At 37.1% G+C, this 60948-nt stretch overlaps 4 protein-coding genes across 5 annotated transcripts; 2 read left to right on the forward strand and 2 right to left on the reverse strand.

The window, feature by feature from the left end:
• Positions 1-22762: 22762 nt before the first annotated feature.
• LOC130642161 (cysteine-rich with EGF-like domain protein 2-A) lies at positions 22763-24883 on the reverse strand. The gene is made up of 3 exons (XM_057449245.1): positions 24735-24883; positions 24595-24648; positions 22763-23576 (listed from the first exon to the last, which is right to left on the reverse strand). The coding sequence occupies exons 1-3, from the start codon at positions 24881-24883 to the stop codon at positions 22763-22765; spliced, it is 1017 nt and encodes a 338-aa protein (XP_057305228.1).
• A 7312-nt stretch (positions 24884-32195) lies between these two features.
• On the forward strand, positions 32196-36310 carry LOC130640796 (probable serine/threonine-protein kinase DDB_G0267686). The gene is made up of 2 exons (XM_057447350.1): positions 32196-33395; positions 33591-36310. Exons 1-2 carry the CDS (start codon positions 32325-32327, stop codon positions 34758-34760), a joined length of 2241 nt encoding a protein of 746 aa, XP_057303333.1. The 5' UTR covers positions 32196-32324; the 3' UTR covers positions 34761-36310.
• A 1428-nt stretch (positions 36311-37738) lies between these two features.
• Positions 37739-49888, reverse strand: LOC130640797 (slit homolog 2 protein-like). 2 transcript variants are annotated; one of them, XM_057447353.1, is made up of 16 exons: positions 49815-49888; positions 48692-48920; positions 47819-48103; positions 47083-47154; positions 43966-44037; positions 43783-43854; positions 43084-43161; positions 42110-42178; positions 41184-41383; positions 40515-40640; positions 40094-40231; positions 39461-39586; positions 39108-39224; positions 38854-38973; positions 38229-38459; positions 37739-37950 (listed from the first exon to the last, which is right to left on the reverse strand). In XM_057447353.1, exons 2-16 carry the CDS (start codon positions 48892-48894, stop codon positions 37769-37771), a joined length of 2091 nt encoding a protein of 696 aa, XP_057303336.1. In that variant the 5' UTR covers positions 48895-48920; positions 49815-49888; the 3' UTR covers positions 37739-37768. The 2 variants fall into 2 exon arrangements, with proteins under 2 accessions (XP_057303336.1, XP_057303334.1); XM_057447351.1 differs by lacking the exon at positions 49815-49888 and having other exon boundaries at positions 48692-48945.
• A 2542-nt stretch (positions 49889-52430) lies between these two features.
• LOC130642162 (uncharacterized) lies at positions 52431-53897 on the forward strand. The gene is made up of 3 exons (XM_057449246.1): positions 52431-52524; positions 52827-53072; positions 53125-53897. The coding sequence occupies exons 1-3, from the start codon at positions 52431-52433 to the stop codon at positions 53895-53897; spliced, it is 1113 nt and encodes a 370-aa protein (XP_057305229.1).
• The last annotated feature ends 7051 nt before the right edge of the window (positions 53898-60948 follow it).

Raw genomic sequence — 60948 nt, forward strand, 5'->3', positions numbered from 1 at the left:
TCATTTGTGGTGGCAAAGAGCAAACAATGATTAAGATCGGCGAAAAGAATTTATCCTAAAGTTATTTTAATCGTAAGAATGGACGTGCAAAATGTGTAAAAATAATAAAATGATAAGCAATGCTATGGATTTTATTGGAATCACCAAAAGTTATTTTAAAAACGAATATATATCTTTTGTGCCATGTTAAAAAAAATTTAAATCATAAGCAAGCATTTTAGGAATAACAATAAGTTATTTCGAGCTTGTGTAGTCTTTTTGTGTCGCGTTTGTTTCAAAAGAAAAACAATTAGTCAGTATGTATAAGTGCATAAACACTACCTTATCTGGAATCAAAATATTTCGATCAAATTTTAGATTATATAAACGTGTATACAGATGTAGACGATTAACAATGTTTGGACGGACATGCATGAAATAACTGAACAATGACAATTGAGGGTTAGAATAGTGACATCATCATGGCTGAGATTGTATCTCTTTTTCCTTACCATTATAGTTTTTATAAAGCTAAGAGAATCTTGAAGGTTTTAAAAGAAAATAACTTTTTCTTTTGAAATGTAGAGTCTAAAATTTCTTTGGAAAAGGGAAGTTTTAGTTAGGATGCAACTTGCTTAAATGCAATTCTTTGGATGTTCTAATTTTCTTCCAATTTGCAGCCTAAAAATGTTTTTAGACGTTTTTTGAACAGCTGAGAACGCAAGAGCCTTTACAAAATGAACAAAGACAAAGGATATTGTCAAAACCATCCTACGCTAAAAATAAAATAAATTAAAATAGAACAAATTCAAATGGAACCAGGTTAATCAGCTTTGTGTATCATTAGTATTGATTAAATATAAGAAGGATGGCCATTAAGCTCATCATATGGGCAAATAGTTTTTAAATTTTACTTATAGAGCTGCTATGAAGAAATTAAGTTCTAACACTTATTATTTATTTTTTTATAAAAACTTTAATCAAGTTGTTTTGGTCAATTATGAAGTCGGTTATATGCACAGTTAAGTGTTGATGAATAGCAATCGTGGTCGCCCAAAACAATTACCTTATAATCTGAAGTGACACGTGCTATGTTTGAAATTCTTGCACGGCATCAATAGCAAATAGTTCCAGAATTGGTCCTTGTGGGAAGCCATATCTTATAGGTTGTGGTTCAGATTTAACATTACAACCACTTTTTGATAAGGTTGTTTAAAGATTGAGTAAACCATTTAAGTTCGTATCTTACTGTGTCTACAGAAACAGGTCCATAAACACCGCCATGCCCGGCAAACGTTTATCAGGTTAATCGTGCAACTTAGTGTGAAACATCACAACGTCCTGTCCCATAAGGAACGGGTTGGATAGACATCAATTATAGCGCGCGATCTCGCAACATACCGGAGCATCTCCACGACACACGATGTGTACCTAGCCGTATGGATCTCCCTGCCTTAGTGCAGTTTTACCTTAATATTTCACAAGGCCGAACCTTAATCAGTCCTGCCAAACAACAATAAATCCCAGTACACTTATTTGAGAAAAGCTGTAGTGTAACATTTTTTAAGGGGGATGGGACTAAGGCAGTCACAGTATCAAAGCAAAGTAGGGGAATTTAAGATAGTGCGAAAGTACTCTGAGAGCCTTAGAAAGGGACTAAAGAACTTTATGAAAGAAAAAGAAAAAGAAAAGAGAATTGAATTGAATCATGTAGTGCCTTTAGAATAACAAAGGAATCGAGTTAATAGATTAGAGATAAAAAAAAATAAAAAGGATGGGAATTTGGAAGAAATCTAACAGTACTGACTAACAATGCATTTTATCTTTTCTAAAATAATACGCCTGTCTGTCAGTGACTTTTGCAAAGTGGATAAAATTTCTTTCATAAAGTCTATAAAACATCGCCTATAAATTTGTTCTGTAAATTAGCAAACTTTGACGTTAAAGCAATATTGACGTTAAAGTAAGGTATATTAGGATTAGTGAAGCCATTGCATTGCACTTTTAAATTTAAGGCTAAGTGGTGGAAATAACTGACGTGGATAACTAGGGACTACCTGAGAGCAATTTGGGTAAGTTTCCCAAACCCGAATCACCATATCCGTTTCGGAATGGACGGGTTGATGACGTCATCAAAAAATCTTTAACCCTAATATCTCTTCAACTGTTTGTCAAAAGTACATGATCCTATACATTTTCTGGATCAGCGTTTTAAAAGCTATGCGATAAAGACTACAGGTATACAAACTTCTAAAAAAATTTTTTGAGGTTTTGACAGGTCTTTGGTGATGTCATCAAAATGTTTAATCCTTATCTTCTTAACCGTTGGTCAATAACACATGATACGTATTTCGCGAACTTTTTTTTGTCCATGCACTGCTAATGTCAGCAAAAAACCTAAAACAACCTATTTTTCTATTATTCTTCTGCCTAAGTGGACATTTCCACGAGCCTTATCGACTACTCTTATATAATAATACGTAGTGTTTGTGACGGTCATAGTGGATATGTCATTTTCCTTTGATGTTGCCGAAATTTTCTTTGAAGTTGCCGAAAAAAGTACGTCTCAAATGTTAAATTGTATGACGTTGAGGCGCGACGTCAATAACACTACTTTATCGTCAATATCCTTATTAAATTAATGAAGCAATTACAGTGCACTTAAAATTTTGAGGCCAAATAACTTGGAAACAAGGTGGTGACTTCATTTTTTTTCACCGCGTGGATAACTAGGGATCACGTAGGATCAATTTGGGTAATTTTCTCAAACTCAGATCATCGTTTCAAGATCTATAGAATGAAGGCAAAGTGTATACAAATTTCTAAATAGCATTTTTTGTACGGTATGGACTTTGCTGACGTCGGCAAAATTTTCAAACCTTCATATCTTTTTAACTGTTCGTCAATAGCACATGATACTATACCTTTTTTCATCACTGTTTCAAAGTCTGCACATTACAGGAAACGGATAAACAAATTTCGCCCATTTTTATTGTTATATCACTGAACCTAAAACAGCATCACTGAACCTAAAACAGCCTATTTTTCCATTTTCCTTCTCTTTAAGTGGATTTTTCCACGGGTCTTACCGACTAGTAATTAATAATCCAAGGTGACGTGTGCTTATTAAGCTCAATGGGCTGAAAGATATATAATTTATGTTGCCAAAAGGATATCTTACGTCGAAGCGAAGGAATATTTTCGGCTTGGTCGATAAGAGTGAAGGATTAATAATATATATATATAATAAAGAAAGTTATTATCTGTCATCTTAGAAAAAGAAGATGCAAAAAAGAGAATTTTATATTTTTCTCTGCTTTTTTTGTATTTTTTGCAATTAAATAACCATTTCCGAATGAAAGTTTTCCCATGTTTAACTTTATGTGCAACTTGTAAAAAGGAAAAGAACAACAAGATGATTAAAAGAACACCTGGCGACTCATCACTAGATACCAGTGCAACTCTTTAGGGCAACAATTTCTAATGCTCTGGATAGCTAGTAGTAGTAGCTAATTCACACCGTGTGTCTGTCTTTGGTATGATTGATTACAATTGACACAAGTCAAAAAGGATTTGTTGGGTTGTACCACAAGTCGAGTTTCAAAGACCAGCCATGAAGTAATTTGTAATGTAAAATGTCCAGCATTATAGTGTCATGAGTATAAAAATAATATAAAAGAAATAATATATAAAACCTATAACATGTAACATATATAACATATATAACATATATAACATATATAACATATATAACATATATAACATATATAACATATATAACATATATAACATATATAACATATATAACATATATAACATATATAACATATATAACATATATAACATATATAACATATATAACATATATAACATATATAACATATATAACGTATATAACATATATAACATATATAACATATATAACATATATAACATATATAACATATATAACATATATAACATATATAACGTATATAACATATATAACATATATAACGTATATAACATATATAACATATATAACATATATAACATATATAACATATATAACATATATAACATATATAACATATATAACATATATAACATATATAACATATATAACATATATAACATATATAACATATATAACATATATAACATATATAACATATATAACATATATAACGTATATAACATATATAACATATATAACATATATAACATATATAACATATACAAAATATATAACATATATAACATATATAACATATATAACGTATATAACATATATAACATATATAACATATATAACATATATAACATATATAAAATATATAACATATATAACATATATAACATATATAACGTATATAACATATATATTTAAGATTTATTTTGTAAACAAATATTAAAAGGTAGGTTACACATATTTTACAAAAAGTGTTTCAGTGTTAATTTTTAGTACCATCTTTGGTATAAGGTTTGTTGAAAGAACACTGACTTTGTCTGGGTGTATCTAAAGAAAAAAGAACATGTTTTTTTGCATTGCAATTCCAAAATAAGGCTTAAGGATAATAGACCAATAAAGTACTTTTCCAATTTTAACGTCGGTTTTTTTTTTAATTAATATGTTCAATCGTTGCGGTGTGTTGTTTGTTTGTTCTCGATGACACACAATCCGTGCAGCAACTCATCAAAATTTATAATAATAATAATAAAAAAATACTGTTAGTTAGCTAGTAAGTAGCTACCATCGTTGCCAAAAAGTAGTTCAGACAAATTCAAGAACTGACCATTAGTGGCAGAAAAGGCATCAAATACAGAATCACGGATCTTTTTATCCCCTCCCATTTACAAAATGTTGGAGAGTCATAGTAGCAACCTGTATTTAAAAAACCTGAGCGTAGCATTGTCTAAGGGGTGCGGGGTGAATGCGTGTGAATGTGTGTGAATAATTTGAATTTTCCGAAGTGTCTCAACACTTTTGGCAAAGATTGTAGCTAGCTACTTGAAGAGGATTAATTAATGTTAGATCAAATCTTGCAAGAATAATTTTTCCAGGACCTCTTTCAAAATAATTCTCAAAAAAATTTTGCAACCAATTCACAAAAATAAATTCAGCCAAATCAGAAAAAAATACTTTTTCCTCAAGGAAATTTCTCCTAAAAATATGCAAGCACAAAAAAATTTTTAATAGCGAATTCATAACCATAACTCCCACAAATATGTATGTTTATTTCTGGAGAACGAAAAATTAATCCTGCAAAACATAAAATATATTGCAATAAATCTGCAAAAATAAATCTAGCAAAACCTATCTATTAGTTATTAGTGCACATTTCAACACAATGTCAATTATGGTTATTGTGTAGAAAGATATTGCCGGACAGGCAAAACTTCTCATCAATCAAACAGTAACTAGACGCAGTTTAGTTTTATTAATTGCACAGTACTTTTTGTGTGTTTCAACATCATAAAATGAGGTATTACAACCTTCTTATGGATACTGTTAAAAACTGAGTAAACGAGACATTCTTTTTGTATATATTTTATGCTCTGTATAGTTTTAGCAGTTGAAGTTAAAAAGTCATTAGAATAGGTCGTCTCGAATAAAACCTACACTTTACCACTTTATTCAAATGAATGCTGTTTAACTATTTTTTTATTACGTTTTCTTACTAAGAACCACTCAAAAATAGTTTGTTATTATAATTTTAGCTGTTAAATTAAAAAAAGGATCTATCTAGGTAATGAATAGAAATAAAGGCTTTGTTAAACTACAGGTCTTCAAAGCATTAAATTATAAAAATATTTCACGAAGCAAATGAAACCTTTGGCTTTCAAAAATGATTTTTACTAAAAATTCGCAATGGTATTTGATAAACTTCTCCAATATCAAAAGCTAAAAAATCCCTGGGGACGAGGGTGAATAAATGCGTTATTTCCTTACTACTTATTGGACCTCTGAAAGAAAAAAGTGTAGAGGATAACAAAAAGAGTTTATGTATAACGAATGTTAATAAGAGTTGAAGAAAAGAAAGAACCATGAAACGAAATTGTGTTCTGTTCTTTACTTAATACCCCTGATTAAAAACCCCTCTGGTATAAGCCTCTTCGGTTATAGGCTCCTTCGGTTACACACCACTTCTGTTATAAGACCCTAGTTATATAATATTGTGTTCGCTTCAATCTATTTACGACATATTGCATGCCTGTACTAAAGCTCCCTACTGGAATGTGTGACACACTTTACGTTCAACATCGAGTCGCACATTAACTTGTGACTTAACCCAGCTTTTCGACGCCGAGTCCCCCGGTCAATCTCTTTAATAATAGCCGTATTTTGTCTGTCTCTGCGCAGACCCCCCCCTGAGTTAGGAAGACGTGCTACGGAAACACGAATATCAAATGCGACATATTTTTATCCACTTTGTTCCGACGGGTAAATTCAAAGGACGGGCGAACCCGTGGATTTCTCCACGGGACACCGATTTCTATATTATAATACCCGTATACGTCTGTCCGTCACGCATAATGGTACTGTAAATAGCGAGACGCACGCGATGCGGTATAAAAAGGACGGGCAAACCCGTGGATTTTCCATGGGCAACCGACTAGTCTCTTTAATAATAGCCATATTTTGTCTGTGTGTCCGCGAAAGCCGCGTCTCGTAACAAAAACACGAAATTTTCAAAATGCGCACCAATACCAAATGCGATATATTTTTGTCCACTTTGTTGCAACGGGTAAATTTAAAGGACGGGCGAACCCGTGGATTTTTCTACGGGCTAACGGCTAGTCTCTATAATAATAGCTGTAATGTGTCTGTCTGTCCGCAAGAGACGCATCTTTTCACGGCCGCAAAAAATTTCTATATCTGCACGAAATGTCAATGTACTGAGTTTGTTTTGATCTCCACGTGTAGCAACTAATCACAACGCCAATCTGAAATTGTTGCGGCCTCGCCATGCCGACAAAGAAACGTGTAAAGCAAAGCCACAAAGGTCATTTTGATTTTGGAAGTTATATGATTTGTAGTTTTCTGTTTGACCTTTTTATCTTCTCAAAACTTCTTATTTTTTGTAATATTTGTCTTTTGGATGTTCTCACACGTTAACTCTGCTGATTCTAGTCTCGTATATGTACTGAATAGCCACGGGGGTTTTACAGGCCTGTTTAGCTGCGTCCAAGCAATTTCAACAAACTCTCTGCAAATTTTCCTAAGTCCGAGATTGTTGGTCAAGCTACGGCTACCAATGCAGCGCACCACAAAGGTTAAGATAAATATTTTGTCCCGTTTTGTTAGCCACGTACAAATTTTAAACCATTAATATAAAGTTTTTGGCCACGAACAGATATTTCTCAATAAGAACATCGTAACAAAAGGATGATTTATTCTTGCATATTGTGAACTCCCAATGTGAAAAGATACATTGACTGCCACAATACCTCCATGCATTTTACTCAACAGCGTTGATTCTTTTAATTCTCGGACAATATTGAATTGTTTAGAAAAAGCGGTTTCCTGCAAATACCTAATGTTTTCTATAATAAGGAAAGCACAGCAAATTTTCTGAATCTGAACAAGATCTTGGCTCTGGCCGATCCGTAGATTTTTACTTGCATGCATACATGTAACGCAACAGCTTAAATGAGAGAAAAATATTTTAGAAAGGTACAAACGGCTAAGTAGTTTCGTGTTACTTTCACTTTTCTGTGTATTTTTTCGGATTGGTTCGGGTTGATCTTTAATGTGTTTACTTTTGTGTACATGCTATAAAGTTCATCCCGAGTGATTTTCACAGAGTTGAATTTTAGCTATGAAAAAAACCATTATTAGGTTTCCATACAGTAGTTTGATAAAAAGAATAAATAAATAAATAAATAAATAAATAAATAAATAAATAAATAAATAAATAAATAAATAAATAAATAAATAAATAAATAAATAAATAAATAAATAAATAAATAAATAAATAAATAAATAAATAAATAAATAAATAAATAAATAAATAAATAAATAAATAAATAAATAAATAAATAAATAAATAAATAAATAAATAAATAAATAAATAAATAAATAAATAAATAAATAAATAAATAAATAAATAAATAAATAAATAAATAAATAAATAAATAAATAAATAAATAAATAAATAAATAAATAAATAAATAAATAAATAAATAAATAAATAAATAAATAAATAAATAAATAAATAAATAAATAAATAAATAAATAAATAAATAAATAAATAAATAAATAAATAAATAATTGTGTTTATTTCTCAAGCTCGACATTTTTCCATGTTGTTGAAGCACACATTGAAATTACATGTGTTAAGACGTTTTTCCACCGTGTTTACGTCATCTTAGGATTATTAATATTATTACAGGGAGGTGCATAAATCAACATTTTACAAAATCAGCGATTCCACACCAATTAGTCCGATGGCAATTATTTCAGAGTTAGTAAAAGTTAGTGTGATGTGATTGATAAACCAATTTGATAAAAATGAAGATAGAAAAGAACTCTATTTATTATGACCCCTGAGAAGCCGAACATCAATGTTGACAAAGATACATATACAGAAAGCATTATTACCACATTTCATAATTGAAAGAAATCATATAAGTTCTTTATAAATTGTGTACTCTCTAAGAAAAAATAACTTATGCGGACAAAGAAATTGGAAGAGGGTTTTTTACAATTCCAGTGCCGGGGAGTGTTCTACATACCCTTGAGTAAAGTTTGTCCCTGGTTATCTTTTACTCTGATCACGCGTAGCTTATGTCTCGGTTGTCTCTATTTATAAAGAGAAGAGATATACAAAATAATAACAGCTCGCCTTTGTGATGATGTCTTTGAAAAGATTTTCTGACATTCAGCTGGAGTCGTGTAGGGTCCTGAATTCTAGTTTAATATTATAGAATAAGTAATAAAGTTACTGTTGTGCTCAGTGTTAAGAGTCTGACGATGTATCTAACCGTGAACGTTAGAAAGATATACCACCTATTTAAAACATAAGCGAACTGTGTCTGCAGATGAATAATAATAATAATCAAATTAATCTTAGGTCCCATCAAAGCGATGATATCTCATTGCTTTCATTTTTTGAGGCAATGAATTATTGATTCGATGTATATCAAATATTTTTTATATTTATTTAAGCAACTAGTCGTTAGCCCGTGGAAAATCCACGGGCTCGCCCGTCCTTTTTATACCGCATTGCGTGCTTCTCGTTATTGCGCAGCTAAGCTCCCATTTTGCGTGACAGACAGACAGACAGACAGACAGACAGACAGACAGACAGACAGACAGACAGACAGACAGACAGACAGACAGACAGACAGACAGACAGACAGACAGACAGACAGACAGACAGACAGACAGACAGACAGACAGACAGACAGACAGACAGACAGACAGACAGACAGACAGACAGACAGACAGACAGACAGACAGACAGACAGACAGACAGACAGACAGACAGACAGACAGACAGACAGACAGACAGACAGACAGACAGACAGACAGACAGACAGACAGACAGACAGACAGACAGACAGACAGACAGACAGACAGACAGACAGACAGACAGACAGACAGACAGACAGACAGACAGACAGACAGACAGACAGACAGACAGACAGACAGACAGACAGACAGACAGACAGACAGACAGACAGACAGACAGACAGACAGACAGACAGACAGACAGACAGACAGACAGACAGACAGACAGACAGACAGACAGACAGTCAGTCAGACAGACAGACAGACAGACAGACAGACAGACAGACAGACAGACAGACAGACAGACAGACAGACAGACAGACAGACAGACAGACAGACAGACAGACAGACAGACAGACAGACAGACAGACAGACAGACAGACAGACAGACAGACAGACAGACAGACAGACAGACAGACAGACAGACAGACAGACAGACAGACAGACAGACAGACAGACAGACAGACAGACAGACAGACAGACAGACAGACAGACAGACAGACAGACAGACAGACAGACAGACAGACAGACAGACAGACAGACAGACAGACAGACAGACAGACAGACAGACAGACAGACAGACAGACAGACAGACAGACAGACAGACAGACAGACAGACAGACAGACAGACAGACAGACAGACAGACAGACAGACAGACAGACAGACAGACAGACAGACAGACAGACAGACAGACAGACAGACAGACAGACAGACAGACAGACAGACAGACAGACAGACAGACAGACAGACAGACAGACTTTGATTTGCCTATCCACATCCGCCATTATTTCTTTTGCGTGCATTTCTATTTGTCACGTGATTAAATTAAATATGATTTTAGCTTAGACGGCAAACAATAGCCGCGAACAATGGGTTTCCAGACTAGGGTTTTTTCTATTGATTATACTTTATGTTGTTGGGATGGTAGGCGATGGGAAAAAAAGATGAAAAAGAATGATGAACTTTTTAATTTTCATCGCGATAAAAAGCGATGAGAGATCATTGCCCACGTGGAGCAAGCTTTAATGAAAACAAGAAGCCGCTCGGCATTTAAACTGGAAGATATCGGCTATTATATAAAAGAAAATGAAACATTTCTTAAAATGCAAAGAGAAACGGTTTTTAGAAATTGAACGGAGGGATATTTTAGAAATCCACAGACAGAAACGTAATGCTTTACGGTTTGTGCATGCTAGCTAGGTACTAGAAATTTCACCAGTTTATCAATAAAATCAAGCGATTAATACATATTTCATGCTTTTTCTTACTATAATTATGCCAAAACATGCAGTTAATTTGGTAAGGTTAACAAGAAACCCACAAGTTGATAGCATAATAAGTGCTTTGAAATTATGCGTAGCATCACAACCTTTGAAATATCGTGGTCTCACCTGCTTAACTAAACTTAGACGTTCAACAATACTAATCTTTCAAAAAATGCGTTAATGTCGCAAGATGAAAATACTAATCGCGAGAAAGTAGCCAAATTTTTCTTATATTTTTTTCTTGTTTGGCAACTTTTACTTTCTGAGTTCAACACATGACCGCACTAAATTGTTGAAAATGCGAAAGAACTAAAACATAAACTTATGTGGATAATTCTGCAAATAGGAACCTCGGAAGAGTGGGTATGACTTTGGGTAGTGCGCCTGTGTCAAGATCTTCAGCAATCGAGGTTTGCATACACAAAGCAGGGCTTCTTCCAAACTTATGTGGACACTTCTGCACATAAAAACCTTGGAAGAGTGGGTATGCCTTTGGGTAGTGCAGCCGTATCAAGATCTTCAGATATTCGATGTTCACATAAACAAAGCAGGGCTCTTCCAAAACCTATGTGGATAATTCTGCAAATCACTGACAACACATCGAACCGACGGTTATATAGAGTTGAAAGTCCACTTGGGTCAGCGCCAGTTAAATCTTTTCATGCTTAAAGTCTTACGTTGACAATTCGTTAAACAGAAAGTTTCTAGATCTTCCGACAGTCGAGATTCACATAAACAAAGCAGGCCTTCTTCTGAAACCTATGTGGATAATTCTGCACGCAAGTCAAAATCTAGAATTTCATCAAAAGACACTATTTCAACATCTCTGTCACGAAATTATGCTGACAACACATCGAACTGACGGTTAAATAAAGTTGAAAGTCCACTTGGGCCAGCGCCAGTTAAATCTTATCACGGTTCAAAGTCTTATATTGACAATTCGGTAAACAGAAATTTAAACAGGATTGGTATGCTGGTAGGTAGTAAGCCAGTTTCAAAAACGTCAACGGCTAAAAGAAAACAACAAGAAGACCCTAAATATCGTTCATGTGATTCATCTAAAACACTATACCAGAGTGTAGAAAATCTTGAGGAAGATCAATTACTTTTTTTGGTTCCATCCAAACGTACCGAAAATAAGACAAGGTGTCATAAATTTGACATCTGTAAGAACTACTTCATATCATATGATACGGTTAGGTGCAAGAATACTGGCAAAGTGTATAGCGTTAAAGGCAACTTGTCTTGTCAAAGTCGCAACGTTGTTTACATAATTTCCTGCAAAAAATGTGGAGATCAGTATGTTGGATCGGCCATTAACTTTAAGAATAGGTTTAGGCTCCATAAAAGTGATATCAAAACTAAAAAATATTGGTGTGGTACTGCTAGACATTTTAATAACAAATGTTCTCACAGTAACACTGGCAACATGAGCTTTGCACCCACACAGAAGGTATGAATAAACTTAAAGATATTTATTGTAGTAAAAGAAAAGGTTATAGGAAAAAGCGATTATATATATCTGTTTAAGTATATTTAAGTCATCATTTATATAACTGTTTCTGATTAAGTTAGCTATAGCGACTGTATTTTTACGGATTACTTTAGTAATACTGCTTAGCTGAAGTTAAGATAAAAGATTACATATTTTTTGTAATAGTATTTATATTATCTTCATAAAATCACCTCTAAGTCATTTGAAGTGGCTAAATTCTGAAAGTTAAATTTTGCGCTAATTTACCTTTACGTCATATAATATTCAAGTTAATGATATAATTAATTATTGCAACTCTTACCCACGGTTATACACACAAAAATGACCACTTCGGTTAGAACAAATGTAGTTATTCATGTCAACCTGATCAGACGTTGAAGGAGGGTGATCAAGTGCACATGATAAATCTGTTATTAATTAATTTACTCGCTTCTCCTTCATCCAAACTTTGTTTGTAAATAACCTTTAGCTTTTTTTTAGAAGCTTGATTTCATCTTGATAGATAAAAAGTGAAAAAGTGAAAACAAATCGTCTGCAATTTATTCAAACCTTAATAAAAGATAAGTATGTCGTACCAGATTTGCCTACTGGAATTGGCAAGTCGATTTTTTATGTACTGGCTGGTCTGTTATAAAAAAAGATGGTAAATAATGCTTAGTCATGAGCCCTCTACCTTCTGTTATTTGAGTACTAGCCGGGAGACCTGATTTGGCGATAACTGTAATATACCCCACGCACGCCATCAACCTTGTCCCCAGAGTCTTGTGACCCCTGCAGCTAGAGTAGGGGATGAATTAAAGTACAGTTGCACTCTTCGACGGTCAAACACCTATTAAAAAACGCTGCTTTTAGACCCCTAAAAAATCTGTGACGTCACAGATTTCATCATGCCTCAAATGAGTAAACAAGTCACGTGACATCATGACGGCACTCGACAAAACTGCCGACATCAACAAATCCGCAAATCTGTTTAATTAGGGAAATTCCCTACTCAAATTGCGACCGCTGTTAGTTGAAGTCTGAATGTACCTATAATAAAGAGAAATGAGTTGGTTCAAGAATGCAATTAGTAAATTATATAGCGCTGTCTCAGCGCCAGTAGCAGCAACTCGCGATGCTCTTGCGGATCGCCTGAAGAGTGTACGAGACACTGTTAGGCATTATTATAACAGGGCGAGGGTGCAAATTGCTGGAAGGGCAACGCTGCACGATGAAATCGAAGCCGAAGCACGAGAGGACTTTTACGATGCTGGAGACATACAAGACGAATACAGCGGAGTCGAAGACATCAAGCACATGTTCCCACAAGAGAAAAACCGATCCGAAAGCGTCGAAGACATTCAGCACATTTTTGACGAAAATGACACACAGATGTTGAAAGACGGAAATCGTGTCAAGACATGGCGGTTCAACAGGAACCTTAATCAGCCACTGACGGAGGCCATCATGCGAAAAATTACGCCCTACATAGACATGAGAGTCAAGGTAGTCTACAGTTTTGCTTGCACCATCTACGAAGTAGGAGGTGGCACGGGTCCGTATCACAAGACCAAGGGAAGCGAAGGATTGCTTACGAGCCTAGCTGACATCAAGGCCTTTGTCGAAAAATGTGAAATGCAGCGATTAGATCTAGGAGATCATGAGTTTTGGGGGAAGGCGTACTTGCCACCAGAAAGAACAATCGAGACCCCAGGATCGTACGAAGGGAAAATAGTCTTCAACCATGTGCAGATCAAGATCATCTCCACAAGGGAGCCCCTGTTAGGCTGTGGACCATTGCCAGACTGGTTGCGAAAGAAGAGGTGCATCTACAGCTTTGACAAAGAAGATGAAAGAACCGACAAATTGTGCTTTTGGCGATGCCTAGCCGTTCACTACCGGGTAGAGCAAAAGCAGCGTGAAAAGCATATCACGCAAGAAGCTCTCGCACTAGCACGCGAGTACTACGAGAATCCCCAACTAAAGAGGGAAGATGTACGTGCTACGAAGCTAGTTGACTTTGAGGGCATAGCGAAGGGCTTCAATATTAACATCAGAGTCTTTGAACCCAAGACCGACTCTAAAAAGGCACCCTGGAGACTCGTGTACGGTCAGAATCAATACAAAAAAGATTTAGACACGATCAACCTCGGCATGTTGGATGGACACTGTTTTTACATTAAAAAGATAGATGTTTTAACGCAACACTGGAAGTGCATGGTCTGCAAACAGCGATTCACGCAAGTCTGTCATCTCGCAAGGCACACAAAGAAAGAGTGCGAGGGAAAAAAGCCGACTATCATCTGCAAAAGCAAGAAGGTCAAGCGCATGCCTAGCAAGTCAGAGAAGGTCTTTTACGGTGAGGGCTTTAGCTATGACGCTTGTAAATGGCTCGAGCACATGTCGAGGGAAACTGGAAGGCACATACATCACGCGCTGTGTGGGCATGGAGGAGAGCGTGTAATACGAAATAGTTTTGGGAACGAGGTCTACAAGGTAGACGGCTATGAGCCAGAGACTGAGACAGTCTATGAGTACCACGGTTGCAAGTGGCACGGATGCCCCTGCCAAGGAACAGACACGAACAAAAATCGATATATTGCCACCAAGTCAAAGGAGGAAGGCATCCGAAAACTTGACTACAACCTCTTGACAGTGTGGGAGTGTGAGAACCCACCCAAAGCCAAGAGGTACTTTAAGAAAGAATTTCGACCCTATCCTCACTACATCGTGTTTGATTTCGAGGCCCTCATGCTCCCTCTGAATCAGCGGCAAACAGCAGACCTGACGTATATATCGGAGCATGTGCCAGTCAGCGTCGGCATTCACGATAGTCTGAACAGATATCCAATGTTCTTGGAGCACGATGATCCAAGGATCTTGGTTGAACGATTTGTGGAGCACCTCAAAAAGATACACACCCACATCGTGTATGAAGTGGAGAGAATGTACCCGAGACCCGATGATTTTGACATGCTTTCGGACAAGACTCAGAATGCATGGGACGCGTGGGTAAACCAAGTGCCTGTGATCGGCTTCAACAGTGGCAAGTATGACCTGAATATGATCAAGCGGTACTTTGTCGATCAAATTGCCAAAGACAATGAAAAAAAGATCAACGTGGCGAAGAAAGACAACAACTACATGTTCTTTACAACCTCGAGGTTCAAATTTCTCGATATCAAAAATTTTCTCTCTCCTGTTATGAGCTAAGACCAATGGTGCAAGTCTCTGGATTGCAAGCTCGAAAAGCTGGTGTTCCCATACGAGTGGCTGACGAGCTATGATAAGTTAACCCACGTCGGACCCGTGGAGCACGAGAACTTCTATAACAGTCTTATTGGGAAAAACACCCTCTCTCTTGATGAGTACGAAACATTCCGTGCAGAGTTTTACAAGCGAGGCTGCGTCACCATGATGGACTGGTTGCGTGAGTACAATCTAGCCGACGTGGAACCTTTCATCGAAGCCGTGGACAAGACAAGGTTGCAGTACTACGACGACGAGATAGTCATTTTGAAAGACGCGGTAAGTATTCCAGGCGTATCGATGCGCTACGTCTTGAACAAGTCTCTACGACTGAACCCAAAGCTAGTGCTCTACGCTCCGGGGGAGCCGTGCAAACACAAGTGCAAAGACTCTTGCCTCAACAGCAAATGCAAGGCGTGCAAAAAGGTGCAAAAGGCTTGCACTGAGTGCACGAAGAATGAGGCGTATGAACTGCTTCAAACGGGCATGGTGGGAGGGCCTGCCATCGTGTTCTGTAGGTACCACGAGAGAGACGTGACGGGTATCAGATCCCACATCTACCAGGAGCCACGGCAGTGCAAGACCATTCTAGGGTACGACGCGAACCTACTGTACCCGAGTACGTTGATGAACTACTTTCCATGCGGTAAAGAGAAGCTGCTCAAGATCAAACCACCCACGGCTGAGCACAACATCAGACTATTAATAGAAGGTATGCAAAATGGATCCCTCTTTGGTTTTGCGCAGGTCGACATCGAAGTGCCGAAGGAGCTGTATGACAAATTCAGCGAGATGGCTCCGCTATTTGTGGTCAAGGAGATACCCGACGATCAAATCCCCGAGCACATGCACGAGTACCTAAAAGCAACAGGGCGCAAACGTATTTCAGGCACACGTAAGCTCCTAGGGTTGATGAAAGCTGAAAAGATCTTGCTGTTCACAACCTTGCTCGAGGAGTACCTTGACCAGGGCCTTAAGGTGACGGCGTTTTACCAGTTCCTCGAGTATGAACGAGGTAAACCGTTTGCGTGGAGGGTTTCGTTAATGCGTAGTACAAGCACGACATTATGTATAGAGTATAAAGACCAAGTACGCTAAGCCTGCAAGGCAGGACAGCACTGAAAAACACCTCAGATATGGTGAACCAAAGACTCTGAGTGGTATACTCACAGAATCAAAAACCCTCTGGGTTCAAACAAAAATAACAAAAACCTAGAGGGTTCCCTTGCGAGGGTTTTGTTTTGAAAAATAAAAATGATGAACGACATAGGCCTCACTGTAGCAATAATTCTTCCGTACGTCTTGATCGTGTTCTGCTTTTTGCGTTATAGAAGGCTTCTAATAAAGATGAGTGAGATTACAGCTATATTTGATGTTGTAGACATGGAAGCCTTTCAACCCAAAGAAAAACCTATCGACAAACGTCAAGCCCTGAAGGATGCTATACGCAAAGGCAAACAGCATTTCTTACCGAACAAATGTACCGAAGGATTTGTCGACAAAGCTCCAGATGAGGTGATCGAAAAAGCGTACGCCGATTATGTTCAACGAGAGCTCGACGATAAGGGAGAAAAGACCGCCAAGGCACTATCTTCACATGCGATTAGCATGTACGCGAAGGCCATAGGTAATGTTGTTCAACTCGATAGTGCGGAGGGTCTGAAAAAAGACATCGAGGAAGATCCGATTATCAAGGACTCCATGGAAGATTTGGGGATCCTTGTGTACTCTGCCTTTGGAAAATTTCTAGCGCCACTCTTGGTTGCTGCTCATACCATTAATCACACTTTAGCTCATGTGTCCAGGACAGATGAAAAGCGAGATGACGAACAGCAAGAAAAAGATGGGAAACAGTCTTTCGAAGTTTCATATGAGGAATCGTGAAAATATTAATCGTATAAGCAAGGGGGAAATGGGCAGAATAAAAGCACGGTGCACAGATTGGTGCAGCATTTACGGTGACTCCCACTCACGCGGTTGGGTAATCCTGACACCAGAAGCTGATCGCTTTTCACCACAGGCGTGTAATTTAGTGAGGACTTCGTATAAGAACGCGATAAGATACGCTGGCAGCAACGGTTTGAAGGCCTCCAGATGTATGATCAAGATCTAGCCGTCTTGATGTAAAAAAAAGAAATGGGGAGCAGTCAGATATTTAACAAAATGGAAAAATTAAAAAGGCAGCATTGGATGGCAGACGAAGACGAGTACCAGAATGTTCTAAATAAAACTGCGACGCTAGCCGAACTCTCGCAAAAGCGGAAAAACCACGCATACGTAGAGGAATTTCTAAAAGGGTGGGAAGCCCTGTTTGCGTACGGAACCTACACATCGGAAGGAGAGGTAGACTCCAACTTTTCAGCATCTGAGACTTGGAACCTGATGCAAGATCCTGAAGACGCACATCTTGACGGCAAGACGAAAAATTTCAAAAGGCAGATGATAAACTTTATGCGCGCTCTAAAATGGATGCAGTGCTGCGGACGTCTCACGCCTGACAAAATCCAAGCTATCCATGAGATCATGATGCGCGGAGAAAAACACAGGGGCGGCAAACCCGTGCTGACAGGGAAATACTGGACGACTAACGTTGGTTTTCACGAATTTGCCCCTGTTTCTGCAATCCCAAGGTTAGTGACAGACGCCCTGGATCGATACTACTCTACAGAGACTGACGATCCGATATGGAACGCGATGGGGGTTGTTTATGAACTTGATTAATATCCATCCATTCGAAGATGGGAACGGGAGGTTGTGTAGGCTCGTTATTTCTCACGTACTTACGGAGAGTGGGTTGAGCCTCTTTCCCGTTTTACTTAGTTCGTTCCACAAACTCGACAGGCGCCATTACATTCAGGCTGTTAAAAGGTTTGAAGAGAGACCATCGCTACTCTACACGATGGTCTGCAAGTCTTTGGTGAAGGTATGGGATAATTTTGAGCAAAACTTGGCTCTACTAGAAAAGTCAAAAATTCACTGATTCGTCAGAAAAGCCAGCGCTCACTACAAGGAAATTTTGTAACGCTCAAAACTTTACAAAACTAGTAACCCAAACGTGCCTTCGGTCGTTTAAAACACTATTTTTCCAACCCATGTTGGCCAAGTCTCCAACTAAATGAATGAGTGAAGAACAATCTAAACAAGTCATAACCAAGAAGAATGAGGGTCGTGTTGCTGCTGGCAAGAGACTTGCTGAATGGAATCGCAAGAACAAGGCTGACTTACAGAAGAACTTGGGCAAAAGTACTTCGCAAGAGGGTCAGGAACCTGTCGCAGATCCTCACAAGTTCCCGGACAGTGTATATCTATATCGCGCTGGAGGTCTCGCTGCCGTATTTGCCGTTTGCGTGGCATTCTATTACATACGTAAGAAGCCTGCTGAAACCCCAGAGCCTAGCGTCTCCACAGGTGCGCCCGTGCTCCTGCGGAGCCGCCAGGCGATGTCAGCGGAAGGGCCGTCTCAACCCACGCAACGCGAAGAGCGTCATATCGACATTTTCAAGATGAAATAGGATATAATAAATGAGCTCTAACGTGACACCCCAGGAGAAAGAAATTATCGACATGATCTATAAAACAGTCGTGGACCTAGGTTTTACGTTCACTTACGCCATAACCGGGAAGAAATTTATGGGAATCTCTAGCCCCAGCACCAAGATGGATACCAGCGACGTGCTGAAGATGTTTGCTTACTTTTCAGCGGGTCGAGGTTCGCGGGAATTTGTGGTAGCAAAGGGGTGGATTCCGGCATCTATCGTACCAAAGCCTAAGTAAGTCTACAAGGTTTATGTCTGCCCAGGGCAAACACAAAGCGCTGCAATACCCTCAGAATAAAATGACTCTAGACATTGTCAAAGACCCGCATACAGCAATCTTTACTGGACCGACAAGCTGTGGCAAGACGCAGCGTGTCCTGGATTTGGTTGAGAACGAGTATAGGCAGCATTTTGACAACATTGTCATTCTCTGCCCTACAATCTGCTGGAACAAGACCTATCTCGAGAGGTCCTCGCTGTGGAAAGATGACTACGTGTTTCAGGTGGACCCCAAGGAGCAGCTGTTCGAGTGGATACAAAAACTATCGTCATTGCTGGCGGGCGAAGACACGTTGTTTATCGTTGACGATATGATAGCCGACGAGAGTCTCGACAAAAAGCGACAGCCCTTGCTTGAGCTTGCCATCAGTGGTAGACATCGCAAACACAGCCTCTGGCTACTCACTCAAAGCTACACGGCCATCCCGAAGAACCTCAGACGACAGAAGAAGCAGCTATTCATGTGGTACCCCTTGGAAAGGAGCGATATGAAAATGGTAGAAGAAGAGACCAATATGATCAACGACTGGGAGACTATCAAGGCTGAGCTGAAAAAGTCCAAGCACGCTTGCCTTTGGATCAGACTTGAGCACCCCAGGACTTGGAAAATTTTTTGAGTGATGAGTTCTGTCCCAAACAACCTGGTTGGAATTATTCCAAAACTACAAGATGAAAAATATTGAGACTAAGATAAATCATCTTTTCAGATCCCTTCCAGCCCGTTTTAAACAAACCCGCAAGCAGCTCGGGAATAACAACGGCAATCCCCACGATATCTTCATCTCTCTCGAGGGACTCAAGTGGATGGAAAGCAATACAAGAGACCCCGATATTCGAGGTAGACTGCGAGCACTTATAGATGCATATAGCACGACGGCTTCGTCCCATTAGATGGTGCCCTGGGGACGAGGTAAGTATTAATGTGAGCCACAGGTTCACATTAACTAACCACAGCACATGTTGTTTCAAAATCACGAGCACCGTCCATGCAACATGATCCCGGGAATTCCAAAAAAACTCACAAGCAAAATGTCTCTTGTAACAGTTGATTACTTTGAAGGAAAGCAAGTCCGATCATTCTTTGTTCAGGATAAAGGTCAATGCATCGTAGCCTCCGATGTTTGGAGAGCTGCGGGCGGCGGGAGCGGGAAGCGGGAAGCGGGAGTAAAAGCCCTTCAGAGACTTGTTCCCAACAAGTACAAAATACGGCTTGGCGACGCTTTTACTGACCTCCAAGGTGTGGACAGATCTGTCCACACGCAGCCAAACACAGTTTTGCTGACAGAGCCAGGCCTTTATTGCTTCCTTTTGAGGTGTGGCAGACCTGAGGCAGAACCATTTTTGGCTTGGGTTGTAGAGGAAGTGCTGCCCCAGGAAATGCGAAGGCTTGCTGCAACCATCGAAGAGCAGCGCCAGAGCTTGGCGCTCCTTGAAGATGACCTCGAAGAAAAAGATATAGCCCTGGCGCTCCTTGACGAAGATCTTGAAGACAAGGATCGTCAAATTCTTACCCTAGAGGAAGACGTTGACGACTTAGATCGAACGATAGCCGTACAAGAGCAAGAAATTGAAGAACTACATAAGCGAGCCGTTCCTCACCTTGAAGACCCTAGAAAAGATAACGGGATGGTTATAATCCAAAAGAATAACAACGATGAATATCCGTATGTCGCTATATGTGGGCAACAAGGCTATGTAGCGCAAAAGATTCGCAACAAGTTAAAAGATCATCCCAACGGTTAACTCGTCGTTCTTGCAGAAACTCCAAATGCCATTGTACATTACAACTGGCTCCGAGAGCGTGGATGCATCAAAGTAAATCCCGAACGTCCAAGGCACTTTCGATTAGGTCGTAATTATACACATCAAAAATTGATGGAGCTTGCCGAGATCTAGGATTATTTTTGCAACCCGTGTCAGCGGAAGGGCGAAGCCCGTCTTGATAGATTGCAAAAACTACGCAAAGTTTACCACTCCTTAACATGCTCGGGAGGTACTTGAACATCTTCCGGAATTTCCATGAGTTCTTCTGAAACAAAGCTCCGCTCTGGTCCGTCTTGCAAGTAATATAGCACACGGTTGTTTGGTTGCTGCTCGATGCGATCCAACCTATACGTCTTTTTGCTCCACCAAGCGTCCGTTGCACGTCTTTTCGCATCACCATGCTCTTCTCCAGGCTGCAGCAGGTATAAGTAAAGACCTTCCTCAGGTAACGGCTTTTCTTGCTCCTGCGGAGACGCCAGGCGATCTGGGTGCTGCCTGTGCCTTTGCTGAGCCGCTAGGCGATCTTTCACATTAAAAACTTCATCTAGCTTGATTGCCTTGTTGGGTTTAATACCGATCATGGCAGTCTTGGTATTGTTCATGCTTTTCACGATAGTGTAAAGGTTTTTCACCCTGATGCTACTAGTCTCGTCAGTGACCAACTCTTGTGCATCCTGGGACCTGAACAGTCTCTCAGCGAGCACCTTGTTATAGGACTCGACAAAGGCTGTGAACGTATGATGATATTTGGTGGTTGCGCGCCTAATCTCGACCCCTTTGCCCTCTAGCAGTTTTGTCACATCCGACTTGAACTAACTACCGTTGTCGCACTGGAAGATCTTCGGATAACGTAAAGGTCCTGCTTTGCCTCCGGTCTTCGCGTAAATGTCCTTGATCATGTCAGCGACTTCGCTGGCTTTCTTCGTTCTCAATGGTCTAGCTACCTTGTAGCGCGAGGCTACATCGATCCCTGTAATGATATATTTGTACACGTTGCTGTAGACTTTGTCAAGAGGCATGTAGAGCAAGTCAAATTGGTGCATTTCATTAGGTTTTTTAATGGTAAAATGCGGGTAATCAATCCTTTTAGGTCCTCGAATATGTCTAAGCCATAAGAGTTGCCTAGTCAACCAGTGTACTACTTTCTTTTTAGGTAGTCCACTCTGCTCAGCGAGCAATTTAACAGCCTTGCGACCAGTCCAGAGATTTTCAGGGGTATAGTAAATACTGCTCAATTTTTCTACCTCCTTCTCTGTGGGAATATGTGCCTTCGGCATGTTTATTACATGTCGAAAACACATATAACCGCTGACACGGCCGCTAGGTGAACTTGTACACTGCAAAACCAAGAAGGGCTAGGGATCCTACGATGAACGTCAGCTCACCATCCTGTTGTTGCTTGGAAGGTGTGTAAAAATCGGATAGTTTTGGAGCTTTTTCGATCGTTGCGATATAGTCTTTCCCCATGCCTTCATCGAGCTCCTTCAAGCTCTCTCCAGCTAGCCTTTTCAGCTCTCGTTGATGGTTATACCAATCGATCTTTGCCTGCCGATCTCTTACCCACTGTTGCTAAGCTGCTTGAAGTTGTTCAATTGCCTTATCATGCCGTTTCCGTTCCTCTTCGCCATGGCCAGACAGCTTACTGAACACGAAATTTGATCCGCTAAAGGCTAATGCATTAATCGCAGCACCAGCCACAAGAACACCGATAGTTGCCATTTATTGTTTGGCCTTGTTGCATTCTTTGCACCTGGATTTCCTTTTTTGATGTTCACAAATGCCTCCGCCTCCACATTCCTTGCAGGTGGATCTCTGCCTTTCGCGAGGGCAGATTTGACTGCCTTTGCATTCTTTGCAATAGGATCTCAGCTTTTCGTGAGGGCAGATTTGACTGCCTTTGCATTCTTTGCAATAGGATCTCAGCTTTTCATGAGGGCAGATTTCACTGCCTTTGCATTCTTTGCACCTGGATTTCCTTTTTTGATGTTCACAAATGCTTCCGCCTCCACATTCCTTACACTGAGATCTTATTCTTTCGTGAGGGCAGATTTGACTGCTCTTGCACTCCTTACACCGAGATCTTATTCTTTCGTGAGGGCAGATTTCACTGCCCTTGCACTCCTTACACCGAGATCTTATTCTTTCGTGAGGGCAGATTTGACTGCCTTTGCATTGCATACACTGAGATCTTATTCTTTCGTGAGGGCAAATTTCACTGCCCTTGCACTCCTTACACTGAGATCTTTGCCTTTCGTGAGGGCAGATTTGACTGCCCTTGCACTCCTTACACCGAGATCTTATTCTTTCGTGAGGGCAGATTTGACTGCCTTTGCATTCCATACACTGAGATCTTATTCTTTCGTGAGGGCAGATTTCACTGCCCTTGCACTCCTTACACTGAGATCTTCGCTTTTCGTGAGAGCAGATTTGACTGCCCTTGCACTCCTTGCACCTGGATTTCCTTTTTTCATGTGCGCAGATTTGACTGCCCTTGCACTCCTTGCACTTGGACCTCTGCTTTTTATGCGGGCACTTTGTACGTTCCCGTGACGCCTTGTTAACATCGAGGCATTTGATGCATGTTTTTGTCGTTTGACCATTTTTCGTCACCTTGAATGCATCTAGTAAAAGGCTCCTTTTACACTTTGAACAGCTCTTGTTTTCCATATTATTTTGTATCATCCAATAGGGTAAATACAAAATTGTGATCACTTCCATTCAGTATTCCACAGAGTGAAATCTACCATCTAAGATGTTCAGCTGAGCATCCTGAAGTAGGAAAACGTAGCATTTAATATTCCCGGTTGTTCCGTCTGCCTTCTTTGTCATATGCAATGGTATACCGTCTGTAATTGCCTTCCGGAACCGTGGAGATTATGATCAGGTGATGCTCGGAAATCAACAAACAGGGCGTATCTCTTTGTGAAGAACTGCCCAATAGTCACCTCCGAATCGTGGCTACCGAATAAGTTTACGATCTGCTCGAGGTGATCTTTCGGGAGCATCGCGTGCGTGTAGAGCTCATTCGACTCACCCTCGACAGTGATCGAAATTTTTTCGATCTTTGGGTTATAAAACACCTCGTTAGCGCGCGAGTAAGCCTTAACTTTTCCAGGATCTACAAAGAGCAGTAAAACGCCTTTCAAACTTTTTGCAGGCGTATTAATTTGTAAATTGTAGCTTGTGTCAGCCTTTTTCATCGTGACAACCTCGCTACGGAGTACCCTTTCATAGGGTAGCGCAAAACGACTATACCGTGACATCATAGCGCTCGCGAGACCCTCGTTATTAACCTTGTCAAACTCTAGTGTGATATTAGAAATCTTATACGCGGCATCCGGTGGTTTAGCTGCGGTATTTCCAATAGCTGGCATACCGCCATCTTTGATAACGTCACCATGCAAAATGGATAACGAATTGCAGCCTGTCGTATAATCCTGCCTGGTAGAACGGCAAGTCTCGTGTCAATTCAAACATTTTTCCTAGAGGAATACAAAAGGTGCTGCCATAGGCTGCGACGATCGCTTTTTCCTCGTCCGTGCCTACATGATCAGTCGCTTTTACCTGTAGGGCGCGGATTGTACCGTCGTTGGGGTTGATCCCCTCTAAGATCAAGTTGTTTCCCCGATCAAACTTGGGCAACCATATGTCCTTGTAGGTAGCGAGCACCCTGTAGTCGCTAATATTTTGCACCTCGTTGCTATTCAAAGTGATACAAAGATTTTGCACCAAGGATTTACCTATATTGCTGACGATAGTGCGCTTCGTGTTTGTTCCCGTAAGTTCCAGATCGAAAAGTAGTTTGATTCTGCCTGAAAAAATTACATCGTTCTCCCCCATGTTGGGGATGTCAACATACAAGTCCTCGTTCTGATTAATCGTACTAGGCCTCCGCGTAGGGGTTGAGCTTATTTCCGAATATGTTACTCATGCTTTATTATTAGCTTATTTTCGTTTCGAATAAATGCCGGTTAATCCAATATACAAAGGAGACGACTTTACGCCAGAGGAAAACATCACAGACGAGGATGGATCTTTCAGTAAGCTTCAGCCTGATGCCAGCTCCACGCTAACACCAGATCCAGAGCAGGGTCAATCGCCTAGCGGCTCAGCACGAGACACCACGACAAGGCAGAGGGAAGAGCTACTAAAATCAAAGGTCGACGATCTTTACGAACACCTTGGTGAGGAGCTGGGGCTGCCAATCGCGAGATATTACAACGAGTTTGAGGCACGAGGAAACCAGCTTCTTTTCGATGGCATAGAGATCACGAAAAGGCATGGTGAATTGAGGAGCGTTGCCGAGATACGGAGGGGGTTAGGTACAAATCGCTTGCGAGCCATTGGGTTTACCGACTATACTACACCAAACAAAGGAAGTAAAGCAATGCCTCAGAAACTCCTTAACGAGATTGTTCACATTGAAGAGAAGGCCGATGATATCGAAATGATGCCGCTGCTCGAGAACGTCCTTGATGAAACGGAGGGCCTGATCAAAGAAACTCCCTTTGGCGCCAGCGAAGCCGTCACAGACCGTGAAAGAAGGGGGCTCAACCTCGAGCTTCAAACGCTAAGGGGTAACCTGAAGCACTTGAAAAGCAAGATGATCTTCTACGACAGCGAGATCGCCAAAGCAGAAGCCAGGGTGAAAAGGCTTGGGACGAAGAAAGCTACACCTGGAGTATCAGAGGAACAGCAAACTATCTGGAACGAAGACATTGCAAAGGCTAGGGAAGATCTAGAACGACTCCAAGATCAAAAGGAAGCAGTACGAGAAGCACACGGTTTAATATCATCTGACACTCAGAGCCAACTGAAAGCAATTAAGGAAACGCTGATGAAAATCGCAGAAGGCGATAAATCTCTGACTGAAAAGCTTAGAATCTTGTTCAAGAAGCAAGGGATTACTATAGCAAGCATCGTCTCCGCTGTTGGTCTACTGATTTCCACCATCGTACTCGCAGTTACAGGTGGTGGAGGAGCGGATGCTGCAGCGGCAGGAAGCGCTGGGGAAAAGGATTTTATAAAAAAACAGCTGGAAAGACTTAGAAAATATTTGAAATACCTGGCAGGTAAGGCAGGTGCGGCGCTACCTGGGATCATTGGCACTGTAGTTTCCTTCTTTTTCAGAGTGGCTGCAAAAGTTGTCGAATATGTAGCCAAGCACCTATACATAGCGATCGCTGCCGCTGCTGCTCTTGTTGTGGCATATGTTGAGAAGAGAGGCAAACTATCGTAAATATTAGTCTAATGTGTTGATCAAAACACATTAGATCGCCTAGCGGCCGTGCTCCTGCGGAGCCGCCAGGCGATGTCAGCGGAAGGGCGAAGCCCGTCTCCGCAGGAGCACTTTTATATCTTCAACCAAATGTACGTTAGGATCGATACTACCCCCATTGTAATTAAGCCATCTTTGATCTCATCGTGTTTTTCGGCCTCTATTGCTAGCGTAGTCTGCGTCTCCACCCTGTGCTTCTCATGTTTAGGGATCACGCGGCTCACCTGTGGAGGCTTAATATCAACAATGATGTCAGCCTGCTTCGCGTTAATCTTCGGATTTATACCGATTGAAAAATAATCCTTGCTAATCAAAATTTTGTTTGTGAAATTCACAACATTTCCAATATGAAGGCTTATGTCACTTGGGATCATATAGACGCCATGAGCAACACTAAAATCCACCTTGGACCGCGCATATTTCAGCACATTTTGAAATTCGGCAATTTCCTTACCCTTATCGGTAGGTCTAATTATGACGTCCTCAAATGTCGTCAGGTACAGGCGTTGAGCATCAATTGCGCTGCCTTGGTTTCCAATGATTCCAGATCTTGCATTTGCCTGGCTTTCGAGAATTAGGTAGGCATAGAAGCGCACGCTTTGGGATAACCGTTCAATACCAATACGCGTGAGGCCCTGGGATTTTTCAATAATCCAGCGACTCCACGAGTCCTCGTCAAGATAGCTAGGGCCTGAACCAGGATAATCTTTGCGATGAAGTTGCCAACTACTGAAGATGGTTTCGTTCCTCCACTCCTGCTCACCGCCAGGTACTCCAAACTCGCGAGCCAGTTGCTGGAGTTTTTGTTTGTTGAACGGGTTGTTTAGACGTCGAAATCTAACTGAGCCCGGTAGAGAAATGTCAAGCTCCGATAGAATTTTACGGATTTGGAAATAGGCGTGAAATCGATACACGGCACGAACCATAGGCAACTCGGTGGTAAGATGCTGCATGGAAATACCGCAGGCAGATGTTGCACAGTAGGTAGAAAAATTAAGTTGAGTGGACCAGAGACTGAAGGGGTGGCTGTTCCACTCCTTCACTAGCCCGCTAGTGCCAGAATGGAATTCATAGTCGACAAAGATGTCTGGAAATTTCACCCTGAACGAGGACCCTTAAGCATCAATAACGATGTTCTGCACTGAAAGATCCTTAAGTCTCTCCAAATATCTCCCATGGTTGGGTGCATACTTTGCTTTTGGGTTGTATAAGTAAATGCTCATCTTTTCTTTAAGAATAAACATGAGACAGCTGTATGTCACGGATATAGAGAAGCCTACGATTTTTGACGATTACCTAGGGCAGGACATGAGAATTGCCCTAAAATCGATAAGTATCAGGCCCGTATGGCTGAACCTTTACAGCGAAAATGATTTTATCATTCGTAGGACAGGGCCTGATCAGACAGAAAATAGAATTGAAATTATGAACGGTCTATACAGGATAGAGGATTTGGCAACCATCGTCAATAGCCAGGCAGGGGACAAGATTAAGCTGTTTGTATTAAAAAATGGACTCTGCAGGCTTAGGGTTAGTGACGGGTATACTGTGGTAATCCATCGAAAGCTGCAGGAGCTTATGGGGCTACCCTACGACCCTGCAAAAAAGTACTTTACCAAAGGCGACTATGACAGCTTCTACAAAACTGACATGTACCAAAGATTGAGACTGGTTTGCCCCCAGCTGGATGAAGACGATTGCCTACTCGATGGGAAGAAATCAAAAATTCTTGCTTTGCTTCACACCAAAGAGTTAAACGCATGGGGAGACATGCTTACATGGAATTTTGACACTCCAATCTACCTTCCTTTGAAAGGCTCAACAGACAGACTGGAGTTCATGCTGACGGACGAGTATCATCATGAAAAAAATGTTTCGTTCGTCGGAATTACGATGCATTTACTCATAGAATAAATGGCTGATACAATGAAGCTTTACCCAACTTTGCCGCCAAGTGCGCCTGAGCCTGAAGAAAGTCAGGTATACAGACTCAAGAAGATCGAGGAGGTGGAACAGTACTTGCGTGGTGAGATCAAAGAGCGTGACAAACTCGCCAAAAAGTTCAAGATGCATGGTACGTGGGTTAGATTCACTGATCATGGATTGCTAGCTGTAAGTATTATAACTTCAGGTGTTGGAATTGGTAGTATGCTGTCCGGAATAGGTGTACCACTAGCTGTGGCGATGGGTGGTATCACGATCGCTGTAGGACTAGGGCAGGCAGGTTTACGGAATGCAGGGAAGAGGCTAGACGTTAAGTCAAAGAAGCATGAGGGCATCAGACTCTTAGCAGAGACTAAGTTGAACTCCGTTGTCGACCTCATCTCAAAGGCTGTGGAGAACGGCGTGATTAGTGATTATGAGTTCAGCCTAATCATGCAGGAGAAGCAACGCTACATGTTGCTGAAGGAGCAGATCCGACAACGAACAAGAAAGATCGTAGATTCCATCAATGATCGGGTGCGACAGCAGCTTGTCGCAAAGGGGCGTGAGGAGGCCAAGGAGGAGCTTATGAAAAAACTTCAATCTGCGCAGTATGTCAGCGATACTTAGAGTCTCCACCTGCTTATTCGTAGATCTAGTGTATTATTCAAACACTAGATCACCTACACAATCTCGATCACTTCTCCCGTATCTTGATCTATGAGCAAGTCGCCATCATGTACAACACGTCGCTGTTTTTTAGCGAGATCCCTCAAATATTGTTCAAGATTTTTCTGCCATGCAATTTTAGCACAAGGCTAGCAGTACGGTCCGTCCGTTTGTGTCGACGCATCCTTATACTTGACTTTGCGTATGGCTTCTACAAGGTCTATTCGCTTTAACATAGAGTACCCTTTGAGACCTAAGGCTTTAGCTTCTTGTCGCAGTTTATCCATTTGTTTATATGAACAGCGTCAGGCTACATTCTACATTATACATAACACTTCCACCTTTACTGTTCCACCATCAAAATTAAACGTTGCCATTTATTTTGGGTCTAACCTGCTTTGCCTCATGGACAAAAAAAGTCTCACAAGGGCAGTGGCCACCATTGTTAGTGACGTAGTCTTGGTAGCAATACCAACAAAGCACCTTCTCTCCCACGCGCAGACGTCTTTGACATCTACCACATCAATCGTGGGCATCTAGAGTTCTTTGACAGTCAGCGCAGATTTCTCGCATTTATTTTATGATCCACCAAAAATTATTCAGTTTCTTCTAGTTCTTTAATTCTCTCTACTAGAGCGTTGATTGCAATCTCGCACTCTTCTTCTTTCTCACTTTTCATCACAAGTGCGGTAGAGGTAAGGGCTAGGGCAAATCCCACACCTCCAAAAAGCGTAAAAAACATAAAATTTGCGTACCAATCTAGCGCTGTCTTTTTATCGTTGCTTGACATTTATTATACCAGCAATACGTTTGTTTTTGTCGCTATCCGCAACAATTTTGAGACTTTTTATTTCCCTTTCTATTCAAACAGATTTGCGCGTTTGTTGATGTCAGAAGTTTTGTCGAGTGCCGTCATGATGTCACGTGACTTGTTTACTCATTGAGGCATGATGAAATCTGTGACGTCACAGATTTTTTAGGGGTCTAAAAGCAGCGTTTTTTAATAAGTGTTTGACCGTCGAAGAGTGCAACTGTACTTTAATTCATCCCCTACTCTAGCTCCTGCGCCGTTATCATCAACAAGGCAAATGCCCTGGGAACGAGGTTGGCACCTCATTATAATAATTTTTCACGAGATGTCCATACAGTTATTTGCAGAAATGCTTTTTTCTCATATCAGAGATTATAATTTTAATTTTAGAAAATAGTCATTTTTGACACGTTAAATACAAACTTTTATGTCTTATAATATTTCATTATAGCTGTCAGTAAAAAAGCGTCGATGGGGAAAAACACTAAGTTTCTGCGTTGGTAATTTTTAACTTTCCTCACGAAATTTTTGGAGAGTAGCGTATAGAAATATTCCAACCCGTATTCGAATTTGAAAAAAGAAAGTATTTTTGTTCAATCAGAAGTTGTAGAAATTGCTGATAGAGCAAAAATTTTCAAAAAAGAAAAGATGGCGTTCTGTAACATTTCTACTGTAGAACCTCTGGAAAGCATAATGACTTGAATAAAGACTGAAATGCAATCAATTATTAATGATAAAATTCAATAACCATAACAGACTAACGACTTTTACACAAAAAACATCAAGCTTTGCAACCGTTTCGTCTGTTAGTGTCACACTAATCAGTAAATTAGATTTCGGAAAAAGGAAAAAATGATGCACAATAATTGCTTACCACATTCACACGGAAAGGAATAATATAATTTATTTAATGCAAAAATAAAATGGACAACAATAGACAATAGACACGTTCATTTCTTGTATTTTTAATTTCTTTGTCGTATGGACTTCCGATGGGGGTAATTGAAATCACAGGGTGCCCTAATTGGGGTAGCGTTCGGGAGGCAGTGGTGAAGGTAGCTACTTCTGATATTTAAAGCACATATATTTTGAAAATGTACATTACAAATTCAATTTTACTGTAATATAAGGCTCTTAGCGAATGTCGCATCCAGTTGTTAAAAAGAAACATTTTACGTTACGTTTTGTTTTTCAACGTAGACTAGATACCCCGTGATAATTAATTGTTTCTTGCGAAACTGAGTCGCTTTGTAAAGTCGGTCACTTTGTACGAAGATGGACAATGTTGTATGATTCCTATACGTTTGTTACCACATGCATAATACATAGGTATTAAGGTTTGACTGTACGTGATGTAATGTAGTGAAACTCTCATACAGGTATAGCCTCGCTTCTATGTTATTTAGAAATCTTAAAAATAAGTTTTTCCCCAGCATAAAAGATGCTGGGGAAAAACCCATTACGTTAAAAATAATGGTTAGCTTGTTTCTATGTTATTTTGTCATTTACAAGGACATCATAACCAAAGGATTTGGTATTATAAGAAACTTGCATGAGGAACGCCTTGTTTTCAAGTTATTACCATTTGAAAATAATCGCTAATAGAAACCATTCAGTGTGAATCTTATACGACGGTTTCCAAGTGCAAAATTGGAAGTTGGCAGCATAGTGGAGCATATAATTACCTGATGTGTAGAATAAAATTACCATTAAAAACAATAACTCAATTGAGTTACCCTATGTTTTTAATAAACCCGTTTCCGTTGCCGATATCCCGTTTACTATATGTACTATATGTAACTGTTATTGTTTTTGCCCAATAAAAAGATGGCGAGTTTTTTTTTTGGAATTCAACATTTGAATTATTATCCCACAGAAACTTTTTAATTAAACAATTGACTTTGAGTAATTGCAATTGGTGGTTGAGGTACAGACCTAGAGGGCTCATGCTTGCTAAGGGTTTGTAGCCCATCTCTTCCTCTTTCTAAAACACGGATAAATCTTTAAAAAAAACTTAGTCGTCGAGAGTTATGACGTTCGAACCGTGGGGCAGTTCTTGCCTGATTTCTATCCAGATATTTCGTCTGAGTTTTTAATGTTGAATCATCAAACTTCGGACAGTTGGCAGAATATACTGGTACAAACTTTTTATTTCAAAAAATATATTAATTCTTTGTAAGTTATGTGTATCAATAATGGTGCCTGATCATAATATACTTTATTCGCTTACTTGTTTACATACGCAAAACGTCTGATTTTATTAATTCTTGGGAAACATGTTGAATTAATTAAAAAATCGTCCCATACAAAACATAATGCTTTCATTCATTATTGGTCGATTAAATATTATTCAATAAAACACAAATTACATTACTAAACATAAAAAACAAAATAACTGGACACAAATATCAGTTCACTGAATACAAAATGAACCGATAATAATATAAAAACGATCGATGATGTCACTATCACTTTCTTCATATATAGTTGTTGTTTGCGATAGATAAAAGATTATGCTTTAAGTTTAATACTATAGACAACACTACATCAAGAAATTCAGGAAAGAACGAATATATTGTTTGTAGCAAAAGAGTTTTATAATGCCACGTGGGAGAAGTTATGTTAATAACGCTATGAACAGGAGTTTAGGAAGGGTTGGTATGGCCATGGGAAGTGCACCTGTATCTGCTGGTTCCTCAAGTGGCTACTCCAGTTTTAGTGCCAGAGCCTACGTGGATAATTCTGCAAATAGAAGCCTTGGAAGAGTGGGTATGCCTTTAGGCAGTGCACCTGTGTCAAGATCTTTTGACAGTGGAGGCTCACGTAGACAGAGCAGCTCTTCTCATAGAACATACGTGGATAATGCTCCAAATAGAAACCTTGGAAGAGTGGGCATGCCTTTGGGTAGTGCACCTGTGTCAAGATCTTCCAACAGTGGAAGCTCACATAGACAGATCGGCTCTTCTCACAGAACTTACGTGGATAATGCTCCAAATAGAAACCTTGGAAGAGTGGGCATGCCTTTGGGTAGTGCACCTGTGTCAAGATCTTCCGACAGTGGAGGCTCACATAAACAGAGCAGCTCCTCTCACAGAACTTACGTGGATAATGCTCCAAACAGAAACCTTGGAAGAGTGGGTATGCCTTTAGGTAGTGCACCTGTGTCCTCCGACAGTGGAGGCTCACATAGAAAAAGCAGCTCCAAAACTTATGTGGATAATGCTGCAAATAGAAGTCTGGGAAGAGCTGGTAAGCCCTTGGGTAGTGTACCTGTGTCAAAATCTCAAAATTCATCAAAAAACAGTGCTTCAACGTCCGTGCCACGAACATATGCAGATAACAAAATGAATCAGCTGTTAAATAGAGTAGGGAAGCCACTTGGATCAGTACCAGTTAACTCTTTTCATGCTAAAAAATCTTACGTTGACAATTCTTTAAACAGAAAATTAAACAGGGTTGGTATGCCTGTTGGTAGCAAGCCAGTTTCAAAAACGTCGATGGCTAAAAGCAATGGTGACCCACGTTCTTTGAAAAAAGTCTACGTGGACAATGCTGCTAACAGGAAATTAAATCGTGTGGGACTTCCTCTCGGAACCAAGCCTGTGTCCAGCAAAAAATCTTCTGATAATCAAGACCTAAAAATGGCCTATCATCAGCTAGCCAACAATCCGGTAGGTAAAAAGAATTTTATAAGTTTTTAAGTTTTATAAACAAAATGGTGAAAGGCACGGAAATGAAATCTCCATCATTTTATTTTACTTTTTATCATGCTTTATTAACATACACAAGCAAACACGCAGAACAATTAGAATAAAAAAACCCTATGATTTCCTGTATATTGACGTTAGCAATTTTTTTCTTCACAGCATGAAGATTTTAACGAAAATGATATCCCTTACCGGGATGATATACTTGAACTTTTGGAATTGTGTGCTTCGCGAATGGCAGCATGGGAAAATTTGTGCCAAGACCATGCGCAGGAGGATGTACCATCACTACCTAGCTTAATGGAACGTTTCCAAGGAACCAACATTCACTCAGGACATCCAGTTGAATCTTACCCAGTACACACTACCTCAGAAATTGACCCGCCTTTTCTTACAAATCAATATGTCGCCTCTTACTTTGGCCAACAGCCCATCTATCATATACGTAACGTTGCAACTGAGGAAAGACCATCTTTTACACAGTATAAAGGCACTGTTATTGACTTTAATGAAATAACATTGGAAAACAAAGTTGGACAAGGTGGCTTTGGAGAAGTCTACGCAGGAAAATGGTTGAGCAGAAGGGTAGCCATTAAGATACTGCGTGTTCAAAGAGTAAGCAAAAAACGACAAGCTCAATTTGAAGGTGAGATAAAAATTTTTAATGAGCTGTTTCATAAAAATATCGTTACATTTTATGGGGCATGTATTAAGACGCCTAATCTTTGCATGGTGATGGAGCTTATGCAAGACAGCTTGTTTGATATGCTGCATGTGAAAGAACATCAGTTCGACGAAGCACAAAAATATTTTATCGCGCAAGAAATTGCATGCGGATTATCATATCTCCATTCGCAAAATGTGGCGCATGCAGACATGAAACCTAGCAATGTCTTATTGAACACCTTCCAAGATGATATTGCTTGCGTTAAAATCACTGATTTTGGTTTATCCACGATGAAAAGCGAGAGTGAAACGTCTACAAGTGTTGGCAAACAGGTCGGAAATATTGGCACGCCAAAATATATGGCGCCAGAAATATTACGTGGTGAATTTATTGGTAGAGACGAATTAAAGTTGGTGGATATTTACTCCTTTGGTTTAATTATCTTCGAGCTATTCAGTGAAGAGATACCTTTTGAAGATCTGAATATCAACCAACTTCGAAAGCAAGTAGGAGAAGGAAGGTTTGTACCAGAGGTTGCAGATTTGAAAATAGATAGTGGAATTGTCACTATTATGGAGGAGTGCTGGTTGAGACAGCCAAATAAAAGACCATCTGCTGAGAAGTGCTACAATGTGTTGGCAACAAAAATAAATAAACTTTAACAGACTGTTGGTGTGTTATAAGTTCACAATGGTTTGTTTTTATTTATACTTGTTAAAATTTACCATGAGAAAAATTTTAAACCTTTGTGTACATTTTCATAAGAATTAATTGCTTGAAAGCTAAAGTTTAAATGAGCTTATGTTAACATGTTGGACAAAACTGTTGTAAACATTATCAACTTTATTTGCTTTTCTGGTATTTTTGGAAATTTTCACCTTTTAATATTCCTGCACAATTTTGCAGAGTGTTTTTTTTTCAGAGAATTTTTGAATTATTAGTATATTTTGATAGTTGTTCTATTGCATTCAATATTACTTAAAATTCCAATAAAAGCTATTTTGTTAAAACAAGTACAATTTTGCTTTCGCTAGGTAGGGCTGATATACTTGGGAATCCTTGACGAACTTGGGAATGTACGCTATTAGTGATAGAAACAAAATTTAAATGATGTTAGCTAAATCGTTTTGGGGTTGTCCCAGAATTCGGGTAAATACTTTGTGAGTGAATAATTTAATACTTCTAATAAATGTTTTATGTTTTTGGTAATTAATTTATTAAAAGTTATTTATTTAAAAAGTTATTGTAGAAGTTAATCCAGTGGATACAAATACGAATACAACAGGGAAACTCCCTAGTTTATGTTAAAAATTTTATAAACAGACTTATAATATTTATAGCAACCAGGCTGTAGAAGGTACGTTCTTGGGGGTTGAGTGATAAAATACAGTACATTCGTTAACACGCAAAGGACCGAAAAATTTATTCAAATTATCGCATAGAAGGCAAAAAAAGAATTCAGATATAATTTCTCAAATTTGTCTTTGCTAACGACTAGAATGTGTAAGAATTTGTTACAAATTCTTATAAAGTAATTTTACAACCAATAACGTAAAAAAAGAAAGGGTTTTTTTTTCATTACAGTTTTAAATTATGAGGGACCGAAAAACTGCTCGAATTAGCGAAATGTTCGAATTAGCGGAGTTCGAATTAAGCAGCACAAAATACAAGACTTTATTAAACCAAACTCAATGGACCGGAAAATTAGATTTGAATTAACGAATGTGTACTGTATGGTTTTATCGTGAGACGTTCTTACTTTTTTTTTACATCTTCAGCATAGAATTTTTCTTATTTTGTTTTTGTTGTTGTATATTTTATAAGTATTTTTATTTATAAGTATATAATGTATCCTGTTACGAAGCTTACCAGTAGTTAGAGAAGATGATGTAACGAATTAAAATATTTCTAAATATTTCCAATGAGAAATGAGAAAAATTTCAGCCTTTATATTGATTTTATTCTCATTTTTTAGCCATTTTCACTCATAGAGTTTAAAAAGTGTATTTTAGCTAACAGATATGTTGTTAAAAGCCCTATTAGATGATCAGCTATCCCACCAAGATACCTTTTGACGTTGCATGCTGTAAAAATCCGCACCATAAATTATAGATTTAATTAACCACGAAAGCTTTTACTTTACATATTGTTACGTTGTTTTTTATATCACTTTTATTTAGTTGCATTATTTAAGAAAATTAGCAAGTTCTGAGACGATGTGTTTTTAATGGACTAAATCTGGTTCGATGTTCATTCGATGTTAATATTTTCATTAAATTTAGATCCCGTATTGGTTATAAGTTGTGGCTCATTAAACAAGAACGTGGATCGTCTAGATATATATAAAATAAGCTTTTTGACGTTTAATGCTACAAGTCGCCATCAAGTTGATAACATTCTGGGTCACATTGTAAAGCATAGTAGAAAATTTTAAAGTTAGAGAAACGACGTTGACGTTTCAGAAGTGTTATGTCGTTGATATTAAATAAAATGTTAACACTTTTTATTTTGCTTACTTTCTTTCTTGTTCTATTAAAGGTTCTGGTTGATACCACTTACGCCTTGTTACGCCCTGTTAGCAGTCCCCTATTTTTACACTGGTATCTGTACTAAAATCTCTGGATAGGAAAAGCGAACAGCTTCTGTCACGAAATAATTTGTTTGTTTATTATTATCATCATTACCACAGCAATGAAACAAATTTCTAGTGGAAATAACCTTTTTATCGGAAATCCCATAGTACTTTTATCGTGTTTTTTATTCTACTTTGCTTTTACAGACAAAAGAAGAAGTTTTATTTTTACTCTGGTCAACCTTTGTAATCACTAATTAGACAATCTGGTTTATTTCAGTCACGGTGACGTTAATTAGGGCATATGACCACAAACTTTTTGTAAAAACTCAATCTTGTATCGAAACTTCTTTGTCGTTTTCTCATATGCGCTAACTACATATTAGAAAGCGGAAGCCCTGGGGATGGTTTTGGTAAAAATTTGTACGTATAGAAAGAGTCTACAGTTAATCACAAATATTAAAAAATTGTTTGGTTACTTCTGTAATTTAAATTGGGAAAACACAGAAAAAAAAGTAGTTGGAGGTCGTTAATAAGGGTTTGAATTGCAAAAATATTTAACCTCTCAACTATTATGGGCGCACTTTGAAGACTGTGTCGCCAGCCCTGATTTTTTTAATTTTTACTATTGCGTTGAAAAGATGAGATAAAGATAATGAAAGAAGGTATAGGGGTTGCAAAGCCAGGCTTTTGTTGAGCAGCCAGGATGTCTTAATTAAATGGTCATGGTAACATGTGGGGGATTCAGAAGGGGATATCTCACAAAAAATAAAAACTTTAGCTATCAGCAATGTTTTTTATAATCAGAAGGAACACACGAAACTTTAAAAATATTTCTGTTTACATATTTATTTTCTCAAAAAAGTAAAATTCGTTCAAAAACAAATAATTTTTAAAATACATACAATAAATACAACATTTTGTTCGGTTATTTTAGTTTGAAAACTATTAACATTTTACAGACAAAAAAATTTCAACGAACATAGAAATTTTTAAGACGAATAATAAAGGTTTCTCGTATCCTTAACTACGCCAAATTAAAATCCACATATAAGTTTTTTTGGCAACAAATGCTATCTAGAAAAAAAAAAAAACTCATTAGCCCTCTTTAATATTACTTTTTACATTCTCATTTACAGTGGTTTCAACATCTTTTACGTTCTTCCTAGACTTGTTAGCAAACCATTTTTTTTCTTTTAACTTTGATGTAGACAAAAACTTCAGCTTTGTGATGTATATGGTTAAAATAATTGCAATCAGCACAAGAAGTCCAATAACACCTGAAATTAAGAATATTAAAATTAAAGATATTTTTGGTCTATTTTATTTTGTATTACGTGATATTTATAAGGTATTTATATTTAAATAAATTTATTTGTTCCTATTATTGTGTACCTTGCTTTTGAACGCAAAGAAATAAAATGAATTAAAATAAAAGCTAAAATATTAAAATATTTAAACACACATTGTTAGAATGAAATTAAAAAATAGCATCCAGTAAGGTATGAAGCACAATAATAATCTAAACAGGTTGGCTAAAAAATCATTTAACATTTACCTCCTAAAGTGTTTACCAGCCCTTGCTGACTGTTTTGATTGTACACAAATGGTGTATTTGTCGTCATTTTCTTTTTAACCTCTTGCAAAACAACGTCATGTTCCGGCATGCATTTGTATACCCCATCACCTATGTAGCCAACTTTACATGAACACTTGTGACTACCAATCGTGTTTGTACACGAAGCATTTGGATGGCAACGGTGTAACCCAATGTAGCATTCATTTACATCTAAAGATTGATAAAGTCATTGTCCTCTTTTAATGTCTTTCCATGCTTTCATGCAATGTGAATATACTGACATTTTAATGTAGCTATTTCAACTCTACTCGCTTTTATATAATAGCTATCTAAACTTCAAAAGAATTGCTGGTGAATATCGAGACATTAGCTCTATTTTCCTTTTAGTGTAACTAAATCCCGGTCAAATATGCGAGCATTCCAGGAAAGTCAAATTTAGATGGTTTTTTTTAACATTTCCGCGGATCTGATGACGTCAATGATAAAAAAAGTTTACATCAATTTTTCTTGACCAAATTGGTATTTAAGACCTGCGTGGAAAACTTGTAGTTTCATGTGCAACGAATGTTAAAGTTACAGAGGGTGGAACGGATCAGACGCCCACCTTTACATTTTTGTCCATCTCCAAGAAAACCACGCTTACACCTGCATATATAACTACCATCTGTATTGATGCATCTTGCATTAGTATGACACATGTCTTTGATTAAACATTCATTGATATCTACACAGATAAAACACGGAATGGATTTATTGGCAAAAGATTATATCAATGAACGGAACAGAACATAAACAGTATGATATTGCAATTAGGTCATTCAATATTTTTTGGTTTAAACAACTGAAAAATTTCGCTACCGTAACATTCTCCATCAACTGCGTATCTGTAGCCAGCCTTGCAGTTGCATAAGTATGAACCCATTGTGTTGTAGCATTTCTTTTCACAGTTATGATCTTCTAAACATTCGTCAATGTCTAAAAATATTTTTCATTTGCCATTCAGTTTAGAGAAAGAAAGGTTAATTTTCCCCTAAATTAACACCAAAAAGGTTTCGTTTTTGAAAAAAGAAGCATGAAGACGTCTGCAAGACCTGAAGTTCTTTAACCCTTTATATCTCCAGACAGGTAGAAATAAAAAAACAAACAAGCGAACACAGGAGACATATTCAGCGGACTGTACGCAAAATAAGAAAACTAAATTATCGATTTACCTCTACATTCGCCATTTTGAATATGATAACCTGGTTCACACCTGCAGAAATAACTTCCGATTGTGTTAACACATTGTGCTCCAGTTGGACACTCTGATAGCTTATTATCACTACATTCGTTGATATCTATAAACATGAGAAACACGGCACAACTAATTCAGCACGTATTGGTTATGTAGTGGAAATATGTAAATACATTATTTTCTCCTTCTAAATTTACTTGTTCAGTTAAAATGTTTTTACAAAAAAAATTAAACATTGTCCAGTTAATGCTTAATTGCAATTACCAAGTAGAAAGTAATCGTGCATTTATTCTTATCCTTGTGTTCGTAATAATGTTTGCGCAATTTTTATATTATCCACAAAAAGGAGAAAAAATAGTAAAATTCCGGGTTTAAAGCTAAACGCTTTTTTTAATGTAAGCAGTAGAAATAAATTTTCGCGCGTATTACTTTTTGCGGAAAAACATTTTGCATGTAACTTCTATAGTAAATCTCATGCAATAATAGATCTTTTTGCGAATACGAATCAAAATATAAGAATAAGGCAAGCAAGTGTGAAGCACGTTCTAATGGACACTGGTATTGTATGGAATATTAAAAATTCCTTGAATACTACCACTCTTTTTCTTACCGTCACAAACAAAACCATCTCCAACAAATCCTTTCTTACATTTACAATCATAACTACCGAACGTGTTTACACAATTCGCATTTTTGCTGCATAACATTTCTATATTGGGTGCTGAGTGGACATCACATTCATTCACATCTAAATCAGAAGCAAGGAACTATGTTGAAACTGGCATCGTTTAATGCTTCATATAAAACTCTTTTTGTAGAATATTACAATTGTCTTAAAGTTAAATGCTTTTAAATTTTCAATCATTATTAGTCTAAATTTTTCTTACAAGTTTTATTTATTTATTAGGAAAATTATTATTTCTGAAAAGCAAAAATTTATCGATATCAAAATTTTAAATTTGTATTTTTGTTAATTAAGGAAGTCTTAATACAAGCACAAAATGAAAATATGTCAAGAAAAAATCGCTGACCTGTGCATTTTATCTTTCCGTAACCATAGAAACCAACATTACATTTACATTCATAATCACCGGCTGTGTTGTAACAGGTGGAATGAGCTGCACATGGATGCAACTTGACTTTGCATTCATCGGTATCTAAGTTGGAAAAGATCGTAGCTACATCCTTCTGTAAAATTATGAATTAATTTCCACGTCTAACCTACTTCACCAGATTTTATGTCACAATTTTGATTTTTTTAATGTATTAGTCAGCCTCCATGGAAATTTTGCAGGAATTGCCCATCGATACGCGCAGCCGCCATTTTGGCATACAGACAGACAGATTTATCTTTTTTTCCCTAAAGGACTTTTAAGTTACTTATCAAAGTTAAAGAACAAAGTTTGAATAAACCATGCATAACGGTGCACTTCAGAGAGGAGTTAAAGCCGAGATGTAAAGAAAATATTGCAAATGGACACTAACTACAAGGTAACCCGTAAAAAAATCCACGGTTTCGCCCTTCTTTTTTTATACCAAATTGCGTGCGTGTCGCTACTTGCGGTACCATTTTGCGAGTCACACAGAGGTATCCTGGTATTATAATATAGATGTGAGATACTCTTGCCACTTTTTTGCATCAAATACTTTAATTTTATCAACTACAAAAAATATCAATAAACATAAACTGAACCTCCTACCACAGAGTGTTTCGAAATCCCAAGGATAACCATCGCTGTAGATTCCAGGTCCAGCGCACTTCACCGTTTTTTTGTCTGGTTGATAATATTTGATCATGTTCACTTGTAGGGTTGCTTGAAATGAGTTGGACGCTTTCCGTTCAACCTGCCTGATCCAGTCCATCGAACAGTCGCATATTAACGGATTCTCTCCTATTGAACTGGGAAAAATTTATTTGTCTCAATAATTTTCCCTTTCTACAAGCATAACGTAAAAACAACCAAGGTCGTAGTAGAGACCGTAAATTTGTTTAGGGGTCATTAGAAATTAACGTGTTAGAATTAAAGAAAAAGCTAATCCCTGCAGAACTGTCCCCTGTATTAACCAGGGTTGTCAAAAACTTTGTGATACAGCCTTATTAGAACTCGTCTCTACATTATTCTTACATGTTAATTCTCCGTAAGAATTAGGCAAAGACGTCCTTCAGATAGGTTGTGTTCGTAGTATTGAAGTAAATCCCCCTAAATTCAAATCCACATATAGCAAATCCCAAATTGCAATGAACTGATGCGCATGAAGTTGGCGTGGTCACACCTTATACACTTAACACAAGAATTAATTATATTTGTTTAAGTGAGTGAGGTCTTTCACGCTCAAAACAAAGGATCGATTACGTGAGCAAAAAACAATAGAATTAACGAATCAAAAAGGGTGGTTAGTTTTGTTACCGCAGCGAAATTGTTTGAGACCCAGCGTAGCTTTTCTCGCCTCAAATATTCTTATTTCCTGGTTGTAAGAAAAAATACAATTAAATGAAAAACACATTGCTTCAACCTAAAACGAGTTACTTTGCGAAGAGGACCTTTTTTACTATACAAATTACTTGAAGTGAGGTTGCGATCACTATGGTAACACAAGGTGATCAGGATGGTGTACAAATACTTACAATTCAATCAAAGGAACGTTTTGTACAAACACTAAAGGAACGTTCGTTATTTGGTTACTGTGTAGATTTCTAAAGTAAGAAAAATAACAGTAATCGTAAGCAGTTGGCAGCTTGTTGTGCAATGAACAGAGGACTGCAAACGTAAAAACGTTGAGGGGTTATAATAATGATTTCAATTCGATTGCTTATTAATACCGAGTTGGAAGTAACCTTAAAGGAAGAGATATTAAATTTTTTCATAAATATATTGAACAGACACGCCACGTGGAAAAATTTCTTTGTTTTTCTGGCTTATATTTGTGGTAAATTTCACTGTTATACCGGAAACTTGAAGCTGTCTGAAGTAGCGACAGGCAAGATGTTTCATAGATACGTTAATGTTACTCAGTATATGAAATTCTTCAAATTCATTAGCTTTATTACAGAATTTGTTGCTAGAAACTAGCAATTGTTTTATTCTTTTTATCGCGGATAAACACTTAAGCACTACACCCTAAAAACATTTTGCTGTTACAACCACCTGACATTTATACTATGGTTTTTCCCTTACAAGAGTCGACATGTTCAGAGCTATGAAATACTTTGGAAACCAATTATTACCTTGACTTGATTAGTGCTCCAGTAATAAGTAATTGCGTTTTGGCTAACAGATCCTAAATCCGTCACTAAATATTGGAGCTTTTCACTTAATCTAAACCGCGCTTTTTCTGTTTGTGCATTAACACCAGTGGTACAAGATGCACGGATTATGTAAAACATGCACGAAATATTAACGCGGAAAAACTACACGACGGGTAAATTTCTGTAGATGTTTTGCACGGGTTAACAACTGGTACATAATCTTTTTGACAATAACAACTTATAACATGACGGAAAGGGTAAAAATAATACAAGGTGATGCATGGTTTTGCTTGTACCTTGTAAAACTTAAATCAAAAGTAGTCCAGAATTAATTCAAGGCAAACTCAACTTACAATACCAGTAAAACAGACTTTGAAAGTTCTATATAATCCAACCATGGAAAGGTTGTGAGGTTGTTGTAATCTAAATGCCTAAATAAAGGATAAAAAACTTCAAAATTTAAAAGCAATATCCTTTGGTCTTTGTGATGCCTTACAAAGAATGAAGAGAAAGAAACTGCATCAAAACACCTAGCAAAAACATTGTGTTTACTTAAAATATATGTTTGTTACCTTTACTTATAATCTTTAAATCTTCGCTCTCGTTCTTACGTGTCCAGTAAACAGAATTTATTTCAGTCTTATATAAAAAGGTAGGAAGACTTGCTCTGAATTAAAACGTGTTATATGGTTTTAGTGAGATGATAGAAATGTTGCATTTCTTGCAGTAGAAACAACTTTACTGAAATGTGACAAAAATGCTCCATCAAAGACCGTTTTATATTTGTGATGATAATTCGTGACAAATCTGTTTTATCTATTTTTTTCTTTCTTAAAAACACACTATAAAAAGCAATACTGAACCTATTAAGGAAACAAGGAAGGCGAAAAAGAAACAATACTGAGATTCTCATGTGCATTTTCCTTCGCTGGACACCGAGATTTAAGGTCTTGCATGGCATAAATATCATGGGTTCTCATAGCCGATCACTGAAGTAATGTTTAACCATTACCAGAATGTTTAACATGAAACTCAAAAGTTAGGTCACTTACAGTACCACTAATTTTGACACGTAATGAACAAAGGTTGATGGTAATTTTTCAAGTTCGTTATGCGATAAATGTCTAAATATACAAATATTAATTGTAATATCACTTGAAACGAAAACATTTTTCCCTGTTTCCGTTACAACAAACCAGAAAGTTTCGAATTTGCATACTTAAAATGAAACTTACAAACTTGTCAACTTTGGAAGTCCTGCTAACGCATGATCACCAATTGCACGCAACTTGTTGTATGATAGATCTCTAAGAGAAGAAAAAATGTGTTTACCTGATTCTGAGTTGTTGCAATATATAAAAAATATGATTAAATCTTCAGGAAATGGTACGGGAAGGGGGAGCGGTGGTTGACATGACCTACCTGAGGGTTTCTGTACTTGGTTACCCCAAGCTACACTTTAATTTTGAACTAGCTTTTTTTCCTTTAATGTTCCTTAATAACAATTTTTAAATGGCGTGACCAACAAGTGGTTAACAATCTTTATTCTGCTTCTTTTGTTAATGAAATGTGTAAATTTTAATGTACGCCCTTCTAGTCTTTTTCTGGCGTTTAAAGCCACAATAGTACGCTAAGTGGGCGTAAAGTACGCCCAAACGTGTTTTCGTATCATCTAAACTTGTAAATTGAGACTTTTGACATTTTATGTTGTTATATTGTTTCCTTTAAAAGTATTTGTCTTCTTTTAATATAACTTCTTTTTATAATTTTTCTGTGAGCGTACTCAAACAATCAATGCTGTGTGTACCAGTAATTTCTTTGTTTTCAAATGACATGTTTTCAAGAGCATTGAGAAAAACAACCAAACTGTTGAAAATCAGACTTGTACGACAATGTTGATTTCCTGTTAATAGCTTCTTTTATATTTTGTGTCCATTATTAAAATAACTCAAGTGAGTTGTACTGAGTCTTGTGACTTGTCTCGGTGTCTGCTGATATTTCCAATAGAGCGGCATCCCATTGTTCGCGGTCCCTCTATGGGTTTCACACAGATAGGGAAGCAAGGGCGCGATTAAAAGTATTTGTTTTTAGCCTACCTGTAGGCCCAACGCTTTTTAGTTTGCTTTTTTGATCGATTTTTTGATCGATCACTGGTGTTTTCGATTTTCTGAAAATAGTACGCATGCGCATTAACGACTTGCCTCCCAGAAAATGCTAACGATGCGATAGTTCCCAGTCCCCTCTTTTTATCAAAGCTGAATGACTAAGGCGAATTGGACAATCTATGAGTACGTTAGAGCTTGTTGTGATATTAGAATGTCGTTTTTTTCATGGTAATCAAAACTTCTGGCCGCATTTCCAACCTTGTTTCTAGAGCTTCTTTTTCTTTTTGACCTACTGGTGGTGCTCCAGATTCCGTCCCAATTTAAAAAAACCTAGCAAATGTTGGGGGGAGGGGGGGGGGGGGGCGAGTATGGCCGCGTTTCTTTATCCTTATCCAGCCGTCATTTTTAAAAATTATTCCTGGCTTAGCCAAGAAGACTGATTTGATCCATTTTATGCTACGTATGTTCATAAAATAATGTGCACCCTAAATGCAAAATGGTCTTTATATATCATGAATGCTTTATATGCATTACATAATAAATTTTATACTACATGCCACACGCTCTCGACGCAGCGAGTTGCCCATTTGATTTCTCCCGCAGCTTCTTGTCTTAGTTTTGCTTTTGTGCATTACTATTTTAACAAATCAACACAAACGAATCGCGTGACTATTACAAACCAATTCTGTACTTACAAATACTGAAGCGTCATTAGGTTTTTGAATAAATAGTTTTTTATGTATCCAAATAAAACATGTATTTTAAACAAGAAAAAAAGTATTCTTTGAGCAATTTTAGGCTGGTCGTGTTTTTACATATTTTGCAACACCCGACATATTGTTTAGGGCGAGGAACAAATGTTCTCAATCAGGTAACTAGACAAACAATTTTAGTTTGCTTAGGGAAAGTGGTTGGTAAGATATTAAGAGCGGGTTAATTTAACCGGCCTCGGAAAAGCTCTATAACGACCGGTATGAACAGAATTAAGGGGAATTAATTTCTGGAGGAATGCGAAATTGGCGTTGTACAAGTTAGTTTTCTGAGAACTATAAGAAGTTCGTACATAAAAAGCCTGTAATAATGGAATTGAAAAAAGTTAATTTACAAAATTTGATTCTCAAGAAATTTTAGAATTTGCTAACTTCGCAAAAAATTAGTTTTCACAAAAATTAATATCCTTAAAAGTAACCTTTCTAAGGTCCTGCTTTTCGACATAACAGAATGGTGTGTATGTACAAGAATGTAAACTATCTGAAACCTTTTGTAAAACAAAGAAAGATTTTTTCAAAAATTTAGGTAATCACAAGTTTGAACATCTATATTATAATACCCGTATACGTCTGTCTGTCTGTCACGTAAAATGGTAGAAGCACGCAATGCGGTATAAAAAGGATAGGGGAACCCGTGGATTTCCCATACATATCCCAAATATCTAAGGCAGGCTTTTATGATCAATAGCTGTCACCACATAACCAACAAATCAGTCTGTCCTCCTCTTCAGGCTAAACTTAAAACTTTTTCTTTTTAAAATGTACAATGAATCATAAGTTTGACAAGCCAAATTTTTATTCAGAAAGTACCTACTCACTAAAGCTAGCTAAATTAAGCTGTTAAAGCTTGGTTTTCATTGCGCGCTATTGCAACGATAATCTTGGTGGGGTTTGTGTTAAGCAATATTTGAAGATTTTTATAGTATCAACATGGCGTTCAAGGCCGGGTTGCCTAACTAGTCGCCATATCATTAGCTGTACTTTGTCCAAAATTATCCGAATCGCTAGCTAAGGACACACAAAATAGCAATACTGTGAATATGCACCACAGGTAATAATCTGGAATGTCTGAGATGGACAAACCCGTGAATTTTGTATGGAAAAATTATCATTTCTACAATAATAGCCGTCGTCTCTCTGTTTGTCTATCTTTTGTGGAAGCACTAAATGCGATATATAAAAGGCAGCGTGGTTTTTTCACGGGTTGAAGACTAGTATGGTAATAATAGGCGTGGTCTGTCTCTGCCTGATTCCACAGTCTAGCTACGGACACACCAAATAGGAAATATGATATAATTTTAATGGTTTTGTTGCGTCCAAGGAATTGTCGTGTGTTTAACAAAAACTCCCGGTTTTAAATAAAAAAATTTGGTACATTTTGAGAGTTAACGGGTATCATAATATATAGATACTACGAATAATAAGTTAAAGAAAAAACTACGCGAACACAAAAGATGTATGTTATTGTTCTACTTACATATACTGGAGCTTCGCGAGGCTTTTAAATGTGTTGTTGTTTAAATGCGTTAGATAGTTTCTAGAAAAATCTCTAAAAATGAAAAAATGAATTTGTACATATAACTAGGCTGAGTAGATATATTTTGGTAATGGTAAGCATTTTGTTAAATTCTGACAATAGTAAATAAATAAATGTCATTTCTTTTACCCCCATTTCCAAACAATGGTTAATTACAATTAAAGAAAAAATTAGCCTGCTTCTATTTCTATTATCCAGCATCATTTTCCATTTCAAAAATTTACATAATAATTGGACCCCCTGGTTATATCAATCCCCTTTTTCCTATACACCTTGCTTTCCAAGAACAGATTAAATAAATCCATAGTGTAGTATTTTTTTATATAATAAGTATTCTATATGATTCAATGTGTTCATGAACTTTACAAGTGTATACCGCATCAACTAGATTAAAAAAGTGACATTGAATTCAAAACTATTAGTGTTGTTGTGATGTTACGTACAAAAATCTGTTTTGAGAAGAAAAACTGATACTTCCCCATGGGCGAATTATACATGGCAATATATAAGTTATCATTACATGGCTGGAACTTTAAATTAGACCATGAAACTTGTAAATTGAAATAACATACTGGCTTGGTTTTAGTGAACAAGAAATAGTATCTTTTGTAGCTACGTAATAAATATTTTAGTTGAACAAACGTATTAAAAGGTAGAGATAATAATTACTACTTACAAAACAACCAGATTTTTGTTTTCCACAAAAACCTTTTCATCCATTACATGTATGGCATTTCTTGATAAGTTTAGAAATCGCAGTTCCTTGCAAAGATTAAATAAACTTTCAGGAAGACCTGTTAGGGTGTTGTTGCTTAGATCTACTGCTCTTAAGTTTGGTAAGCCAGAAAATTGATTAGATGTCAAGCGACGAATTTGACATCCTGACAATCGAAGATTTGTCAACGTGTTTGATTTCAACGAAAGAAAGTCAATTGTTTCCAGTATCTGATTTGTGATCATTCTATAAAAGCGTTTAAACATGAAATGATGAATAATTATGCAAGATGGTGATGTCGGCCAGGATGTCATGTTAACAAAAACAAAAAAAAACTTTCTTAAAAGGAAATTAGGAAGTCGAATATTTAACGTTGCGCATAATAAAATGAATTTCTTAACACCACCTGGTAGTTCAGCCACCCTGGTGGGATTATTTTTATTAACGTTTGTTCTAGAAGAGATTGTATCACTTATTACTATAACTAGTAGATATGGAAAGTTTTATTCCCCTTACTAAAATAAAAGTTTTTTTTTTACATTTTGTTAAAGCTGGTTAGAAAAATCTTGGAAATCATTACAGCCAGCCAGTGTCTTTGAAAAAATGATAACGTCAGCATTTAATTTCTGATGTAAGATCATTACTTCTATTTACTATGCCCGGTATCATCGTCATAGGATTTTGTCTTTCCTGAAATTCAATCCCTTCAAAAACAAGAGTCACAGCCCCCACCCCCCTCCTCCCCCTGAAAAAAATAGGGTAAATCGAAAGATTCCACTTTTCTATGCAGCACCTATCTATCTATAAATGGTTTAAGGTATTAAAATTACTTACAAAACAGATACATCACTTGGTATTTTTGGAGGCAACACCCTCCATCCCAGGTTATTGCATTTTAACAAACCAGCACCTTTAAATATCTTTCTTTCACAACTGTCATACGACTGACATATACCAACTGCAAGAAGCGCCATTTGAAAGAAGAAGGAGAAGACTTCACTATGTTGCATTGTGCAGTGTTTATTGTTATGTAACATACATCTCGTTGGTTAAATGATGTGATCTTGAAATACATGAATTGGCGTGAAAAGTTATTAATTTATCATATGATACAAACTATTTTATGACGTCAAATACTTCTCCTTGTTCCCTTTTGTTCTCTTTGCCATGCGAGGTAAACTTACAAATCAATCTCGGAGATCATATATAGACCAAGGGGTGATCAAGGCTTTAAAGCCTTGTTAAGTTAATTCCATAATACAGGTATGACTAGTATAGTCATACCTGTATTATGGAATTAATTAAGACAGGGTGCACAAAGGCGAAACTTAAGGGAAATTGCTATGTTGATGTTAGCAAAATTTTCCCCTTTTTTAGGATTGTTGAGGTCACCAAGCATCCTTAAATCCTATGTCCTCTTTGAACATCAAAAATTTGACAAACTCAAGATGCTAAGTTCAAGATATGTGAATTTGATGCAGAAATGACCAACACACATAGCTTTTAGAGATGAGTCTGGTATCCACAGTCTATGCACAAAAAACACAAACAAAAAGTTTAGACAGAGCTTTAGAATCAATTATTGAAAAAATAGTATAGCTAATATTCATTTAGAAAAACAATATTTACAGATGATTTAGCACTTGGTTTAAAGAATCAATATAAGATCAACGACAGCCTTTCTCTGACCTTTGTGGTAGACATTAACAAATTGATATAACGTAGGTGGCAGTAGCTATAAAAAACGCAGAGATAGCAGAAACTTGTTAAGAAAGTCTGACGAAGCGCTGGTAAACGTGGATAAATGCGGGATGGCCAAAGTATTTTGACAAGAGGGCACATCTATAGTTTTATGAAAAAAAAATTAATTGCAGCTCATTTACAAAATGTTGAGATGCACTTCTGTTATTGTGCCGGAGTACCTAAAACAACAAACTACTTTGTTCATTTCACTTACTTAATTATTAGTTATCACAGTGCCTGTCTGTGATTTTTCCGTTGGACTTACAGGTTATCTTGCAATATAAACCACACAGCTTAACATATTGTGACCGTTGGAAATGTTATTGTTAAAACAAGAAACCAGTACGAATAATCTATTGTTAGCTATTTTGCTTGATTGCACAATTATAATAGGTGCTTGACTTTATCCCCGAGGGCATATATTTATATATTATATTTATTATGCAGAAAAGCATGCTTTATTCTGCTTTATATTCAAGCCTTTAGCTAGTAATATGTTTATGGTGGCCCATTGCTGCCATAAAACATTAAATTTATCGTAAACGATATTGTAGAAAATAAAGAAAACATGAACTTAATTTTGTTACTATCACTGCCAGATTGTGGCAAACGGGTACGCCGGATCTCAGAGTTTCGTCCCTCGTATATATTTTCCGTATCACTCTTTTGTGCATCTGTGCTGCCTGTTAACACGAAGAAATGAAATTATTCAGCTGGGTGTCACACATAAAGCTGCGGGGCAGCCTTTTTAAATAGATATACAAAATACAGTTTATATTATAAAGAAAGGTTGAGCCACAATTAACGTGTGACACAGCGTTGAACACTCGTTAGGAGCGTTTAACAAGAGTAGTAAACTGTGCCACATATCCAGGTGGAGCGCGTTATCACAGAAATTCTCGCCCGATGATGTATAATAATGATGGTCACAACATGCTAACGTCATTAACGGGAATCAATAACCACAGAAATTCTCGCCCGATGATGTATAATAATGATGGTCACAACATGCTAACGTCATTAACGGGAATCAATAACCACAGAAATTCTCGCCCGATGATGTATAATAATGATGGTCACAACATGCTGACGTCATTAACGGGAATCAATAACCACAGAAATTCTCGCCCGATGATGTATAATAATGATGGTCACAACATGCTGACGTCATTAACGGGAATCATAACCCCGATAACTCCGTGGAGTTTTAATGGGTTCCTCTTTAATAATGTGTTTAAAAGAGTTGCGCCGCTACTTTAGTTCGGAAATTCCCCACAGAACTCGATTTTTACGGACTTTGTTTTGTTGGCACACAACTTAATTTCAGAATCACGGTAGAAGCCCCAAAAATGGAAACATGGTACAAAGGCCATTTTGGTTTTGAAGTGGTGGAAGTTTTAAGGTTCATATGCAAGAATATTTATTTTCTTTATGTACCGGTTAGTCCCGTATTCTATAGCCGTATTTTGTCTGTCTGTACGTAATGGTAGCGCCAATCTTAAATTGTTTGATCTTTCCGCGGCGCTATTTTAAAATTTTATTTGCACATGAAAATTCACGGTTTCTATGTTTTAAGAAGCGACAGACAAAATTAACATTGCGTGGTCTATTTCGTTAAAAAAGTTTAATGCTGCTTCAGATGGAAAAGCGCGACAAGTGGGTAGGAAGCCAGATTCCCTATTGTCAGCGGATTTCTTGTTACACCCTCTACTCGCATCCACTAAATCGACCATACTTACGGGTGAGTGTGTTGGCGGATTCTTCATGTTGCCACCACAGAAGGGTTGAAGAAACCCTTATTCCACACTAAGCCTGCTACTACATGCTTGCTTGAATACGAGTAATCGAATAATTTATACACTTACTCATATTGTCGCATGTCGCTGCATCATGATCTGACTGTAGTAATTAGGGCATAACGATGGAATTAAATTATTTGTTGGTGCAGCCGCTGATGAATGGTATCTGAATAAATAGCCCGGGTATTGTCTGAAGTCCTCTGAATATGTGTTTACGAACTTATTAACTGCATGTTAGTAATGCTCATAGTGGTCTAAGAGTGGCCGAAATCATCGCTTGGATACGTGTAAGCATGTGTGGAGTGGACTCTCCACTTACATCTGTCGTCATTTTATCTCCATCTCTATTGTGAGAGAAGAACTAGACTTCTCAGAGATAAATAACAGAACTTTTTGTTTTGCGAATATTAGGACTAACGCGATTTCATTTGAGGACGACATGGATTTGGATGGTGCGATACTCCTTGTAAATATGGAAGCCTCAATTGTGAATTATTTGCATATGACTGGTAAACGTGTTCTGTTAAGCTATGAGAAGAAAAAAAAATTGCTAACTAGATGATGTGATTCAAGAAGCTTAATACCTGTCTGTTTGGCGGAACCTAAAGCTCATAGCGGTCTGAGGGCGGAAGAAATGATTGCCTGGATGTGCGTAACCGCGATTGGAGTGAAACTTCTCCATACCCATCCTATCTCTATCATGGGGTAGCAAGTAAAGAATTGCTAATACAGGCTATGCACCGTCCCTTCGAGATAAGTAACCAGGCTTGCATTGAAGCAATCCGCTGTTATCCGCTTTAATGCATTTAACCTTTGATGTTTGAAAGCGTTTTCATAGAAGTTAACGTGTTGCTAACTAGCAAGTTCTTTGATAACAATCCTACCGTTCTAAATATAAATCGTAATTTGCTAAAAAAAGAATTAGATTATTAATGTAACTTGTCCTTCGTAACTAAGCACATAGTCTGATTCTTACGGCAGAATCCTTGCCGTGTACATCCGTATGCATGTAGAACATACTAATAATAGGCATGTACCATCCCGAAAGGACACAGAATTATACTTACGTCCTGGGATATGGTGTGATTAAATATGTCCCTGTGCCATCTTTATTCTTAGTGGAGAGTAATTAATTAAGTTCTTACTATTTTTACACCGTTGCTTAATAATAACTTACAGATGTAGATAATTAACACGGTGGAATAATGGCTGTTAATTATTATACTAAGCAAAAAAGTTAACGTGTAGGACGTTAAACGTTATTTAAGAGTTCAGATGAGAGCGCGACTAAAGTTTCAGGCGAGTATTTCTGTTTATACTATTTATAAAGTGCCAAAAGACAACATGACGAAACAGGAACGCATCACACTGTCTAAATTAAGAAAGGATAAAGATATTATGATCTTGCCAGCTAATGGTCATTTTAGACAAAAATGATTACCTTGATAAATGTTATGACCACATTAACAACAGTACATACGCACGCCTCAAACGAGATCCAACAGAAACTATCAAGCGTGACACAAGGAATACCTTGATACGTTTAAATAAAAACGACAGCATTGATGATAGGTTTTATTACAAGCTTAGGCTTTCAGACACTCCACCGTCTCGATTCTATGGTCTTCCTAAAATACATAAACCTGGAATTCCTATACGCCCAATCGTGTCGTGTACAGGATCGCCTTTGTATAATTTATCGAAATACCTAGCTTCCATTCTTAGCAATTACACAAAGAGTGATCACTGTAAAAACTCGAAAGAGTTTTCGGAATTTATCAGAAACATACGGATCGAGGACGACGATGGTATCATTTGACGTTACTTCACTGCACACAAATGTACCGATAAAGGACACATTATATATCATCAGGGAATTACTGCTAAATGATGATGAGTATGAGCACAAAACACACATCCCTATTGACAAACTAATGTTGTTGTTCCAAATTGTACTTACAAAAACATGGTATTTATTTGACGGTAAATTCTTTACGCAAACTGACGGTGTGGCTATGCGTGGCCCAACATCCTTTGTGGTAGCTGAAATATATATGCAGGCTCATGAGACTACAGCTTTAACAACTGCAGATCACGTTCCGAGAGTTTGGAAAAGATTTGTGGATGACGTCTTTTTAATAATAAAAAGAGCACATCTAGACGTATTTCATGAACATATCAATAATTTGCACCCGAAGATTCAATTTACAATTGAACATGAGAAGAACGGTAAGCTTCCTTTCTTAGACATTCTAGTGTCTCGCAACGGTGGTAACTTATCAGTATCAGTATACCACAAACCAACTCATACTGATCAATATCTCAACTACACATCTAATCACCAAATGTCCTGCAAAGAAAGTGTAGTGTCCTTATTACTGGACAGAGCAGTCAATGTAGTCAGTGGAGAGAATAACCGAAAGAAAGAGTTATCTCATATAAACAACGCCTTACTTGCAAATGGGTACTCGAGACAGACCATTAGAGAAAAATCATGAACAACACTGATAAGAGCAGTGACGGGGAAGATGAGGAAAATAAACCAGTAGCCACTGTATGTATGCCATATATATCAGGGACAAGTAATATACTTCATCGGGTATTGAAAGATCATAAAATAAAGCCAGTGTTTCAATCTAAAGCCACGCTACGTAGTATACTGTCGCATCCGAAAGACAAAATATGTCTAGAGAGTCAATATATTATTGTCTACGAAATCCCGTGTAAAGATTGTGATGCTGTTTATGTCGGTGAAACGAAAACGAATGTTTAAACAACGTGTGCAAGAGCGCAAAAGAGCCGTACGCAACGCAGATACAGACAAAAATGAGATTGAGAACCATAACTGGAAGAATGATCATGTTATAGACTGGGACAATAAAAAGATCATAGACCGAGAGTGTGGTTGCACAGCAAGAAAAGTAAAAGAAACTATAAATAGTACAGACAGAAATACTCATATCAATAGTATTTCCTATCAACTTCCAGAAATATGGTTACCCGCACTTCGGAAAGCGAACATTTAGGAAAGAAAGTGCAAAAAAATGGTTCCGGACAAACGTAACAAAAAAGCGAACTTTTAGAAAAAGAAACGTAATATAAGGCGAACTTTTAGAAAAAGGAAAGATTTTAATCAATTTATTGCTTCCATCTGGGTCCGTGAAAAATTTAATTACTTTTATTGCTGTAATCTGATTGGTTAATTTCGATCCTCTAATTATCTCTTCAAATAATAAATAGCCAAAGGTGATTACGATCATTGCCCGTCGATGACAGCTGTAGCTGTCGAGACGTAGCCTAGAATAAACTCGCTTATTCATGACATGATAATATTTATATTATTCAATGACGATGACTGAACAGATAGGTGGTAATATTTTTAAAATGCCATCTTTGTTGTGTTTGAATTAAATAGTCCAGAACTCCGTTTCTGGAGGCTTTCTGTCGCACCTATGCTAAAGGATTAACACTATTACCTCTTGGATGAGAAAAATCCAATAAAAGTTTATATTTACCTGACTCCTGTTATGAAATGACGCCGAACCTACTTACCTGTAACTCCGTTAGTCGTGGTTTCAAAAAATGTCCCGCTGTAATGCCTCTAGCAATCTTTTTCCTCCTGCAATAATATACCGATGGGTTCTTTCTGTTGCGGGTGTTAGGTCGCTTTGCATTGCAAGTAATGCTAAATCCATTTTGTAGACCGTCCAATAGCTACGTACTCACCTGAGTCAGTCTTCGGGATCCTGTCGTACACAGTTTTACACTCTTGGATATCGGTAGGCCCTGTTTGCCTAACTGATGGAAGCCGTGACGAACGTTAAGTGCTGATATCTATTCCCTGCTCTAGTCTTCGGATGAAAACAGTCGTGGTTTCAAAGAGTTGCAATTATCAAAATTAAAGTCATTTATTTATTGATAATGCTTTACTGGGTGAAAAGCTATTCTGGTAGGAGCTAAGGTGGTAGACACATACAGAGTTATATCGGCCACCGCCAACTTTCTCTCTGGTTTTAACGCACTTGGTGCTCTAAATATGCGGTCGTAAACTAAATTTCCTTAAAGGGACTACGAAACGGCTGTCGATTTTCCATTTTAGTGACTTACACGAAAGTCAAGCTAATGGCGGTGAAAAAGTTTATGATCAGTGAGTAAATTATATTTGTATCAACAGGTAAATTCCTAAAGTAACTTTAAAGTTTAGCATAAACATGTATAAGTAACTGGTTAGCAACATAAACAAAATGTTTTGTAACTATGGAGGTTGAAATTTATTTATTTATTTATTATTTTACTTCGTTTACTATACAAAGTAATTTTACATTAATAGTCCGATGCATTCCTTTTTAATGGTTAGTAATCAAATAAATCTCTGATTTCTCTCCCTCCTTCCTGGCTCGTTATTTGTGTACGGCATGTTGGCATTTTCAAATTTCGAACGCTCTGCTCCGGTGACGTGACTACCTCTATTGTTTTATTGACAGACTAGTCGATAAGGCCCGTGGAAAAATCCACTTAGGCAGGATAACAGAGAAAAATAACCGTCATTTAAATTTTGATGACGTCAGCAGAGACATGTCAGAGCACAAAACTTTTTTTTTCAGAAATGTGTATGCCTGTTGCCTTCATCGTATAGATCTTGAAACGCTGATCAAGAAAATGTATAGGATCGTGCATTTTTGACAAACGGTTACAGAGATATTAGGGTTTGAAGGTTTTTTGATGAAGTCATCAACCCGTCCATTTCCGAAACGGATTCAGGGACCCAGGTTTGGGAAACTTACCCAAATTGGTCAAAGGTGGTCCCTAGTTACCTACGCAGGAGATGACGTCAGTTATTTCCACCCGTTTCCAAGTTATTTAGCCTTAAATTTAAAAGTGCAATGCAATGGCTTCACTAATCTTAATATACTTTCCTTTGACGTCAATATTGCTTTAACGTCAAAGCTTGGTAATTTACAGAACAAATTTATAGACGATGTTTTATAGACTTTATCAAAGAAATTTTATCCACTTTGCAAAAGTGACAGACAGACACACTTAGCGTATTATTATAAGAGACTAGTCGATTAGGCCCGTGGAAAAATCCACTTAGGCAGAAAAACAATTGAAAAGTTCTGTCATTTGAATTTTGATGACATCAGCAAATATTTCAGTATATTGAATATGCCTTTTACTAAAAAAAATAATCTGAAAATGCATAAAAAGAAAGTATATAAGTCATAATTTAACAAAAAAGTTCTTAAAATCTAACACAAAATATCAAATGTCAAATCGCATGAAATCCTCCAAACAAAACTTCAGACAAAATATGAAAAACAACGGCGTGCAAGGTGTAAAATCTAGTTAGTAGAAAGTTACAACAGTTAAACAGTTTCAGTCTGAACATTCAGTAATTTTTTATCATCACCAAATATTTATTCCCGTAATTACATTAGTTTAAAGTTTAAAAAAAGTTTATAAAACAAAATATAAAAAAAATCCAACTTACACAACAGCTCACAGTCTAATTGTACAAAAATTTGTTCTTTCAGTATTTTGCATGTGGTCTTTTTCCACAAAAGTTTACACAGCATTTAAAAAACAGCAGTTTGCAACACAAACAATATAATCGGCAACCATACTATTCTCTGCTGAGAAATTTTAACCACAAAAGTAAAAAACCCAAGTAAATTTCCAAAAAAATGTCAACAACCTTTTTAAAAATATTAACCACTACCCTTGTAAAAATATATAACCTTGTAATTTACATGCAAGCTCACAGAAGTTTAACAGGATGTCAACAACACATTTGTTTGATAACATTAATTATGCAAAAAAGTGCAAAAAAATATGCTAGATTTTTTTTATAAAAAACGCGGTAAAATATAAAGACAGCTTTTAAGTGACTTTTTCCTGGCAAATGCGAGTCTGCCTGACACGTAACTCTAGCGACATAAAAACATAACGTCTAAACATATCTAAGCTCCACTCTTCACTTTCGAAGTAACTTCTTGTGGCTTTTAACTTTACTTTTGTACATCTATGTTCACATAATATATATATAAAAAGGACAGAGTGTAAAACAAATTGGCAAATTTTTTAGGCTAATTAGTCAAATTAGAAATGCAAAAACAAAGTTTGAGTCATAATTCATGTTATAACAACAACGATCAATTTAACAGTTCATTTTACGTCAATTTTTGCACTAAATTTGCAACACAAAATACAAATTCTAAATAATTCCTACGATTTTCCTCAAAAGTTTAATAAAAATATAAAAGATGAGAGGTGAACGACAAAATCAAAGTTTGCAGAATTTAATTATTTTGGTATATACATATGTCTATTGATATATGCCCTTTATAACAATATTTCAAAATGTGAAAAAGAAAAACAGTTTGCAACAAAATCAGTAATTCTGATGATATTGCATACACTTTTCTCCACAAAAGTGTAAAAAAAGAATGGTTCTAGGAAATACTTCTGATTCAACAAAAATAGTATTTGTATCTTGTACTCAATAAATATTATCCAAAATTTCAAAAAACTGCGATTTGGAACGCATCAAATTTATAAATAGAGAGGGATCGGTCATTTCGGTATGTTGTCCTGCCCAGTAAGAATTTATACAAAATATAAAAAAAACACAAGTTTTTTCGATGTTGTACTCCCTCAAAAAAGTTGAAACTTTTCTTAATTAAGACAAAATCTCATAAACAAAAGCATTTTAGTCAAAACATCTAGAACAACAAAAATCACTACACGTAAGGTACCAGAACTACTACATGTTAAATAAAAATCGTTTCGTCATATTGCATGTAACCGATGTATATAAGTTTAGTTACACAAAATGTGAAAAATACATTATTTGCATACACAAAATGTGAAAAAAACATTATTTGCATAAAAACAGTCCTTAAACTCTTCTTAAATATTATGTAATAATTTTTTAAAAGTTGTTGTGGCTTGTAATTTAAGCTTAAAATGTCAACTGAAATAAGTTACAGTCACATTCTTAGCAAAGACCACTAAGATAACACTACGATAGCTAGCTTAGCTACATGCAAAAAGCAACATAAAACTAAAGCAAACATAAGCTAGCTACAGCAGCTAATAGCTGGTCAGTTGAGTATAAAGTGGAGACTTAGCTAGGTATAAAGTCCGAGCTAGCTAAGCTATTAGGTTGTTGTTGGTGTGGTTGGTTTTATGATGCTAGCTAACAAACATGTCTCGCATCAATAATATCATCAAAACTGAAAAAAACATAAACAAACCTTACAGAAACCTTTCTATACTTCATTTATATACCATGCCCCTTTTTAAATGCTTTTGTAAAGATTTATTTTGAAGGAAAGAGTAGAAATTGCTTAAAAAGAACAGCCATCTTTTTTGCAAACACAATTTCCGTTACTTTGTGCTAGAACTTCATTTAACAAACCACATAAAACTCGCAGCTTTTCACGACAAAGAAGACATAATTTTTTCGGCGACTTCAAAGAGAATTTCGGCAACATCAAAGGAAAATGGCGATATCAACTTTGCCTGTCACAGAGACACGGAACTGGCGTATTATTATATAGATCCCCGCAGCATGCTGAGATCATCGCATTCCTTAAAAGAAAGGAGCAAACCTTTTCATATTTTAAAAGCAATTAGAATAAGAGGAAGTTTCAATGGCAATTTAAATTAGAAAATATGAGTTAGCCTCTGAAACGTAAATTCGGCAGTTTTATAGCTAATTAACTTTCAAAGCAAATAATAAGGACGCCGGGTGTGTAAAAAGGGGAAAATGTTTGTCATTAAAGAATATAAAATATCAAAAAAATGTTTATTGCTGTAAATTCCTGAAACCTCTTAGATGTACAGATACTTGTTTTTGCACCGAAGTATCTAATTCTTTGTATGACGCGAAAACTAACGATAAAACGTCCGACACTTAGAAACTCATAGGTGGTAAAGTTTATTAAGACTAATGAAAATGTTAATAAAATTTAAAAAACAATATTTTGGATCTTAAATTAGCTGTTCTTAAAATTCTCCAGTGCCTTTTTTATTACTTTATTTTGACTGAGTGGCTTAACTTAATTCATAACAAACAAACAAACATAAAATGGTATTATTGAGAAATTACGACAACAAAAACCGAGAGTCGGTCTGAAATTGTTATCATACAAAACCTTGGCTTAGTATCAACATTAGATGAATTTTGCATCATATTTTTTATGACGCAGAATCATACAAAGTAATTTAAAAAAATTTATCAAACGCTAATAAGCATCAACATTATGCCCAGCCACAAGTACAATTCTAGACAGGCAGACATTGCTGCTTGACATTAATGTAAATGTATATATAAAAAAACAATAATAGAAACGTGCAAAAAAAAGTTACTGTCTATGGCATTCAGTTGTTTATAATGAACATTATGCTTGCAAAAAATTACTTCCAGTCTAAACTTCTCGATTTATAAGGAGAAAGTAGGAATGAAAGTAATCAATATATATATGCCGTTAATGTGAATATACGAGAATTGCAGTAAGCAATGTTTCATGTAAATAATATTTTTTTTCCATATTCAATATATGAAAAGAACATCGTTTCCCTTATAATTGCTGTTGTAAATGTAGAGAGAAAAATTGCAAATACTTTCAATAACCTTTGACCATTTGAATGGTCTTCTACCCGGCTTGAAACCTCTTTATTGGATTTATTCGATACTATTTCTTTCTTGTAGAGCTAAATCATAAATGGAATACTTACCAGCAATAAAATAGCTGCAAAAATGAATGCAATTGTACTCGATGACAATTGAAGGTGCATTATGCTAAAGTTAGGCTACCAATTGTCGTTGCAAAACTTAATACATTTACAGCTTTTATATTGTCTGAACCTTCGGTTAATCTATTAATCTCTGAGTGGGCAATAGATTGAAAAATTTGTGGAATATCCAAGTAGAGTCAATGAAATCATTATCCAATAAATGTTCTTAGTAAACGCAAATGTAAGCAAAGATGCAACTTTAGTAATAGCTAATGACAACAACATTTCCTTTACTCGACCTGTTTTATAGACAATAACTGCAATGAATGGGTCTGCTACCAGTGAAACAAACCAAAGTAAAAATTGCCCTATGGCAAAATTAACTTGCGCCTTCTGTGGATTTATATCATCAAAATGAGGAAACAAAAAAATCACGGTGGCAGTAACTTCAACTCCAAATGAGTAAATTATTAAGCCGTGCAAAACAGCGTATTTAATATTCTTCATTTTTTAATGTTGTTCCTACAATGAAAAGAATGAGAGGAACTGTGGGGAAATTCTTGCAACATGAACGCAAAGAAAATACAGTTTATCATCATAAAACACTCTAATATAAAATTTGGTGGTAAATATTTAAGCCTAAGGTATTTCCCAATTTGGATTGATTGAAGTTTTCTCAACCTTTTAGAGGTATATTAATACTGACGATATTTTCCTTGTTTAATGCACTCAATTTTCAGTTAAACATTTCTGGTTCGCCAAAATGTACCTATTCCTAAATTTTTAACACTAAACTCTGTCTTATGC

The sequence above is a fragment of the Hydractinia symbiolongicarpus genome, chromosome 4, assembly GCF_029227915.1.
Source record: "Hydractinia symbiolongicarpus strain clone_291-10 chromosome 4, HSymV2.1, whole genome shotgun sequence".
In the NCBI taxonomy this organism is placed as follows: domain Eukaryota; kingdom Metazoa; phylum Cnidaria; class Hydrozoa; order Anthoathecata; family Hydractiniidae; genus Hydractinia; species Hydractinia symbiolongicarpus.

What these genes read in the sequence shown, in the direction of transcription:
- LOC130640797 (XM_057447353.1), bottom strand. Translation starts at nt 48,894, where the DNA reads ATGTTACATAACAATAAACACTGCACAATGCAACATAGTGAAGTCTTC. An exon ending in AAGTCTGTTTTACTGGTATT is followed by an intron (nt 42,179 to 43,083) that starts GTAAGTTGAGTT and finishes TTCTTACTTTAG; the next exon opens with AAATCTACACAGTAACCAAA. An exon ending in AGATGGTTTTGTTTGTGACG is followed by an intron (nt 39,587 to 40,093) that starts GTAAGAAAAAGA and finishes TCATGTTTATAG; the next exon opens with ATATCAACGAATGTAGTGAT.
- LOC130640796 (XM_057447350.1), top strand. Translation starts at nt 32,325, where the DNA reads ATGCCACGTGGGAGAAGTTATGTTAATAACGCTATGAACAGGAGTTTA. An exon ending in ATCAGCTAGCCAACAATCCG is followed by an intron (nt 33,396 to 33,590) that starts GTAGGTAAAAAG and finishes TTTTCTTCACAG; the next exon opens with CATGAAGATTTTAACGAAAA.
- LOC130642161 (XM_057449245.1), bottom strand. Translation starts at nt 24,883, where the DNA reads ATGGGGGAGAACGATGTAATTTTTTCAGGCAGAATCAAACTACTTTTC. An exon ending in ACTTTGAATAGCAACGAGGT is followed by an intron (nt 24,649 to 24,734) that starts GCAAAATATTAG and finishes ACTTGATCTTAG; the next exon opens with AGGGGATCAACCCCAACGAC. An exon ending in CCTACAGGTAAAAGCGACTG is followed by an intron (nt 23,577 to 24,594) that starts ATCATGTAGGCA and finishes GGAACGTACAAA; the next exon opens with GTGCCCGCATAAAAAGCAGA.
- LOC130642162 (XM_057449246.1), top strand. Translation starts at nt 52,431, where the DNA reads ATGTACCATCCCGAAAGGACACAGAATTATACTTACGTCCTGGGATAT. An exon ending in ATCTTTATTCTTAGTGGAGA is followed by an intron (nt 52,525 to 52,826) that starts GTAATTAATTAA and finishes TGGTCATTTTAG; the next exon opens with ACAAAAATGATTACCTTGAT. An exon ending in TATACGCCCAATCGTGTCGT is followed by an intron (nt 53,073 to 53,124) that starts GTACAGGATCGC and finishes TTCCATTCTTAG; the next exon opens with CAATTACACAAAGAGTGATC.